This window comes from Camellia sinensis, chromosome 1, assembly GCF_055761805.1.
Source record: "Camellia sinensis isolate YWXY chromosome 1, ASM5576180v1, whole genome shotgun sequence".
NCBI lineage: Eukaryota > Viridiplantae > Streptophyta > Magnoliopsida > Ericales > Theaceae > Camellia > Camellia sinensis.
Genome location: NC_138961.1, coordinates 236848506 through 236920594, shown reverse-complemented (window position 1 = coordinate 236920594; position 72089 = coordinate 236848506). Strand labels below are relative to the sequence as shown.

The window sequence follows — 72089 nt, the reverse complement described above, 5'->3', positions numbered from 1 at the left end:
TATTTATAAATACATTGTATATGTATGTTTATTGGGAGAAGAAATGAGATGTACTCCATATGTGATTACGTTTATAAATACGTTGCATATGTATATTTGTTTGGGAGGAGAAAGAGGATGGACTCCATTTAAAGCAAGTTGGCCGGAGTGTCTTGGGTGAAAGATTCGAAATTTCATATATAAATGGGTGCCGGTTCCTTCGGACGAAATATCCGTAAAATGGCAAGGTTTGAAGTGTTTATGGGTTTTTTGCATAGTTGGAAAACCATTGAGTTGTAGCCTCATTTTGGTTGTTGAAGGATAATGAATTTGACTCATGAATTGGGTAGTATATATGAATTGAAAATGAATTGAGGGAAAATGGAAAGAGGTTAGGTCTTAATGGCATATGAATATGCAAGCCATGTGGATGTTTTAGTATCGGTATTGTTTATGCACGTGGTATTTATACTTTTGCTAAACTTCATACATTGTGTTAGATTATCTCTACTGGGCTGTTGGCTCACCCTATACGGGAATATAATTTTCAGGTGCAGGTGAGGTATTTCCTCAAGACAATAAGCTGGATGGACTTTCGGGAAGCAAGAGCTTCTTATTTATGTTTTATGTGTGTATGCTTATTATTTGTAAAACCAATGACTTAAGTTGTAATGAGCGAGACTCAATTTGTGTAACCAGACAATGATTTGGAAAGATGTAAGCTTACATTGCATATAACTGGTTGTTAAATAGTGAATTCTGATATATGAAAGTATGTTGTTTCTCATATTTATTCCGCATATGAGTTGTCTTTATTGTATTATTTTGGTGGTGTTACAATAATAAAGGCTGCAATAAATTCTAGCATCTATAAAAAAAAAAAAAAATCACTTTGCCGTACCCACAACGTACCCATGCCGTACCCGGCATGTATTTGTCATACCCGGCATGTATTTGACATACCAATATGCATATTGTCGTACCGATATGCGTATCCGCACTTGATAAATACCCGATACTCATATGACACAGTTTTTAGAATACCCTGCTTCTAGAATACCCTGCTTCATAGCTTGAATGCTCTTTCCCTTTATTACGTGTAAAGTCATATCCACTGGCCCATACTACAAAGGAGGCTATTTGGATGGGAGGGGATTGGACTCACCCTGTGGTGTACATTTAGCCTCGTCCCATGTATATAATAATTGCATTAATTTTCTTATCCTTTTAAGGGCTCATTGCAAACATATAGCATCGCAATCTTCTCATCCTATAGCATCGCAATCTGCACAAAGTAGTGGGGTAAGAAAAAAAAGAAAAAAAAAAGGAAGCAATGACCATGGAAGCTTGTTTTCTCTCCTCAAACTCATTTTCCAAAACCATAACATTTGTCCCTTCAATCAAATCTAAAGTGCTTGCCCACCATCCAAAGAGAAATCACAATCAGTTTCAATCCAAGAAAGTTGGCATTCCATCTCCTATTACATGTAAGTACTTGAAATTAAATTCCTTCAATGTAAATAATTTTTGAAAGCTTCTAATGATTTTGTGAATCATATATAGGTTGCCATTTGGGGTCATCATCCTCACCAGAAGATGATAGCAAACCTGTTCATAATTCCGATTGGCGATCGTTCAGAGCAAGATTAGTAGCCGGCGAGCGAGCGCTAAGGCCAGAACTAGAAGAGCCTACCTCTCTGGTGGTTCAGCATCAGCATCAGCCTCCAACTGTATCAATTGGTGACAAGTGGGCACATACCATCCACGAACCAGAGAAGGGTTGTTTGCTCATTGCCACAGAGAAGCTGGATGGGGTCCACATTTTTGAACAGACGGTGATCCTGCTCTTATCAACCGGTCCAGTGGGTCCAACCGGAATCATACTCAACCGCCCTTCACTTATGTCCATCAAGGAAACCAAATCAACGGTTCTAGATGTGGCGGGGACTTTCTCGGATAGGCCATTGTTCTTTGGAGGGCCACTAGAGGAAGGGTTGTTTTTGGTGAGTCCCAAAGAAGGCGGTGGCAGTGGTGGTGGCGGTGGCAGTGGTGGTGATGGTGGGGTTGAGAGGAGTGGGGTGTTTGAGGAAGTGATGAAAGGTTTGTACTATGGAACCAAAGAGAGTTTGGGGTGTGCTGCTGAGATGGTGAAGAGGGATGTGGTTGGGGTTGGGGAGTTCAGGTTCTTTGATGGGTACTGTGGGTGGGAAAAGGAGCAATTGAAGGATGAGATAAGGGCTGGATATTGGACTGTGGCTGCATGTAGCCCAAGTGTAATTGGGTTGGGTGATATTGTTGGGCTGTGGGAGGAGGTCCATGGGCTTATGGACCCTAGAAAGGTTTGGTGACCCACCCTCTTAAATGTGGGGAATTAAATCTATGTCAAAATGTAGGTATAACATGTTGGGTTTTCAAGCTCTAGAGTGCCTCTTGTACATCATGTATTTTAACAATTGTTGTAATAGTGGACTTGAAATTGGGGAATGTAGTTTTGGATTTTAAACTTTATGAGCAATCTCTCTTAACTTCATAACAGCGTCTGCATCTCCAACATTATACTATTTAGGTATAATAATAAAAAAATAATAAAATGCTGTGAAAAGAACACATATAACATGTTATGATATATGTATAAATCAATAAAAAAAATTGATCTTATTGTGCTATAGAATATTTAACTTAAATAAATATTTATGATAATTTTATATAAATATTAAATTATAATGTAGCAAAAGATGAAATTTTATTTACTTAAATAATTAATTAGTTAATAAATATTAATATTTAAATAAAAACCACATATATAAAGAGAATGATTGTGGGTGTGAAGTGACAAGAACTTACTAGTATAATTAAAAATTAGTATACTAATATTTAAAATAAAAATAAATAATTTTAATAAACCTTACATATAACTAACATAACAACGAGATTTTTAATGATTTTTCTCTGAATATATCATCATCTAGTCAATCGTTTACTGGACAGTTAGTTCAGATTTATGGGCTTATTATCACAAGCCTATTTAGATGATTTGATTAGTTAATTCCATAAAATTTTATGTTTTTATTATTCATAAAAAAAAAAAATCCATACTAATCCAATGGTAAGCCCATATAATGGATTTAAAACATGCCCATATCTTTGAGAAAAACCCCTACATTATTCCGTACTATATATTTACGTACACATGGTCTGGATTGGGGTAAAACCAGGACCAATATGTTATTTATGATTCTTGAAAAATTGAAACCAAATTCGTTTAAATCGTGGAGTCAATCCAAACTAATCCGTTTAAACACGGATTGGATCGGTTTAGGATCACGGATTGACATAATTAAATAACAAAAAAATATAGAATATTTTAATTTTATAAAAACATAAACATAGCATCAAACAAAAGCAATAAAACTGGATAGACATTACACAAAGCAGAGTTCTCCTTTGCATTAAAACTAAAATAGCATCAAACAAAAGCAATAAGAAAACTAGCTTTAGACAAACAAAAGTAACAAAACTTCATGAACAGAAGCAACAAACAAACAAAAGCATAGCAGCAACATAGCAGCAACATGGAATAAGAGTTTAGCTTTTATACGAAATAAGAAATGATATTATATGGAAGGGTCTATAGTATATAGACTATTTGTATACGGTCCGGATCAGTTCCAATCCGGAATCATGGGATTCAATCCGGAACCAATCCATAAGTGGCTTACGGATTTTTAAATTTCCAATTCGGAACTGAACCACGGATTCAAAAAATCAATCCAAACCTACTAGATTGGACTGGACTAGATCGGATTACGAATTATACGAATTTCTTGCTTAGCCCTGTTATACGTATACACATTCACGCGCATTACGCCTGTTGGAAACCTTTAAGCCTTTGGATAGATTTGTTTGACTTTTTTTCTTAATTTTTATAAGAGAAAAAATAAAATAATTATAATTTAAATATTACATTTTATTTTATTAATTTTTTAATTTATTTCATCTTTTTGCAACTAAACTAATCCCACAACCACATGCCAACAATGCTGATGAAAATGGGACTTGTTTCTCTGCTGTGGAACCGAAGAAGAAGAACAATAACAATAACAACAATGGCAAAAAACGAACATAGCGAGCAAGAAAGGAAAAGACCTAGATCTGATCTGCAGGGTGGGTTGGAGAAATCCGCCTGCCTTTTCACGTACGGCGGTCCTCAAGCCCGACGTTGTACGGCCTTGATTTGGACGACAAGAGTTACAAGAGAAGAAAGTTACGCCGAAGGTGTTGTAGTGAGATCCTCAGAGCCAGAGCCTGAGCTTGATCTTGATGAGCGTTTTCGTAGAGGTACACTACAAGAAATCGCACCTTTGGCGACCATTTTGGCGACTAAACAAATTTTAGTCGCCGAAAGTACATTTTTTGGTGACTAAAATTTAAATTTGTCGGCGTTGGTTCAAGATATCGCTACTAAAATATTTTAGTCAATAAATATTACTTATTGGCGACTAAATTTAAATTTAGTCGGTAAAAACTTCACTTTCAGCAACTAAAAATTTGATTGGTCGCTGTTAGTCCAAATTTTAGGCCAAAAAAAATAAATTAATCAACAATATTGGTTTTTCCCAACTAAAATTAAAATTAGTCGCCAAATCGTACTTTGGGCGACTAATATTTTCGTCTCTGTCCAATAATCTTTTGGCTACAAAAAAATTTAGTCAGGAGATCTATTCCTTTGCCGACTAATACAGAAATTAGTCGCTAATTTTAGTTTGGACAATAGTTGATTTGTATGGACTTTGACATTTAAAGTTATTTATTTTTTGTATATGGATGCAGATTGTGGAATGATTGATAGTATGTATCATTTTGTTTATATACGTATTACAGGTTGCATGGAATATAGACAGGTTGTGGAGAAATTATAATTTTGCGATAAAACAGAATATCATGTTTTTGGCGACTTAAACAATTAGCAGCTAAAATGAAATTGGGAAAATACTTTGGGCGACTAAAAATTTTGTAGCAAAAAAAAATTAGACATTTGGCGACTAAAAGTTTTGTAGCAAAAAAAAAAAAAAAGACATTTGGCGACTAGTTTTGTAGCCAAAAGAAAATCAAACATTTGGCGACTAAAATATTTCATAGCTAAAAACAAAAGGTAAAGAATAAAAACACTTTCGCCAATTAAAAATTTAGTAGCAAAAAATGTGAAACTTTAGGCGACTAAATATTTAGTAGCCAAAACAAGACCTCTTTGCAACTAAAATTTTAGTAGCCAAAAATGTGAGACTTTAGGCTACCAAATATTTAGTAGCCAAAACAAGAACTCTTTGCCTACTAAAATTTTAGTAGCCAAACATGTGAGACTTTAGGTGACCTAATTTTTAGTAGCCAAAACAAGAACTCTTTGTCGACTAAAATTTTAGTAGCTAAAAATGTGAGACTTTAGGCGACTAAAAGTTTGGTCGCTGAAAATGTACTAATTTAATTTAATGTCCAACTTTTTGGCGGCCAAAAATTTAGTCGGAAATTGAATACATTTAGCGAATGACCTTTACCGACAATTCTTCGACGACTACTTCTGCGGCCAAACAATTTAGTCGCTGAAACCCTTTGGCGACTAAAAATTTAGTAGCCAAAAGTGAAAATTCTTGTAGTGGTAGCGGTGGATTGCGTGAACTCACTCCATTGAAGTCGAAGTCGAAGTCGAAGTCGAGTTCGAGTTGGGCTCCCTATGGTTCCATGGTCGTCGCTCTCGTCTCTGCTGTCTACGTCCTTGGTGATTGCATTTCAAACACTACAACCGATAAAGGATGGATTATTAGATGGAGAAGTGTTTGCATGACTTTTGTGTCGAAAAAAATGGATTTTTCATAACGCTTTCATAATCCCTCAAGTGTCAAATTTGTAATAAGCATAGTAGTGTGTGAAGTGTTGGGATCGGGGATCCCGCCCAAGACCTTATAGAAATTATTCCATGCAGAAAAACACACCCACACTCAAGGAGACACAATATTTAACGTGGTTCGGCCTCAATGCCTACGTCCACGGGAGAGTAGCTGGTTATCACTATAACAATGGAGATATTACAGAAAGATTACAATAGAGGAGGAGCTCGCACTCTCCTCACTCACCCACTCACCCGTCTCCCTCGCTCACACCGAGGGAGACGGTCTCTCCGCCTCACATATCTCACTCTCTGACTTGCTCTGTTTTTCACTCTCTCTCTATTTCAACTCTCCCCTCAACCTCTATTTATACACCAATGAGGGAGAGCCTCATTGGTCACCACCTACCCTCTTCCACTCTTTAATGGGGTTGGTAGAGTGGGAGAGCCACTTCCATTGGGTGGAGAAAGTGGGTTCTCCAATGGGAGCTCACATGGGATGATCCAACAAAGCCAACAAATCACCCCCTCAACCCATGTGAGGTGATAAACTGCACACACTGCTGCTAATCTTGTCACGCCCAAATTTCAACAGAATCTTCATCTCCTCATTGAGACGCTACATCCCTTGAAGCTAGAGATAATACACCAGAGATACAAGAAGAGGAGGGAATCCTACATCCTCAACTCAACTCATACCACTCTCTGATTTGGAGAGAGCCTCTGCTCCTATCTCCCTCAGATCTCTTCTACGCTTCCTGTCTCGGATGTCTTTACTTGTTATGCTTGAACTTGCGCAACCAAGATATCTTGACACCCCCTGATTGGATGTCCTGCACCCCCTGCTCGGGATACCCTTGCATTACCGTGCAACTCCTTGCATGATGAACACTGGAGCAACTAGAAAACTTCAGAGTTTGACACATCAACATCCTCAATTTTCCTTGCTCGGAGCTTATTTCTGAACAACCAGCCTTTGCTTTCTGCACTTCAGAACAACTTTCCAGCGATCTCATACGCCCGTTGTCTGTGCTGCAATCCCTGATGTTCGGTTCTGTCTCACTTGTACGTCCGTACTGATGTTTGACAGTTAGCCCTTCTGCCAAGACAACTTCCACCGCTCTGTACAAGTTACCACTATGCAACTCCGTGTATAGTGCTCGCACCCATGGCTTCTGGTCTCCCTGCGTCAAGCTTGCTTGAGAGATCTGCATCAACTCTATCATCTGCTGCCATGGAACTAAAGAAACCACCATAGAGAAATAAGACTTGCCACTCCTTGGCACGCACTCCTGCGTTTTACCTGTCTCAATTTCTCTGTCTAGAAGTTCCTGTGAACTGTCAACAACCCGCTGCTACACACTCTTCTCGTGCCTCTGTACGACACTCTAGCGTACCCTTGCACTGTTGCATGTCTGCAATTAAAAACTTCTGCGCTTAGGATGTTCCTCTGCAACTATTGTTCTACATGTCCACTTACCATTAGTACCTACTCGTATACAGTAGCTCCAACAGCCACAGTATTTCCCTGAGCCTGTACTAGTTGCCAAATCATCTATCCGTCGATGAATGGTCTTCTCTTTTGATTGAACCAGATCCTCCGATCACCTCAACAACCAGGAAAGTTCCCAGGAAAGACTGGTGGGGTCACAACCGGTCCCACTTAAGAACCAGTCTCCTTAGACAGTGTCTTTTTGACAGAACTTTCCTAGACCTTTGAGATAATCATGTCTGCAATCCTCTGATCGCCCCTGACCAATCCTGATCTCCCTCGATCTGCCATTTGATCAAGCCTGATCTCCTCTGGTCTTCTATGATCTATCTCAATCTGTATCTGGTTGTCCAATCTGGTCAGAATCTGCCCATTCTAACCTCTTCAGTGAATCCGCAACATTCCATAATATCCGGCAACCTTCCTTCGAGTATTGAAGATGGCAAACACCCATGTTTTGACAATCTTTCCAAACCGTTCAGAATTTCACTATTCTGACCTCGCGGTTGCGTCCGGAGCGGTCCATTTAGCTAGAACCAACCTTCGTTGCATTTCCGGGGACCTCACTGAAAATTATCCCCGAAAGCTGGGCCACACCACAATTTTTTGAAAATTCTGGGCCAAATTACAATTTTCAGAAGTTCAGGGAATATTCCGTGTACCAACAGAATATTCCGTACACTGCCCCTGACGCCGTCTGCCACTTTAATCTGCCTTCCTTTTACAGAAACTCCGTCTCCAAAATCTGACCGTACGGATGTGTCCGGAATACTCCAAATAGTCGGAAACCACTATTGGATCACCAAAAACGGACTCCAAATGGCTTCGATCTAGCCAAAACATTTTGTACGCCTCAGATCTGCGGCTGCACCGTAGCCGCGAAGCACTGGATCCCTCCCTGCCTCTGGCTGACGGGGCAGACACGTGGCATCCCTTTGCTGACGTGTCGCCACGTGTTGCCGACGTGGCACGCTGACGCGGCATGCGCATGCCTTACACGCGCCTCCCCCACTTACCTTCTTCCTTCCGCCGCGCGTGGGGCGCATACACGCGAGTGAGATGACGCGCCGGCTTTCTGCACGGCGCGTGGAGGCGCGTGCAGAGACTGGGACTCACGCGCCTTCTTCAGGTGGCGCGTGAGAGCGCGTGGGGACTCCTCTGGGTGTCTGCTTTATATTTCTGGACTCCTCTCGTCGAGCCCTTGCTCCTGGTATGCTCAAAATCTGATTTCGAGCAACTTGATTTCTGGGCAGTTTCAAACAACACGCTGTTTTTGTTCCGAAACGCCATCGACGAGGCTCTGATACCACTTGTTGGGATCGGGGATCCCGCCCAAGACCTTATAGAAATTATTCCATGCAGAAAAACACACCCACACTCAAGGAGACACAATATTTAACGTGGTTCGGCCTCAATGCCTACGTCCACGGGAGAGTAGCCGGTTATCACTATAACAATGGAGATATTACAGAAAGATTACAATAGAGGAGGAGCTCACACTCTCCTCACTCACCCACTCACCCGTCTCCCTCGCTCACACCGAGGGAGACGGTCTCTCCGCCTCACATATCTCACTCTCTGACTTGCTCTGTTTTTCACTCTCTCTCTATTTCAACTCTCCCCTCAACTTCTACTTATACACCAATGAGGGAGAGCCTCATTGGTCACCACCTACCCTCTTCCACTCTTTAATGGGGTTGGTAGAGTGGGAGAGCCACTTCCATTGGGTGGAGAAAGTGGGTTCTCCAATGGGAGCTCACATGGGATGATCCAACAAAGCCAACATGAAGCACCCAAAACCGAAATTTGAACTAAATGAGGCCATTGCTTGGCTTGCAGCCTCAAGCCATGCCTGGCAGTGGATTTCAAATTGAACATGAACGCATGGTTTTAAAAATTGGCCGAAATCTCTTGCTAGGTACGATAATGGTTTTGGCGGCCTATTGCAGTGGTGTGACAAAAAAACACACTCATAACAACGGCCACCACCATTATGTAATGGCCTATTGCAATGCCTTTACAACTCCTGTGTAGCCAGTATGTAAAGCCGTTGTTTCTAGTTATGTTTGAAGCTATTAATATGTTCATGACTCTATGACTATCAAAATGAAACATGATTCGATAATTGTTTTTCATAATTAGGAAGAAGGTATCCATAGGTACATCATCAATAAAATATAGAAAATTAATACATAATCTCCACAACAACTTTAAAATAATGTGAAGTTTAGTACATAAACCATATCTTGTTTAAAAACAAAACTAAATCTACCAAAAATTATTTTGGATCCTATTACATGTTATTATGAAATTGTGTGGAAAAAGAAGGGAAAAAATAAAAATAAAAAATCAATAGCTCCGGTTGTAGCCTACCTGCAACTGTGTCCCCACCACAGTGGCCACCACGTTTAAAGAGATGAATGAGCTAAAACAGTGAAGTGGAAGTTGAGTTGAGTTTCAATAGTCTAACAGATTTGCAAAAATATAATGGTGAGGAAACTTAAATGATTCTTGAAAAGTAATAATGAGTTTACTTGATTTTTCATAATATACTCAACAAACTGATTTTTACTTTTAATTTTTTGAAAAATATACATTTTGTTGACTGCACTGGAATATACCTTTATTTTGTTCTTTATTTTAAATGGATGTTCATGGTGTAGGGATGGGATGCTGAGTGGGACAAAGAAAGTGAAGCATCTGTCTCTGAAGCAGTAGGGGAGTAGCTAGCTATAGAGAATGCACCTAGAGATATGGTTGCCAAAGACGTGAAGTTCTTGATACTATATAGGTCAGACCTTCGGGGAGCTCTACTTAAACTAACATTACTTGTTCTTTTTGTTGGTAGTCGCGCAGTTAACTTAGTATTAGGTAAGATTAAAAGAAGGTAATGTTTAATTCGCAACCGTTGGGAGGCTAAGGAATGAGCATTCTATTCCATTCTATTTTCATTCCGTTGAATTAAACATAACAAAGTAGTTTTTACCAAACAATCCTACAAGCACCATCAATGGACTCATCAGCTGCTAGTTCTTTGCATCTAATAAGATGCTTTCATGCTTAGGATAGGGACACATACCCTAGTCCAAGTTAGACGGTGAAAATGAGAGCCCAACCTTATATGTGTCCTGTATAGAAGTGGTGGCAAACAAGCAAGTTTCGAGTTTAAGCAAGTTGGGTTAAATTAGACAAATCAACCCAACCGACCAGTTTCCTTTATTGAACTCTTTTTCAAATGAACTGTGGAAGAGGTGGTGGTAGTGGAGATGGAGGTGATGGTATTGCGTGTTTTTATATTATCTTATATTATTAAAGATAGTGCGAGCATAACTCAGCGTAAAACTAATGTACTCCACTGTAAATAAATCAAATTCTACTTGTAATCTAATTAGTTGGCGAAACTTTACACTGTATTTGGTTGGAGGATTTGGAAAGAGATTTGGAAAGAGAAAAGGAAAATGTGTGTCAAATTAGGTGAAATGTAAGTATATTTTATTCACATTTTACCTGTCTTTTCCATTTCTCTTTCCAAATCGCTCATCAAATCTCCCAACCAAACACAACATTAAAGAATTATAAATACAAATAAATATGTACTGTACAATATAATATTGATAATTATTCAGTCAATTTTTTTCCTCCATTTCTATTGAACAATTTTTTTAAACCATAATTTCGGATCTTGATTGAGAAAGTTGCTCTGTATGACTCTCTTGCATCGGTGGCCTTATTTCATCAAAATTCATAACTGCAAGTGGTGTTTGGATATCTGTTGTTATTCCTAAACCTGTGCTTTAAGATTTTGAATCCATAGTGCAACTAACGAAGCACTCCCTATAGTGCCCCAAAACGCCATTGACTTGGGACAAAGCTTAAAAAAGAAGAGAGAGAGAGAGAGAGAGAGAGCTCCCCTTTCATTTTCCCTTTTTTGGGACACACTACAGAGGATCATCCGGATTCCAAGTTTTTTGGTGTAATTCTTATATACAATTATATTGATAATACCCTTACCCTCCCCCATCTGCCCTTCTTTCGAAATCTTTTCTACGCTCGTCAAATGATATTGGTTCAAAGATTTCAACGATTTTATTGTTGTTTGATCTTGTTTTTGTTTCAGGAAATTTAGTCAATTCGTGAATTATTTTCCAACGAATAGCCAAATCATGTGAATTAGATTTCATTCTTAAAATATATTAATCCTTGTGTTTTAATTCTTGTTCTGACTGTAACATTAAACCAAACTACTCCATTAGCCAAATTAGTTTGGATTCCTCCAATGATTACTTTTATTCGGTCGAAAAATCTTTTATAAAAAATTACTGCCAGAATAGAAGTATCTATCCCTTGGCGGAATAAGGCTGTTATGGTTATCTGTATTAATCTAATATGAATACATTGAATTTTAGGATATTTCTTTTTTCACCTTGCAACCTTTTTCTTATCAAAAAAAGGAATAGCAATATTTTCTTCTTTTGACCATTTTGCTTGAGTGTTACCACTGTATTGTTCAAACGCTCTTGCTGAAAAGAAGTTAAATTTTAAAAGTTTATAAATTTCTAGAACAACAATTTCTTGCATTTTTTTTTGAATTTTGCTAATTCTTCGTTGGTAAAATTTTTTTCTTCTTCGATTACATCTCCAAGTCGAATTGCCTGTAATTCTTCTTGAGATATACTATTTGCTTCTTGAGATATTTCTTGATTATCTATATTAGTCATCATAAAGATTAGTTCTTTATCTGAACTTTCTTCATCACTAGAAATTTCGTATAAGATTTCTTCTTCATCAGAAATTTCTTTGCCGTATATTATTTCAAAATCTTGTTCTTTAAGAACTTTGATAATTTATTTTGCACTTTTTCCCCCTTTTGGGCATACGGGTGGATAGTGACCCTCTTTATTACAAAGTAACATTTACAAGTTTTATTTTTTGAAACACTTGTTAGTTTCTTTTTTCAAATATACTTTTTTTTTTCGAAAAAGTTTTGTTCTTTTTCCAAGGTTTTCATTTATATTTTCTGTGTTTTTTAGAAAATCTTTTTCACTTGGGAAATGTATTACAACCAATTTTTCAATTTTCTTTTAAAATTTTATCAGAACATTTTTGACCATATTGATGAGTTGAAAATTTGATATTTTATTTGTTTTTTCACCTTTGCTTCTAGACACCGATCTACTATTAGCCTTAAAACATAATTAATGCGAAAACCAAGACTATCATATTATTCCTTCTCCATTTTTTTTTGAGAAAATCATGATATATTTTAATAAATAACCCATCCCATGGATTATGGAGTTTATGGAAAAATTGATCTAACCGGGGTTGATTTGCTGGTGGATCAATTAGATAATAATATTTTTTTAAAAGTTTGAACATAGTCTTCAAAAAGACAAATATTACATAATTCTAATTAAGTCAAAATATAATTTGCATCTGTTTGCAAATTACTATCTCCTGCAAAACCATATAAATTTTCTTTTATGATTTTTTGCAAACTCAGCTAATATTGTATCAAGTGTGAGAAAATTTGTCAATAAAGCTGTTTTTTGACTTTTTTCAATTTCAGATTTTTTCTACTGTCTTAACCATTGCAACACATCTCCCTGGAGAGTTGCTACAATATAATCAAGGATTTTTTTTCCTTTGACTAACTATTTTTATAATTGGTAATAATGATGGGCAATGATTGTGCCTAATCATCAATTGCTTGTGGTTGATCATTAAATGGAACATGAGACAAGTCTAAATAAGTACCATTTTGAGTTATTGGATACTTATGATTATTATCTTTTCTAGATATTATTGGCTCAGGTGTAGGATTAGAGGTACTTCCAGTGTTAGTATCATTTTTAATTTCATTTGTTTGAATAAAGTCAAATTTTTCTCCATCTCCCCATGTGCCAAATAATTCGGGATCAATTGGTACTTCTGTCTTTCTTTTCTTCTTATTTATTTCTGGTGAAACATCTTGATCTATTGTTTCTTCAGATGAGGATGATTGACTATCATCGTCATTAGTTGACATATTAATATCATAATTAAAGTGTTGTAAAAGAGTTTCATGTTCTATATAAGTTTCTCTTATCTGATCTAGTAGCTTATTTCTTTCATCAATACCTAAATCTGGATCTTTATATAATTTTCTCCAATAATCCAATATTTCAACAATTTTTTCATATTCAGTCCTATTATAGGTATTGGTTTGAATGTACCATAAAATAGTCTAGGAATGGAGTTATCTCCTGAACTATTCATACCATCATTGTCTATGAATGATATAATTTCTAATTTTGTTACCAAATTGTTTATTTGAGTTTTTGCTTCCTTGTTTAAGTCAATAGTTATTATAGAACCTAAATTGTCTATTTTAGATTCTATAGACTCCACTTTGGATTCTAGATAATTTTGATTTATTTTTTGATTTTTATCTAATTTAGAAAACCAAGAACACATAATATCAGTAATATTATTTAAACTAAAACACACACTATTTATATTTGCAGACTCTTTAGTGATATGCAAACTATGGTCATATTTATTATTAACATTATTTTTTATATTTCCAAAGCAAATTATATCTTCAGGTTTAATTGCCATTATAGATTGTTGTTGGTACCTAAGACCCTCCTAGTGTATTTTTCTGGTGCCTAAAACCTCTCTTTATGATCTTAAAGACTTAAAAATGCCTAACAGTCAAAAGATCTTAATGAGTATATGGCATTTGACATACACTAAGTATATAGGTTTTACAATAACTATAAATAAAACAAATAATTATGAAGATATAAAATACAAATGATACACAAAGACTAAACTTGACTAAAATTTTTTAATTTTTTTTTATAATTTCATTAAGCACACCATACACACTTATATATATCAAAATTTATACATAGATAGAAATACTTACATAGCTTGATCTTACTTTCAAAAGCTCTTCACCAAGCTCTGATCCCGTCTATCCCCAGCCTCCCACGCCCCTCCACTTATCTCATGAGCCGCTACCCCTTGCCTGCCTTTAGTAATTGCGAACCTATGTTCTCCTTCATTCCTCTTCTTTCTTTCATGTTCTTCTTTGTCTTTTTCACCACCTAAACTCTAGTACTATGTTTGGTTCGAATATTTGAGAAGGGATTTCAAAAAATAGAAAGGAAAAAAGTGTGTGAAACTAGGTGAAATATAAATATATTTTATTAATATTTCACCTACCTTTTGTCTTTCCTTTTCCAAATCTTTTTCCAAATCCTCCAACCAAACACAGCGTAAAAGAACAAAAAGAAGATAAAGAAGAGGGTCGTGGTTGCTGCTACCTCGGAAGAGAAAGAAGAAAACGGGTCGCAACTGGTTGGAAGAAAAAGAAAAAGAAAAAGGAAAGGGGGATGGCGCAACTGGGGGCTATCAACGAAGGGGGGACCTGGAAAAAGGTCATCGGAGGTGGGGTAGGGGTTGCCGAGATGTCCAAAAGGTAAGGTTAAGATTATGGTGGGTATTCAGAAAAAAAAGAAAGGAGACCATTTTGAATATGCGACTATGGTCCAAAATAATTAAGCGGACCTATTAGAAGCTTCCTTTGTTAATTTCATGTACTCTATGAGCGAAAGGTTTTATATCAAAATTGGGGTCAACATGTCACATTTTTTTAATTTTAAAAAATGTCCACGAGAGCAAATATACTATAAATTTTTAAAAAAGAAATTAAATAAAAAAAATATCTCACCTGTCTGGATTGTAAATTTCATAGCACATATGCTTACTCTTTTAGTATTATATAAAATACGCTCCTCCATTGTTGTGAACTTCCACAAAATTTTCTATTTTCAAATTGTTCCTTTACAATGATCTCTATATAATTACTTCAGAAATTGATTTTTAATTTCAAATTTTGATAAATCTTAAAGGTTTTTTTTTTTTCTTCTTCTTCTTCTTCTCCTTTGACATTCAACTAGTTAATTTTTATAATATAATTATCAAATGTGCACACTGTTTTGTATTAATATAATGTCCACATTACATTTGGTGTGAACAAAGTTGTAATGTTTTTAATATATCTAAACTGGGAATGGCTAAGGATTTGATGGTCTGAATAGAAAAAAATATTTAACCTGTTAGGTTAGGTTGAGGAAAATATTTAGTTGGGTAAGTTTCATTTTAATTTTTTATAGTTTGAATTATGTGCGGTTTATTTTCCTGACATTTGGAAATGATTACATATAACATTCACATGGTTTGTAAACTGAAGTACACTGTTAAATATTTTGTCTAACTTAACAGTAAGTGTGAAATATGTGACAAACATTAGAGGTTATATGCTCATTTTCAAAGTTTAAGGGGTAAATCACACGCAGAATAAAGCTCAAGGGATTAAAATACACTTTACCTTCCAAAAAAATGACAATAATATAAGAATATTTTAGTCTTTTTCATTAAATCGTTAATGGATTTAACAGTGCACTTTAATCCATAAACTATAAGGGGATTATGTGGTCATTGTCAAAAATTATGGGGATAACCCGCATGTAACTCAAACTACGTAGATGTAAAGTGAAATTTGCCTTATTTAATTTAGCTCAACTTGGTTCAACTATTTTTAAAATATTAATATTTATTTATATTATCTAGTTACAAAATAAATTAGAAAAATAATAAAATACAATAAAAGTTGAGATATATATACTTCTTTTTAAGGTTTAAGACACTTGTTAACAAGTTTATATTTATTTTATAATTGAATTTTTTTTCTAATTAAATAATTATTAAATGATCTAAATAATTTATTAGTATATATATACAAACTAATAACACATAATTATTGAGTTAAAGTGGGCTCTCAAGATTTATAATGTTGTCCTGTGGCAATAAAAAATTTAATTGGTTTTTTTAGAGTTGAGATTTTTTAGTTTAGGGTTAAAAAATTCGTTTAGATTGGCTTTTTAAATTTTTTAAACTTTTGTAAAAAAATAAATAAAATAATTATAATTTAAATATGATATTTTATCTTATTATTTTAGTCCATTTTATTTTTTAATGACTAACTTAGGCCTCATTTGGGAACCCTCTCTTTTAGTTAAAAAGTCAAAAAGTTAATAAATTAACCAAAAAGCCAACAACCCATACAAAAAAGTCAAAAATTCTCTTTTTTCTCTACTTTTTGTACATCTTTTCGTAAAAAGTCAAAAAGTCATCCCAAACATATTAGTTTTTTTTAACTCATATTTTAGTTAAATAGCCAAAAAATTACTAAATTAACCTATTCCCAAACGAGGCCTAATTCCAACCTAATCTAACTCAACTCAACTCACGTAGCCAAAGGGAGCCAATACGTGTTGAGAGTTGGATCTTGGAAATGTAGATCTTGAGAAAAAAATATGTATTGGAAAGATAAAAGTTATGTTTGGCATGAATTTTTTACAACAATAATAGGTGACGCGAAAAATTATGACTCGAATGATTCGAAACACTCAAAACGACGTAGTTTTGACACATTCGAGCTATTTGAGCCACAAAAATTCGGGCCACTAAACATTTTGTAATTTTTTAAACTAAAATAGTCTCAAAAAGATAAAATAGATTAAAAAATTAATAAAATAAAATGTCACATTCAAACCATAATTATTTCATTTTTTCTTTTACAAAAGTTAGAAAAGTCAAAAAATCATCCCAAACGAGATTTTTTAGCCCCAGACTAAATAGTCAAAAAGTCAAAAACTTAACTCACATCCCAAACAAAGGCAAAGTTTCAAGGTATTAATTAAGAAAATAAATAGGTATACGTTTCAAGTTGTATACATATCAATTAAGAAAATAAATAGGTACACTAATTGGTATCTTAATTGATGTATATAGCATTATTCATCTTGTTTTGATTGTAGAGGGTTAGATCAAGTAGGTAAATATTTTTTTTGAACGTTTAAGAAGGTAAATCTTGAAAATAATAATTTGTCTTGAAAAAAAAAATGTGTTTAAAAGATAAAATGTGAATTGAAGGGACAACTCTTTAAAGATGAATTTAAGTTATTAATTAGGAAAATGAACATGTATACGTTTCAAGTTGTAAGCATATGAGTAGATCGGTCGAGTCGATCATATGAATTTTTATATATGAAATTCAATATTCGATCAAAATAAGAATTAAATTTATCAATCTCAACCACAGCCAAATGGTCAGTGTATGAATTTTTATATATTGAATTCAATATCTGACCGAAATAAGAATTAAATCCATCAATCTTAACCACTAGTCGAAATAGCTCCATCGTATTCTGTTGACGGGCTGTAATCCGGATTTCTACATTCTCCTTAAAATTATGACATTTGTAAAATAATAATTAAACGAATAATGTTATATGTACTAACTAGTATTGATGTGTTTGTTTGGACGGACTGGATAACGGGGGATTGGAATCTATCGGATTGTTAGTCCTAAGATACATTGTCCTCGAATTATTTGGTTGGACTGAATTTGTATCCCAGGTTTGTTTAATCATGAGATTAGATGTCAGGAAATGATTATTTGGTTGGATAGAATATGAATCTTATGTTTGTTTGGGACATTATGGAGAAGGATAAATGTTCAAATGACTATTTTACCCTTTTCATTTATTTACTAAGTAATAGCAATATTAAACATATTTTAATTATTTTTAACTAGATTAAATAAAAATTTATTTTATTTTATTTTTCATACAATTAAATAAATTTATTTTTTTAAATTAAATAAATTAAATATCAATAAAAATATATATTATTTTTTAATTAAATTTTTAAATAAATTTATTTTAAAAAATAATAATAATTAAATAATGAAATTAAATAAAATATAAACAAAATTTTAAAATAAAACATTAATAAAATGTCTATAAAAAATTATTTTAAAAAATTAAATAAATAAAACATTAATAAAAATTAAATAAAATTATTTTACTTTTAAATTGAGACATTTAAATTTTATTGAATTTTACTAAATATAATTCATAATTAAATAGTAGAGGGTCAAGATGACCATTTCACCACCTAATCCCATATCTCCTATGTCCCTCCATTTGTGTCCCACCCTCCATGAGACACAATAGTCCAATAGATTTAGAACTATTAGTCCGTCCAGTGCCAAAATTTTGAACAAACAACGGACTATTAGTTCGGATGGACTAATAGTCCAATCCCACCCCCAATCCTTCAAAACAAACACCACCTATATTAACTCATCGTATTCTGCTGACGGGTTGTGATTCGGATTTCTACATTCCCCCTAAAATTATGACATTTGTAAAACAATAATTAAAAGAATAATGTTATATGCACTAATTAGTATATTAATTAATGATGTGACATAATTTAAGATGTTTTTGGTATTTGTAATTTATATAATGAGTAGGGTTAATAATAATGTACTAACTAGCGTTGGTACACTAGTTGACACACTAATTAATGCATGTAGCACCATCGAAAGTCTTATATATTACATACACAACTTATACAATTTCAATTATAAAAAATTCTATTTATACATAAAATTTGATAAAAATGATATGATAATACTATTGTTGTTAATAATTTTTTTAATGTATTTTATTTTGTAATAAAAAATGCATAATTATGAAAATCATGCGGTATGATTTTTTTGTCGGTTCGGAAAAGATTTTGATATACATTTTTCAAAAGAATATGTATTATATGCACCTTATAATTATTAAAAAAATTATATAATTTTATATTTTAAGAGTCCTAGGTTAAAAAAAAATATCACAATCTAACACAAAAAAAAAAAAAAATTTATAACTAAATATTTTAAAATAATATTATAATCAAAGAAAATGATTGATCACAGGTTCCTCATATAAAGTGGGGACACTCATCATCCATCACCCACGACTCTTGCAAACCTTAAGGGGAGATGGCAATGATAGGTAGTGGAGGAGAAAGAGTTGGGAAAAGATGTAGATGGAGTTCCTCCTCCGATTCGCGCCCCTGCTTTCTCGCATACGGTGATCGCGGTCTGGTGTTGTATAGCGTCAATTTCGTTGACGAGAAGACATACAAGAAGAGAAAGTTCTGCCGAAGGTGCTGCATCGATATCCACGACGGAGATGAAGAAAACAAAGATGGAAATGCCGAGCTTGATGAGGGTGGACTGCGACTGCTCACTCCGTTGAAAAAGAGTAGTTGGTTCCCTAGTTGTTCCATTGTTGTCGCTCTCGGCTCTGTTGTCTACGCCTTTGGTGGTATGATTAAAAGCCCTTACAAGAAATTCGAAGTCATCTATTCTCGTGAGTGCTTCTATTTTGATACTAATCGTCCCAAGGAAGGCTGGATTCGAGGTCCTCATATGCTCAATGGAAGAGATGGGGGTAAAGCAGTAGCTGTTGAGGGCAAGATCTATGTTTTTGGGTGAGTTGATTTGGATTATGCTCCGGAGCCGTGGGCTGAGGTTTTTTATCCCATTAATAAAAAATGGGAGGCCCTACCTCGACCCCCTGATGAACTCGAAGATTGTATAATACTACAAGCTGCAGCTTATGGCGGCCCTTTGGAAGAAAAGAAGATCATGGTGGGTGGCGGTTCCAAGTATGTGTACCATTTGAATAGCAACAGTTGGGAATACCTCCGCAATACACATTTGAACAACTGTCATGAAAATATAATTGGGGCTGGGAATTTCATGTATTGGACAGATATGGGATATCTCTGTGTCGTCGATATGGAGTCTGGGAGGTACTACGGCGGAGAAATTAAGGGTTATAGTGTGTGTGTCAATTTCTGACCACACTGCTAAACAGATATTCAGTTAGAGAACACCAGCAAAATAAATTAAGTCCGAATGACCTGTTACGGAAAGATAAGATTCCGGCGGTGGTTCGTCCACCCGGGGCACTCCAACGATCAAGTCAGTTATCTCTCAAAGATAGTAAAACTGCTTAAATCACTAGTCAAAATACAAAAAACGTACCTTAGACCCACGAGGGCGTCTTACTTTTATAGTCAACACTGGCTTAATCCCAATAGAAGCCTAGCTTCAATGGACTCCGGCTCAATGCTAATCCTGGACTCCCAGTTAGATTGAGATAAACTCTCTTAAGAGTTTTATCTTTACCCAAACTGAAGTCCTCTCACATTCTAGGACATTTGCCCCTTATCCGCTTATCTCGGATTCCGGTATCTTCGTAGATAACCTCGGCCTAATTGAGATTATCTCGGCGTTATGACCAGGACACGTGGCACCTCAGCTGGCACCTCGGTGTCACCTCGGTCACGCGTTGTCATTCAAAAATTATGTCCCCACAACTGCCCCTAGGTTTTATTGCCTCGACATTCTAAGGTGATGGAACCTATATCGTTTCTTCCATTTAGCACGTCGGCTAAGCTCGCTTTGTCATTCATTACCGAGGTCATCATTCGTCGGCTCAATACGACCAAGATTTAGTCTGTTTTCATCAATGCTTCAAAACCAATAACCAAGTTTGTTTAAGTTTCTCAGCCGAGATCATCCCTCTAGTCGAGGTCCTGCTCTATTAAATCCAGAACTCCAAGAGTTTCAACACACGTATGAGCTGTCACGCACAGTATTTCAACCGTTTTTGCCACGCGTCCTTCCCTTACTAAACCGTACCTGACACGTGCCATTAAGTCGCATCGCATTTGCGTGCGCCGTCTGACAAGCACGTCGTCCTAGGCACACTAATTGCCATTTTGTCGCCATTCTGCGTGTTTGATCAAAATCATCTCTCTCTCTCTCTCCGTCTTTTCACTTCTTCACCACCGTTTTCGTGCAAGTTCTCTCTTTCTACTCCCAAATCCTCCATTGTTTCAAGCTCTAAAGCTCTGCAACCACTCCGTTCACCTCCTCCGGCGAAGCTCTCTCCACTCTGCTCTACCTATTTCCATCGTCAGACTCCGGTGAATCTCATATCGGCGTCATTTTCTGTGGTAAGTCACTGTTTCCCCAATCTTCAGTTTCAAACTCCGTTGTTTTTGTCTATTGCCATGGTGAATGTCTTCATGTTCTCTAATCTTTATCTAGGCTTCAAACTTTATCATTTGCATGTTTTGCGCATGTCCTATCTTGCAATTTTTTGTGCTTGTCTTGTTCTTGATTCTTGACCTTTATGTACAAATTGCACACATACTCGCTCAACTTTGCCACTGTTCTTGGCCTTGCACACCTGCACAAACTTGTTCAGTGTTCTTTGATTTCTTGTTTGTCTTCTTGAGTCTGAATCATATTCTTGTCTCTGTTTTCTGTGTCTTTTTCCAGATTCTTAGGCTTGGCATTTGTTCTAGAAACTTGTTTTTTAGGAAAACCGAACCTAAAACCCTTTTGATCTTCAGAAAAATTCGCCTCAGCACACGATTAGGTTTTAGCCGAGGTCCTTTAAACCCTAACAAACCACTTCCTTCTAAAATCCAACACCTTTCCCACTTAGCCGACGTTATGGGTATGTTCAGGTGGAGGGTAAATACCCCAACTAAGCTAGCATACTTGAGGTAGGAGTTTTCCATTCCTACCGACGTTCATCTCAGGTTGGCTGGGGAGGAGGACTCCATCATGCCCAAAGACGACTCCATGCCATTCCCAGTAATAGCCTTCATAGAGTGTGGACTTAGGCTCCCTCTTGACATCCTTTTCCGAGAAGTCCTTCACTATTATAAACTCAACCCAATGCAATTAGCCATTAACTCTTACAGAGTCATCAACGGTATCATTGCCTTAGCTAGAGAGAAAATGCTAGGGTAACTCTAGCCGACATCTAGTACTGCTACACCATGTGTGGCCTTAAGTCAGAAAAATGCTACATTTACTACCTTAAGCCGAGGTCGACGGAATACAAACTCATCGCCGACCTCCCTGATTCCAACAAGGGCGCCGGGGACGATTACTTCATCGTCTCGGGCAACTGGGAGTTCCTTCCAGACGATGACCTTCACCTCTACCTCTAAGCCGTACATTGTTCAGAGAGGGAGATGGTAAGAGCCAAGTGTTACTTTTACTTGCTTCTCAAGTCTTTTTTACTTTGATATTTTTGTGTGCTCTAACGTCTTTATGTTCTATTTTGCAGTTCTTTCTCAGCCTCCAAAGGACTTCCGAAAGAACTTCTATCCCAGCAAGGATTTCAAGAGGCTGTTAGGTCTGCCAGTTGACCAGCGAAGAGCCCCTTTGCTGCTCAACTACATCCTAGCTTACAAATCTGTACTTCCCGACTTCTCAAGAAAAAACAAGTCTCCTCCTTTAGCAGCAACTCCTGCTACAACTTCATCACCTCGACCAGATCAGGGATCAATCTCTAATCCAATAGAACAACCATCAACCTCGGCTCCACAATTAATCCCACCTTCTTAACGCAAACGTTGATGTCTAATTGTAGCCGTCGTTGAGATGGGTCGTAAGAAGTCTGTATCACACGACCTTCTAGTCGACATCCATAACACTGTCACCGTACAACCTTCGCCATCCCAGTCTCAGCCAAACCCAAAGCCAAAAAGACTGAAAAAAGCCCAACCTAAGGCAACGGTAACTCAGATCGACTCTGAGGACACCTTGCCAATCTCTAAAATAGCTGAGGCGGAAAAAAGTGCCTCTGCCGCCGAAAAGATGCCCGCCGAGGCTGCTCCCTCTGAATCAACCCGGTCAAAGAAGCCGAGGTCAGAGTCTGCGACAACCTCGGGGTCTATGAAATCTGATGCCCCCTGGGCCTCTCCAATCACCATTGAGGACAAGCTAGTCAGAGTCGGCGACAACGCGACTGACATTGAAGTCGGCGTTGCCCTCTCCACTGCCTTGCTCCTTCCAAAGGACCTCGAACGCAACACCGAGGTCAGCGAATACTAAAACTTCACTCTGATGTTGCAACACTCTGTACAAGTAAGCCCCTAACACTTGGTACTTTTCGTTCTCTATTTTTCCATACTTAGAGTTTTTTACTAACTTTTGTTCTGTCCATTTCTTCTAGGCGATCCAGCACGCCCACTCCTTCGTGATGCAGGCTTTCAACACTAAGAAAGAATTGGTCAACAAGAACAAGGAGGCTGCTGGCTTGCTGAAGACCGTTAATAAGGTCGAGGCCAAGATAAAGACTTTGATGGATAAGGCCAAGACTGCCAAAAAAGCTCAAGACGAGGCCGAGGAAAGGGCAGGAGCTACTGAGGCCATTGCCAAGGTCCTTGAAGCCGAGAAGAAAGAGGCCGAAGTAAAGACCGCCGAAGCCCAGACCGAGCTCATTGCTGCCTTGGCCACAAAGGACGCCGAGATCAAAACGGCAGATGAGAAGGCCTATGCTGAGGGGGCAGTCGATGTCAAAGAAGACTACAAGAAACAAGTGAAGCAGGCATGTAACAAGAGTTTCACCCTTGGTTGGATGGCTGCTCTGAAGGAGTTGGCTGTCTCCGAGGACTCTCTTCTTAAGAATGCTAGCAACCTCGTCCTGCCATTTCCACCCACTCCTAGCCAATCCGAGGACAAAGTTGAGTCCAAGAAGGAAGCTGAGGCTGAAAAGTCTGAGAAGGCTGTGGATGCTGGGGCTAAGTCCCTAACTTTGAATAAGCAAGTCTTGGACTTGACTTAGGAGGAGGAGGACGAGGTCTCAAAAGATACCACTCCTGAGAAGACAACATCTGACCCGCCTATCGTCGAGAAGAGCATCGACCAAACTCTCCAAGAGATCGATGCTGAGCTCGCGGCTAAGAAGGCTGCCGAGAAGAGTTCTCAGATGTCTTCCGAGCCCCAAATCGATCCAGCTAATGATGCCGAATAGTCTAATCTTAAAGCTTTTCCTCTGTACTTAGTACTTTTTTCTTTTTGAACAATGTTTAGCTCTTTATTTGGCCGATGTGCCTTTTAGTAATTTGAATAATTATTCTTCAATGTCAGGCCGAAGTGCCTTTTTTCCTTATCTGAATACGTTCTCTAATTTTTTCTTTCAATGTGATTGTATGTTTGTATGCTTTACTGTTTCCATACTTAGAATATTTTGCATGTCTTCAGTTTATGCCTTTCTTGTATAGTCTCCTCGGATTAACATACCTCGGACAAAACTTCCAATCTTGCTTATCTCGGCCTTGGCTTAACACTTGAAAGCATTGTAAAAAATATTTTCACAAGTGCTATATAAAACCTGCCATTTTACTTTTACTTAGTAAGACTTCTATCTTCAAATATCTTCCAAGTCTTGGCAACATGGTAATCTCGGCAAGTACGTAGATACTTCTTTCAACATAATCTTGGCTTAACTTTAACTTGTAAATTTAACATTTCAACAAGTGTTAAACCATCCTTCTTTTAACTTAATCTCGGCTTAACTTCAACTTGTAAATTTTTCTTAAAATTTCAACAAGTGTTAAACGAACCTTAGCTTATAGATTCCAACTCCCAAGCATTATTCTCCAGCCCTTTGCCCCTTAATGTGAACTTAAGTTCCACTTGAGTTCTCATTAAGCATGTGGCTTTGACCTCATCGCTGAGGTCAGATTCAAACAAAGACTGGCCGAGGTTACCAACCTTGGTCTCTTTGTTAATTTAACTGACATGTACTTGGTTTCAATCTTTGTCTGACTCTGCCGATATGGCAAGTCTAGGTTAATTCAACTCTATTATATGCGAGTATAATTCAACTCTGCCATATAATAAGTCTAAGTTATTCGTCATGTTTCAATCAGAAACATCTCCAACTCAGTTCAACTCTATTATATGTAAGTATAATTCAACTCTGTCATATAATAAGTCTAAGTTATTCGTCATGTTTCAATCAGAAACATTGCCAACTCAGTTTAACTCTATTATATGCAAGTATAATTCAATTCTGCCATATAATAAGTCTAAGTTATTCGTCATGTTTCAATCAGAAACATCTCCAACTCAGTTCAACTCTATTATATGTAAGTATAATTCAACTCTTTTATATAATAAGTCTAAGTTATTCGTCATGTTTCAATCAGAAACATTGCCAACTCAGTTTAACTCTATTATATGCAAGTATAATTCAATTCTGCCATATAATAAGTCTAAGTTATTCGTCATGTTTCAATCAGAAATATCGCCAACTCAGTTCAACTCTATTATATGCAAGTACAATTCAACTCTGCCACATAATAAGTCTAAGTTATTTGTCATGTTTCAATCAGAAATATCGCCAACTCAGTTTAACTCTATTATATGCAAGTATAATTCAATTTTGCCATATAATAAGTCTAAGTTATTCGTCATGCTTCAATCAGAAACATCGCCAACTCAGTTCAACTCTATTATATACAAGTATAATTCAACTCTGTCATATAATAGGTCTAAGTTATTCGTCATGTTTCAATCAAAAACATCGCCAACTCAGTTCAACTCTATTATATGCAAGTATAATTCAACTCTGCCATATAATAAGTCTAAGTTATTCGTCATGTTTCAATCAGAAACATCGCTAAGGGACTGTTCAACTGTGTTACACAAGTTTGAAATAAAAAATTGAGCTAAAATTTTATTATTACTTTGGCTAATAACAAAAAACTTTAAAAAACAAAAAATCTAATGATAGAAAAACTTTATGTTGCAAGTATTCCAAGGTTGGCAATTCTTTGCCTTTACTGTCTTTAAGCCAGTATGCACCATTGCCCAGGACCGAGATGATTCTATGAGGTCCCTCCCAATTTGGGCCAAGCTTGCCTTCTCTGGGATCCTTTTTGTTGCCGACGACCTTCCTTAGGACGAGGTCCCCAACTTAGAACTCTCGTGGGTTAACCTTTTTATTATAAGTCCTGGCAAGCTGCTACTAGTATGCCCCTATTGAATTGTTGCTTTCTCCATCCTTTCTTCTAATAGATCTAGATCTCGGGCCAAGAATGCCTCATTGGTTCCATTTTCTACTCCCTGGATTCTGATCCCTGGGATGCCGACCTTTAGTGGAATAACTGCTTCTGTGCCATAAGCTATAGCAAATGGGGACTTCCCAGTTGATCTTCTCGGCGTAGTCCGATATGCCCAAAGTACATTGGGCAACTCTTCCATCCACTTTCCCTTTGCTGCTTCCAGCCTCTTCTTGATTCCATCCAAGATAACCTTATTGGAGGCTTCTGCTTGACTATTACTCTGAGGAAAGCTTGGAGTAGAGTAATAATTCATGATTTTGTACTTTGCACAAAAGCTTTTGATTAGCTTACTGTCAAACTGCGTTCCATTGTTTGCTATTATTGCTTTTGGGATCCCAAACCTAGTGATGATATTCTTCTATATGAAGTTCTTTACATCAATATTCCGAATCTTTGCAAGGGGTTCAGCTTCAACCCACTTGGTGAAGTAGTCCGTTGCCACTACCAGGAACTTCCTTTGTCCAATTGCTTGAGGCAGTTGTCCAACAAGATCCATGCCCCATTGGGCAAATGGCCAAGGGCTGGACACTGAGTTTAAATCTGCTACTGGTTGGTGTATCAAAGGTGCAAACCTCTGACACTTCTCACACTTTCTGACATAGGCTTCGGCATCTTTCTGCATATAAGGCCACCAATACCCATGAGTAATGGCCTTATGAGCAAGTGAGCTGCCTCTAGTGTGGCTTCCACATACTCCTTCATATATCTCATATAAGAAGTCTTAAACTTGTGAATGATGCACACACCTCAAAAGGGGTCCAGTAAAAGATCTTCTGTAGAGATGCCTTTCTTCGGTCAGACTGAATCTTGCCGACTTCAGTCTGATCTTGTGTGCTTCTTTATGATCATTTGGCAGTTTTCCCTCTTTAAGGAATACTATTACTGCATCCATCCAGCTTGGTCCCATATCCACACATATTGCTTCATGCTCTGTGTTCAGTGGTTCTACACTTGGACTTGACAAGTATTCAACTATTATTGTCCTTACCTCTCCTGGTTTCATTGCACTAGCCAGGTTGGCCAAGGCATCAGCATGGCTATTGTCATCTCGGCCGACTTGCTGTAGTCGACAATTTTGGAACAATGCCATCAGTTTGCCCATCTCCTTTACATAGGCCACCATCCTTTCATCTCGGGCTACGTATTCGCCTGTTGCCTGGTTGACTATAAGTTGAGAGTCACAAAAGACCTTTACCTCGTCGGCTTCCATTGCTGCTGCCAATTTTAACCCTGCGATTAGGGCTTCATACTCTGCCTCGTTGTTTGAGGCCTTAAACCCCAAATGAATGGATTGTTCAAGCATCTGTCCATCCGGCGATACTAGCACTACTCCTGCCCCCGCTCCTTGTCAGTTTGAACTTCCGTCAACAAACAGGCGAAAGGAGTCGTTGTAGACCGCCCGAACTTCCTCCGCGCGCCCCCTTTTCGGAGAGGGCGCGGATTTAGGTTCATAGCTACTACAGTTTGGACTCCTGTCACGGTTCTGAATCTAATCTCACAAAGTGCAATGTAAGACTGATAAATCACCCAAGAGTCCAAATCCAGCAAATTGTTTTGGAAAATAGATTTTAATAAAAAAACGCCAAACATAGACTGCTTTGTCAGATTTCAGAGTCGCCACCTAAATGTTTTGTTTTGGAAAATTTAGGAAATCCTGACTCGTGCCTAAGGCCACGTGTCCATCATCACCAAAGTTGCCTCGGCTCGGGAACTTGGGTACGAGAGGAGAAGGTCCTGAAATGAGCACCCCCACTCGCTCGATCAAAGATCGACCTCTACTAAACATGATATGTTGTTTTAAAAACACTTGTGTTCTTATTTCGATTATTAATCTAGAATTACTATGTGATGCGCACAACATACATGTATAGACTAAATCATTCAATTTGGAACAAAACATTTCATGTTTGTTTTTTTGAAAATGGTTTGAAGTTGCTACCCTCAAGTAGGTTAAAATATGGATTTGCCACCCTCAAGTAGGCTTAAGAAAACATGATTTGCAACAAACAAGTGGGCTTAAAACGCATATTTTGACGAATTGTTCCAATTCAAGCAATGAAGCTTTCATCCACAGGCATTTATACGGTTAATCACTTAAGCAGATAGCCTCATAACAAGTGTGCTATCATGGCAGTTACTTACACACATGTAAGGATGCTAAAGCATAAATACTTACAGTGTACTTCGAGCCAAAACAGAAAACTAGTTAAAAATCAATACGTGATCCTGGTTATGTTAAAATGCCTAATGCAACACATGCAAAATGCAACTAAATAGGCTCGACTATCTAAGATGGCATATGAGTTGCAACACTTGATAACATGCTTTGAAACACGTATTCAAGTAAGTGTATTGAAATATAATGCAGTTTGTATGATGCGTCGAGCCCGGTGCATGCAAGACAAATGAATGATGTATGCATGCAAAGCATAAGTATGCTAATTGAAATATGTCTTAAACTAACCATCGAAAGCGGGTAAATAAAAGGCAGAAAGAAATGGGGTTGGAAGACATGCACACACGCATGTACCCTTATTACAACATTTGCTCTCTCGACGGAGGGTCCAAATAAAAGAGAGCTAACTAGCTACGCTAATTAAGCTAACTACTACAAAACGAAACTAATTAGCTAACAAGTTAACTAATTACAAACACAAATGAATAGCTAAATGCATTAACTATTTAAGTATAGAATCAATGAGTTAACCATCTAAGCGAAGCAGTTAAAAGGAGCCTCGGGGCGAGAAATGCATGCATGCTCGGTTGCTTCTTCCTAAAATCCCGTTGCCTTGCCACAGATTGCCTCTGTTTGCATTTGCTTTGATTCCTGAATACTGAACCAATTCCCAGACTGTCTTTGCTTCAGAACCAGAATAACTTTGAACCACCTTCAAGCTGGTGGGCTGTCGGCCACTACGGGAGACTGTAGGCCACTTGTCGGCCACTTAAAAGGGCTATAGGCCACTTCCTCTGGCCGGTCGGCCAGTTGTTGCTGCACATTCCAGTTTTGCTGCAAACAGAGTTCAACAAGGGCAAAGTAAGGCATTTGCAGGGTATGTGTATACAATCACCCTCCTTCTCATTTCTCAAGCTCAAAGGGGTGTGATACTCGACTCTCGGGCCACCAACCGAGCATCGCAATGCACGATAGCTGAGAAACCAAGTTTGTACAAGTTAATGAATGCACAAGTAACACACAAGACTCGAGAGGCCTCCACCCTATCATGCACAATCAAGGGGGATGGCGACCAAGAAATGAGGCGCGTTTCATCACTTCAAATATGAAACGCCCCTCGTTTCTCGTGTTTGGATTAACGTTCGATCCAAACACAATGCAATGCAACACTCTCATGCAAACAACATGCTTATCTACCAATGCTAAAGTAGCATGCACAAGACTCCATCATGGCATGTTTAGAAGCTAAGACATCAAGGCTAGTGAAGTGTATTACAGATGAGGCATTCATTACAATGCTCAAATGGTCAAACCTACCTCATGCCACAACAATGGTACAATCATGCTGGAAATGAAGCACCAAAAGCTACAACAACATGTTCATGCATTGGCTCGCAAGCCAAACATTAAACACAACTTTCAAACACAATGAAGAAGTGATAAATAAGAGAGTATGGCAGAGATGTAGGCATTGAAGTCATATGCCAAATGGTGACATATCATGCAAATAACACAAGTATGGCAGGCGAGAGGACTTAAGCATTAAAGCTAGTGAGTTACATAACACTAGGACTATGCAATACTATGCACAAACAACCAAACCAGCCCAAAACAGAGCTATATCATGGCAAATCAGTGGCAAAAACATGCTCAAACTAAGGCTCAAAGGAGTAGAAAATCATGCCTCTTTGGTAGCCAACAAATAAGGCACAAAGGCACAACTCTCAAAAGCTCTCAAGGAATGAGAGAAGTGAAAACATGACACATGTATATGCTCTGAAATTACATGCTAAATGATGTCAAAACATGCAACCATTACAAATATAGCATGCTAAGGTGCTCAAAACTCAAGACTAGCTAAGGCACTTGCACCATAGCCATATCAAACAAGCCCCAAAGGACCAAGATCACTCAAAACAGTCCTAAGGCAGGTCAAAACAATGCTAGAAATATGATGGAGTGTAGCCAAAACAAGCTAGAATGGTAAGCCAAAACACTAAGCATGCAAGGCTAATGAGTGGGATTACACTATAAGTATCAAAATCAAGCAAGAGGTGACTCCATCAACCAAAAACAGAGTTGTATCATGGAAAAATAAGACCAAAAACATGCTGAGATGGTAGCCCAAAAGCTTAGGCAATCATGCATACAAATTAGCCCATGATCAAGACATAAGGCACAACTCTCCAAAAGCATTGAAAGTGTGAAACATGTGAGAGTATGACTACACTACACACACTAAAATCATGTGAGAAATGAGGCCAAAGCATGCACACAACTCAGGTAAAGCATGCTAGAGACTTTGAAACTCAAAGTTAGTGAGCAAGATTGCACTATGGCTATACAAAGCAAGTTCCAAATGATCCAGACCACTCAAAATAGAGTTCAAGCAGGTCAAAACAAGGCTAAGAACCTGCTGGAGCAGAGCTAAAGCAAGCTAGAATTAGAGGCACAAAACATGATGCATGTTAAGGCTATAAGGAGGATTGCACTACAAGGGTGTGAAGCATGTAAGAGGTAATCAAACCAACCCAAAATAGAGTTATATCATGTTAAAATAAGGCCTAAAACATGCTAAGATAGAGTCTCACAGAGGTAGAAAAACATGCCAAAGTGTTAAGCCAACAACACAAGCAATCAAGACACAAGGAGAGGGGATGACCCCCTCCTATTTGGGGCCTCAAAACACACTTTCCACCGCTGAAATTCCTCTAGAATTCAGTGGTTAAAAGGCCAAGAGAAGGTGATCTCAAAGGCCTAAAGAGATGGCACAATGCAAAGCAAAACAAGCCACCAAAGGGGGTAGACCACCTCTAACTCAACCAAAGCCTCAAACAACCATTTTAAACACTTAAAAATCAAGCTTTTTACAGTTGAGAGTAAGGCCTAAAAGAGCATGCAAGGATGGCAAAATCCTTAAGCAAAATAAAGCTTAAAGAGGGTAACTACTCACCCTTGAAGAACCACAACAAAACAGCAACTTCTGAGGTAAAAACCAGTCTTTTGGAACCCAAATATGACCTCCAAGAACCTCAGCTCAATGATGGTGGTGCTTTACTAGGTGTTTGTGTGCAAAAGTATGAAGAAACAACACTTTTGAGGCAATATAGCACAAATATAGAGAGAGATGGAGAATTCTAGTGAGAGAGGGATATCTTTTGCTCCTTCAAAATTTGAACCCCTGGAAAGGGAGAGGGACCTTCCCTCTTATAGAATTCCAAGCCTCAAGCTTGCTTGACAAGCTAGAAGCTTGGTGCAATCCCTCCATACACGTGTATGGAGGATGCCTTCTGTGCCCAACAGCTGGCACAACTAGCAATAAAAATATCTGAAAAAGCAAGCAAATGCCGTCGGCCACTTCCACTGGTCTACCGACCACCTAAAGTGGCCTACAAGAGCCAAAAGTGGCCGACAGCCTATGAAGCATGGACACGCCAAAATGGAAGCCGTGGCAGTATCGGATACAGGGACACGCCGAGGACACGTACGGGACACGGTATCTGGTGTGTCCCCTTAATTTAATTAATTTTTTTGCGAGGGACACGGCAGAGATACGGCCGGGACATGCATGTCCAAATCTGGACACGCCATGGGGCACGGGAGAAGAGTAAATGAGAGAGAAAATGAGTACAAACTTGGTCAGCGACTTCTTAGCCTTCGATCTCGAGCCAATCGACCTCCATCCAGTCCATTTCGACGATCCAGTCCACTTCAACTCAGAGCTTTCTCTGTCGCCTTCAGCTTCGCATTTGCAGAGCTCTCTCTCTCTCGCCTTCTCTCTCTCTCCCTCGCGATCGCGATCACGATCGCTTCTGTCTCCCTCTCTCTCGCTGATCGTGATCGCTGGTCTCCCTCTCTCTCGCTTCTGCTTCTGTCTCCCTCTGTCTCTTCTGTCTCCCGTCTTTATCCTTGATTCATATAGGAGTATAATATATGTAACTATTATTATAATAACTATTATTATATTATAACTATTATTATAATATATTATAACTAATAACTATTATTATTATTATTATTATTATAACTATTATTATTATATATTATAATAGTTATTATATAACATAAATATACTTATAAGATAATATATAATACATATTATAAGATAATATATACTTATTAATAAATAAACACATATATGTAAAATAAAATAAAAAAATTAATTGGAACACATTATTTAAAAAATATAATAAATAAATAAAATAATTAATGTGCATTAAAATAAAAATATTTATAAAAAATTTAAAAAATTTGCCGTGTCCACTGCCGTGTCCGTGTCCCCATTTTTTAGAAGTTGCCGTGTCCCGTGTTCGTATGCGTGTCCGTGTCCGTGCTTCATAGCCGACAGCCTCTCCTCTCCCTCTAGGCAAAGGGGGAACAAGGTATGGCACAAAAACAAACCAAAAGGAAGAGAGCTAAGAGGCCACAAGATAAGGCACCCAGTCGAAAGCTCCCGAAACTAGCCTACGGGCCACTATAAGTGGCCTACAAGAGAGATAAGTAGCCTACAGCTACAAAAAGTGGTCTACAGGCCTCTCTCTCCCTCCAGGCAAAGACACCAAGACAATGGTCCAAAAACAAACCAAGAAGAAGAGAGTGTCCCGAGACAAGGCGCTCAGCCGAAAATCCGAGAAACTCGAAACGTAAACATGTGCGATCATCGCGTGCACGAACGATGACGTCTGAGTCTTAAGGTCAGTCAAAAATGGGGTGTCTACAGTCGCCGACGTAAATACTGCAGGGCCTAAGTTTCTCTTCTTTCCTCTATTTGGCTATCCCCAACTGGGTTTCTCCGATGTACGATGGCGCCTGGTGTGAACTCGGCCACAAAGTCGGCCAAAACTTGGCCTTTGATTGCTGTCCTGGGTCTGAATTTCAGGTCATATTGGCTTAACACCACTGCCCATCTGGCTATCCTGCCTGTCAGATCTCCTTGCTGCAACAGGGACTTCAGAGGATGCTCAGTTAACACCACAATCTTGTGGGCTTGAAAGTAGTGATTTAGCTTCTTGGAGGCCATCACTAAAGCTAGTGTTAGCATTTCTAAAGGTAGATATCTGGTCTCTACATCTGCTAGGGTTTTAGTCACATTAGTAAACTGCCCTTTTGTTCTCTTTTTTCTTCTCTGATTACCACTGCACTTACTGCATGTTCTGAAACCGCCAAGTATAAGAACAACTCCTCTCCAGGTACTGGATTTGAGATAACTGGAGTTGTGGTCAAGTATTTCTTCAAGTCGGCCAAGGTGACTTCGCACTCCTCTGTCCACAAAATGTCCAAGGCTTTTTTTACTAAACTAAAGAAAGGCTTGCATTTGTCAGAACTTCTGCTTATGAATCTGTTTAGGGCTGTAGCCCTTCCAGTCAGCATCTGCACTTGTTTTGCCAACGTTAGGCTCTCTAGCTCCAGAATGGCCTTGATTTGATCCAAGCTTGCCTCAATGCCCTTTCTGGTGACCAAGTATCCTAGAAATTTTCCTAACCTAACTCCAAATGCGCACTTTGATGCATTGAGTCGGACTTGAAATGTCCTTAGGATATTGAAGACCGTCTTCAGATCGGCCAGATGATCCTCAGGTTCTCTGGTCTTCACGACCATGTTCAATGTATACCTCCATTGTTTTGCCTATTAGATGTCTGAACATCTTAATCACCAATTTCTGGTAAGTTGCTCCTGCATTTTTTAACCCAAAAGGCATCACTCTATAGCAATACAACTTTTTTTGGGTAATAAATGCAGTATTCTCCTCATCTGGGGGGTACATGGCTATCTGGTGGTACTCCTTGTAGGCGTACAGGAAGCTCATCCTCCCATGCCCTGAAGTGGCATCCACCAATTGGTCAATCTCGGGTAGTGGGAAACTGCCTTTGGGACAAGTTTTGTTCAGGCTGGTGAAATTCATGCAGACCCTCTACTTCTCATTCTTTTTCTTCACAACCACCATGTTTGATAATCATGTCGGGTAATTTACCTCTCGAATTGCTCTGGCCTCTAGAAGTTTATCCACTTTCTCTTCTACTGCCTCAACATGCATCAACGTCGGCCTTCTTGCTCACTGGATGATAGGTTTAGCCGACCTGTCCATATTCAATTTATGGCAAGTGACCTCGGGGTCAATACCAGGCATCTCGTACGGTGTCCAAGCAAACACCTCAAGGTTTGCTCTCAAGAATACTTCTAACTCCTTCGCCTCTTCCTCGGCCAAGCCTGAGCCAAGGAGGAAGAAGCGTTCTTCATCCCCTTGCTGGACTAAGATTTTCTTCAGGGCTTCCTCACTTTTCTCGGCTGGTTCCTTGCTGACGTCCTCAAGGACCTTTATGTTTTCATCTTCAATCTCTGTTGTTTCTGCTTCTCGTATGTTGCAGGTGGATTTCATTGCTGCCATGGAGCAATTCTTTGCTTGCACTTGATCCCCTCTGACTTCCTCAATTCCATGCTCTGTTGGGAACCGCAACAGCTAGTGCAATGTTGAGGGAACAACCCCCATTGCATGCACCCATTGCCTTTCTAGGATAACATTGTAAGGGAAGGGAGTGTCAATTATTGTGAACTCAGTTTTTATCTTCTTGGTGCCAGTCTGCACCTTCAAACTTACTGCTCCCAGGGGCCACGTCGGCGTTCCATTGAACCCGACCATTGGACCATTGGATTGTTCTAGATTATCTTGGTGAAGGCCAAGCTCCTTTTAACACCTGACATACATGATGTCACAAGAACTGCCCTGGTTGATTAGAATTCGTTTTACATGGTGTACGGGAAAGAAATAAACCTTCTCGTATAATCCTGTTGATTAAGTCTGCGCTCCTCCGTACGACGTCAATTTACTCCCTGAAAATACAAGCGTGAGCTAGCCGGCGGGTGTGTGCTGGAAACCCCTCCGATGCCTAAGTCAGAAAAACAAACAAGTAGACAAGAAGCTCTGTGAATTCGAGAATCAAAATTGTGTGTTACCTCTCCATAGGTGATGTTTGTGAGCTTTTATAGGTTTCGTGTGGCACAATCCTAGTAGGACTTCTACTCCTCGATGCAGAGTCCTTCTAGGATTCATACTCCTGAAGGATAATGCTTATCCTTTAACACCCTCCTCACTACTTAAACCAAGTGAGATGGTTTTACCATGGCCGAACTACCATACGACCGAAGTAAGCATGGCCCTACTTAGCCGAACTATAATTAGTTTGGTTCTCTGTCCTTTGTTCCTCTTCCACTTACCAGGGTATGCCCAAAACCGAACTATCTTTTTACCAAGGTATAGACCAATCTAGTTTAGCTGCGCCATGACCGATATACGTTCAAAGCATCCTTCAACCGAGGTAATCACCAAGAGTCCTTCGGACCGGTCTAACTTCTGGCCTTGAGACTGGACTAAATTTAAGCCTTTTCAAGACCGGAGTAACTTTTTGGCCTTTTTACTCACCCTTCACACCGAGGCCCATAACAACCTAGCTCGGCCCAATTCGCATATAAATTACCCTTTCAATTGCCCCTTAATTCCATCTGCATAACATGATAGGGATTACCTGTTTATCAGCCGAGCTAAACTATCTTTTAGCCTCTCCAGCCGAGCTAAAACCTTTTAGCTTTTCCAGCCGAGCTAAAAAAACCCCCTTAAGCATATCCAGCCGAGCTAAAACCTTCCAGCCTATCCAGCCGAGCTAATCACACACCGGGCTTCGCTTGTCCGGTCAAAATGTCTCTTCAATCACAGCATCTGAATCGATTCCCATTCTAAAGACACGTGGCAGGTTGCTATTGGCCATCCACAGCTGTAACGCCGCCCTCGTACTTCGCAATATTCGAACAGTTCCCGCCTCCACATTTTTTTCCAATTGCTTTGCTTCTTCTGAAAACACTATGTTAGTATAATCCTCAGGTATTCATGAAATAACCTGTAGAACACTGCTTTTGATCCAAAATTACACATAACCGAACTAGTAAACTGTTTGTAGTTTGATGCCAGTGAGACCAGACTATACAACCGAACTAACACTCGTACCAGTAGTTTCAATAAGTCAAACCTTTTGTTTTATCATAGCCGAGGTAAACGAACCGAACTAAGTCCGAACGTAACATACTGAAACCTTATCTTTCGACCGAACTAAGTCTTTGGGGCTAAGCCAGCTTTCTAAGTTTTTAGACCGAACTCAGAAAGCTGCCCCTAGAGGCTCAACTGGTCTGACTGAGCCTTCTATTTAACCGAGATAACGAATCGCTTGCCAAGACCGAGCTGTCAAACCCCCTGCTCAATCCGAGCTACTAAGCATCTTGTTGAAACCGAGACAGAACCTGTAGCATCCACATAGCCGAAGTAGGACTCCTATTCTTGCTTTTATTTTGTAGCACGGTCCAATGATCTGTGCTTAACCCCTTTGTTTTCCACTTTGCAGACTTAGGTTGCCCAGGCACTCCACTGCGCGCTCAACCGAGCTACTGAGCACAATTTTGCGACCGAACTAAATTATCCATAACTTAAAAAATAAATGGGGAAGTATAGGTTTTTGGTAGAAACCCCTGGTGGCCTGGCCGAATTCTGAAGGGATTACAACATCCCTGACGACGTCCAACTTATTCTGGCCGAACAAGATACCCTTCCATGGGGAAAACAGGGCTATGTACCTTTCACCCTCCTATCAATAATAGAAACCGGACTAAGATTCCCCGTTCAACCCTTGATTTGTGAATTCCTAAGACAAACCAGAATATGCCCAACTCAACTTTCCAACAATTCTTACCGTATAATAATGGGAATAGCCGAACTGAACCGCCGAGCCGGTCTTAACCTCGGTCTAGCCGAAATACTCCACCAATACTCCATTGGCTCCAAAGATGACGGCTGGGTCTACTACCTTAGGATACGCCGCCGCAGAGAAAAAATAATAAAAGATACGCCGGATAAAGACTTAAACGATGATGATTTTTTCTGGGTGTCTGGCAATTTTGAAGACCAGCAAGCCCAGATCCCTGGCCGAAGCATAAACTGGAATAAAGGAGAACCTGGTATAAATACTTCGATTTTTGGCATGCTTTGCTTTATTTCGGTTACCTGCTCCTGAACCGAACTAACAGTTTGTCTTTTTTATGCAGATTCAGCCCATCTTCAATCTTTGTATAGTTACCCCAACCTGAACATGCTTCGTGCCGCACTACGTTCTCCAGAAAGAAGTTAGGCCAAACTTCTTAATTTTGAGCCGACATACCATTGCAACGGTTGCCGAAAAGCTAGAGTAACTGACTTTCTGTTGGAGGACGCCCCCGAACCAGACCCAACTTTGCCCCAAATTATCCTGGTCCTTCTCACAGCCGAACAAGAAATGGCAAAGAGAAACAGAGTCAGGGCCCTCTTGACCGAAACCAACAGACCCGAAGTACCGCCACCAAGCCAAACGCAACAGGCCGTCGTGGCCCTTCCTTCTCAACAGCCTTCTTCATCTCGGGTGAACAAGCGTGCCCGGACTAGCCAAACTGAGCAGCGCCTTGTGGACGAAGATGAGACCATTCTTTCGCCACCAAGCCTTCCACCGAGCCCTCAGCCGGAGCGATCCGACCAAACTAGCTCTTCCAAGTGGGCACCCAAGCTCACTTTCCAGAACCGAGATATCCAGGACACCGACTCGGTGGTCGCAGAGAAGGATCACGTACTGGCCTTCAATCTGGCCAAGAGTGTGTGTCTTCCAAAAGACATGGAGCACCACCACAACCAACTGAACACCGAACTGAAGTCCATCCGGTCTTCAATGAAATCAATGATTCTGGTAAGTAGGTTTTTTCGATCTTTCTAATTCTTCCAAGTTTTAGCTCGGTTAAAAAGAAACAATTCTTTTGCAGGCCATTCAGAAAAACAATATCACTCACAGGCGAGTGTTGGAGCTAAGGAAAACAACTAGGCAAGCCATGGCGGAAGCCGAAGCCAAGACTGCCGAACTAAATCAATCCCAACAGAGGACGGCCGAGCTGGAGGCCGAAATAACTCGTTTAACTGGACTAGTCACCTCGGCTAATACCGACAAACAGAGAGCGCTAACCGAGATGAAAGACAAGTATTTGCGGGAACTGGCGAAACTTGAGGGTGTTAAGGACGCCGAGATAAATCTTTTGAAGAAGAAAGCTGAAGATGCCGAGCTGAAGGGCTTCAAGGCAGGCGAGGCTGCATACATCCAGTAGTGTGAAGCTACGAAGGACTTGTTCTTTAAGTGCGGCTGGAGGGGTGCTGTGGAGCAGCTCGGTTGCGGTCCCGACACCGAGGTCCACAATGCTCCTCAGTATTTTATTTCGGCCTCACTGGCGGAGTATGCAGCCGATCTTCAGAGGCAATTCCTTGAAGCGTCTGACGACGAAGATGAAGAGGATGAGCCAACTGACACTCTGGTTGACAATGTTCCAGTTAACCAGTCAGTTTGGGCGGAGCCTACGGTAGAAGATCTGACCATTGAGCAACCTGCTGAAACTGAGCTCCGAGCCGTGACCGAGCTCCCAACTCAAACTGTAATTCCGTTTGAAACTGGACTTCGGGTTGATGCCGAGCTGGATGTCGAAATAGATGACCTTTTTAGCTGATTTTGTATTTTCTTTTTCTTCTTTTTGCTTCGACTTGTAACCAGGCTGGGAGCCCCTTCCTTGTAATCGCTTTGAATTTGATTAATGAGAATCATCTTCTTTTGCACTAACTGTTATTTCGGTTTAAATACTTTATTCCAGTCCTTGCTTATCAATCTGACTAGGCTGACTTGCCCACCACTCTTTAGCTGATATAAACACTTTGGCTGAAGAGTATAAAGAGTTGGTTTAATCCCGCCAACCACTTCTTCAGCCCAAACCCTTATTTCTGCTGAAGAGTAATAAGAGTTGGTTTAATCCAGCCAACCACTCTTTAGCCGATGTCCTTACTTCGGCTAAAGAGTACTAGGAGTTGGTTTAATCCAGCCAACCACTCTTTAGCCGATGTCCTTATTACGGCTGAAGAGTACTAAGAGTTGGTTTAGTCCAGCTAACCACTTCTTCAGCCCATAACCTTACTTCGGCTGAGGAGTAATCAAAAGTTGGTTTAATCCAGCCAACCACGTCTTCAGCCATACCCTTACTGTGGCTGAAGAGTAACAAAAGTTGGTTTAATCCAACCAACCTCAATTTTAGAATAGAATGTTTGGTTATTCCGACCAAACGTCCTGCAGCCTGGATCCTTATCCTGGGCTTAGGAGGGGTGTTGGTTTAATCCAGCCAACCTCTAAGTTAGTTTTTCCAGCCAATTTTAGAATAGAATGTTTGGTTATTCCGACCAAACGTCCTGCAGCCTGGATCCTTATCCTGGGCTTAGGAGGGGTGTTGGTTTAATCCAGCCAACCTCTAAGTTAGTTTTTCCAGCCAACTTAGAATAAAATGTTTGGTTATTCCGACCAAACGTCCTGCAGCCTGGATCCTTATCCTGGGCTTAGGAGGGGTGTTGGTTTAATCCAGCCAACCTCTAAGTTAGTTTTTCCAGCCAACTTAGAATAAAATGTTTGCAATGTTCCTAACTTCACTAAAACTAACTTTTACAAAAAACAACTATGCTGAAAAGAATCGACTTGTTTTATTTGAGAAACAGAAAATTACACATGTTTGTAAGGGGAAAGCTAAAAATAAAATAACTTGAGATTGGCGGTGTTCCATGACCTGGGGATTGCTTTGCTGTCCTTGCCTTCTAGGTGGCATGCCCCATTTGCCTGCTAACCCAACCACTTTGTAAGGACCTTCCCAATTAGGCCCTAGCTAGCCATCTCCTGGCACTAGGGTGTTTCCCATTACTTTGCGCAGCACCCAATCTCCAATCTTGAATTGCCTTTGATGTACTGTTTTGTTGTATTTCCTAGATAACTCTTGTTGATATGAGGCAATGTGGACTAGTGCTCTTTCCCTTCTTTCTTCGGCGAGGTCGAGCTCCAATGCTATGGCTTCTCCATTCAAGTCTGGATCAAAATTTTTGCTTCAAATTGTGGGGAGGCCAACTTTCAGTGGGATTACTGCTTCCATGCCGTATGCTAAGGAGAATGGTGTTTTTCCTGTTGATCGTCGAGGTATGGTGCGGTAAGCCCATAAAACATGAGGAAGTTCCTCCGCCTACTTGCCTTTTGCCTTTTCTAACCTTTTCTTCAGTCCATCCAAGACAACCTTGTTTGATGCTTCTGCTTGGCCATTTGCCTGAGGATATGCTGGTGTAGAATTATAGAACTCTATCTTGTATTCTTCACAAAAGCTTCTAAAGATTTTGCCATCAAACTGGGTGCCGTTGTCTGATATGAGGGCTTTTGGTATGCCAAACTGAGTGATGATATTCTGCCAGACAAACTTCTTTACATCTTTTTCCTTGATTGATGCCAATGCTTTTGCTTCCACCCACTTTGTGAAGTAGTCTGTTGCTGCGAGAAAGAACTTCCTGTTGCCGGGTGCTGTTCGAAGTGGTCCTACTATGTCCAAGCCCTACATTGCGAAAGGCCATGGGCTAGTCAATGGTAGGAGTTCTCTAGCTGGTTGATGTATTTGGTGTGCGAATTTTTGGCATTTCTCGCACTTCTTCACATATTTCTCTGAGTCTGCCTGCATGTATAGCCACCAGTATCCTTGCGAAATGGCCCTGTAAGCTAGCGATCTTCCTCCTTGATGGCTTCCGCACACTCCTTCGTGTATCTCGTATAAGAATGCTTCTACTTTGCTGGGGTGGACACACTTTAGATAGGGTCTTGAGAAAGATTTTTTGTACAATGCCATAGATGGGGAGAGCCAAAATCGCTGCGACTTTGCTCTAATTTTGTTGGCTTCTTTCTTTTCTTCCGGTAAGACGCCATCTTTTAAGAACAGTATAATGGGATCCATCGATGAGGGTCTTAGCTCGGCGCAACATACCTCTTCTGCTTCGGGGTCTTCAATGCTTGGCCTTGGTAGGTAATCAATTAGTAGTGGGTGAGGGATGGAAGTATCAGCCATTGAAGCGAAGCTTGCTAGTTCGTCTGCTCTGCTGTTTTCTTTCCTGCCAATCTGTTCTATCCTCACTACTTCAAATTTCTTGATCTCTATTCTGACCAATTCTTGGTACTTGGCCATCCTATCATCCTTTGCTTCATAGTCGCCAGAAATTTGGTTTACCACCAGCTGTGAGTCGCTGTAGACCATTAGTTCGGTGGCCTTCATGTAGAATGCTGTTTTGAGTCCTGCAAGAAGTGCTTCATATTCCGCTTCGTTGTTTGATGCTGGAAAGCCAAGGTTGATTGCTTGCTCCACAACCAGGCCGTCTGGTGAGATGAGAACTATGCTAAGTCCTGCATCATGCCGGTTGGATGCTCCATCCACAAAGAGCTTCCACATCTCTCCAACAAATAACTTCCAGCAAGTGGAGGGGTCAGACGATGTCGTGGGGTCAAGAATGTTGCCGGTGTTTTCTTCAAGGTCCATGCTTGTTGTCTGCCCCTCACTATCTAATTGTACCAAGTCTTTATTTGTTGGTGAGTCTTGGTTTGGTGTAGCTTGGTTTGTTTCTTCCTTGCTATCTTTAGTCTGGTCTGCCATGGGATCTGATTGAGTATCCTGCACCAGGGGTTGCGCTATTCCGGCGTCAACTTTATCCCTGGTTTGGTTGTATCAGTCAGGTCGACTGGGCAGATATGATGACTTCCTGGAGTGAATTCTGTGACAAAGTCTGCCAAAGCTTGGGCCTTTATCGCGGTCCTGGGTTGGAACTTGATGTCAAATTGTCCCAACTCAACTGCCCATTTCAAGATTCACCCAGAAAAGTTTGCCCTCTCAAACAGAGCTTTTAATGGGAAAGCTGTGAGGACAACTATGATGTGGGCGTGAAAGTAGTGCGACAACTTCCTTGAGGCCATCATCAAGGCCAATGCCAGTTTTTCCAGTGGCAAATACCTTGTTTCGGCTCCCAGCAATGTCTTGCTGACATAATAGATGGGCAGATGTTGAATTCCTTCCGCACGGACCAACACTGCACTAATTGCGTACTGAGAGACTGTCAGGTACAGGAAGAGTTCTTCTCCAGGAATTGGGGTCACCAGCAGTGGTGGAGAAGACATATATTCCTTTAAGCTTTCCAGAGCCCGGTCGCATTTTTCGTCCCACTCAAACTTGGCTCTTAGGGCATGGAAGAATAGTCGTAGTCTGTCCGATGACAGGCTTATGAACCGATTGAGCGCAACTGCCATGCCGATGAGATGCTGCACTTCTTTTACTGAGTTTGGTCTCTTCAAATCTTGGATTGCTTTGATCTGAGAGGGGTCTGCTTCTATACCCCGGTTGGTCACAAGGAAGCCCAGGAATTTGCCAGATCCTACTCCGAATGCACACTTGGACGCATTGAGGCGCAACTTGTGCTTTTTCAAGATCTCAAACATCTCGCCTAGGTCCTTGAGATGGTCATTCTCATCCTTGCTCTTGACCACCATGTCATCGATGTAAGCCTCCATTGTTCTACCTAACAATGGTTCAAACATCTTGGTGACCATCCGTTGGAATGTTGCCCCTGCGTTCTTTAGGCCAAAGGGCATGACCTTGTAACAGTATAGTCCTCTTGGAGTTGTAAAGGATGTGACCTCCTGGTCTGGTTCATGCATGGCGATTTGATGGTAGCCTCTGTATGCATCCAGAAAGCTAAGTCGGTTGTGCCCCGCCGTTAGGTCGACCAGTTGATCTATCCGTGGTAGAGGAAAGCTGTCTTTCAGACATGCCTTGTTGACTGTTTTGTAGTCGACACAAACACGCCACTTGCCATTCTTCTTTGGCACCACAACTGTGTTGGAAATCCATCTTGGGTAGTGCACCTCTTTGATTGCTCCTACCTCCAGCAGGTTTCCTACTTCTTCTGCCACTATCTCGGCATGGTGGAGTGCCGATCTATGGGTGCGTTGAATGATTGGTCTGGCGGATGAGTGGACATTGAGTTGGTGACAGATGAAGTTGGGATCAATACCTGGCATGTCGTATGGTGTCCAGGCAAACACTTCGATATTAGAGGTTAAAAATTTCAAGACCTCTAATCTCTCAGTGCTGGACAACGATGAACCGTGCAAAAAGAACTTATCTGCGTTCTTTTCATCTATTCTTACCTCTACCAAGTCTTCCACCGCTTTCTGATTAGCTGCTTTGTCAACGTCTGCGAACAGTTCATTGCTCTCAGGTTCTTCCACCGAATGAACGTATCCTTTGGCAGCGCGGCTGCCATTCACCGTGACAAAGCATTATTTGGACATAATCTGGTCTCCAAAGACCTCTTCAATTACTCCAGTTCCGTTGGGGAACCGCATTACTTGATGGTAGGATGATGCTACTGATTTCATGGCATGAAGCCATGTTCTTCCCAAGATGATGTTGTAAGTGGAGGGGACCTTCAATACCCAGAACTCCACTTGTTTCGTCACGCTTCCTGCCTTGACTAGGAGGATTATTTTGCCAACGGGCCATTCTGGCATGGAGTTGAATCCAATCAGGGGAGATACGACAGGTGCCAAGTCTTTATCTTGTAACTTCAACTGTTTAAAGGTGTCGTAGTACATTATTTCACATGAACTGCCTTGGTCTATCAAAATCCGCTTGACGTCAAAATCCTTGACTCGGAGAGTGACAACCAAGGCATCATTGTGAGGGCAATATATCTGTTCCAAGTCTTTATCCGAAAAAGACATGACGTTTGTGCCCTCTGTCTTCCCTTTCTTGATGGCAGGTTGGGCACTTAGCACCTCTCTTAAGTGTTCAGCCTTTTTGATTGATCCCCTGAGCTCACATACACGCTCAGGTTCAAAGACTCCATGTATCACATTGATAATGCCTTGAGGTGGGGCGTCGACTGGCATTCCATTGGGGTTATTGTGATCTTGGGGGGCTGGTTGCGTCCCTCCTTCAATGTATTTATCCAGGTGACCTGCTGCCACCAACTCCTCCAAATGCTGTCTTAATGGCATGCAATTTTCAGTGCGGTGCCCCTTTTCTTTATGGAGGTGCACCGCGATATTTCGTCATAGTCCTTCTGCGCTTCCCCTAGTTTGTCTGGCATCTGACGAAAGGCTCATCTCTTATTTCACTTAGAATTCGGTAGATCAGTTTCTTGAATACCGTGGTTATGGCCGTGCGGACCCTCAACCACATTTTATCCTGGTCCTCTCTGTTGTCTCGTCTGCCACGTCCGTTTCTGTTCGGACGATCTACCGCGTTGACCTTTGCTGAGGTCTTCTTTTCTGGTGTTGTGGTCGCGCCAGATTTTGCTTTGGCACGTGCGCCATCCTTCTCCACCCTGATGTGCTGATGCACTCTTTCCATCAGGGCTTCCATGGTGAGGGGCGGTGTCATGGTGATTGAGTCCCTTAGTCTATTCCCGACTGGTAGGCCTCTTTTGTATTGTGCAATGGCGAGATTGGTGGGGCAGTTCCCAATCTGGTTGAATGTCTCCTAGTATTGACTATTGTAGGATCTTAGCGTCTCCTGTTCACCCATGTCGATGGAGAGTAGTTGGTCAATCTCCACCGGGGTTTTGGTGTTCGTTCTGAACCTTGTGACGAACGCCTCCGCCAATTGTGCCCAGGAGGCTATGCTGCCTTCTGGAAGTTTTTCGAACCAAGTCAAGCCTAGGTCACCAAGGCTTGATGGGAAGAGGATGCACATTAAAGCCTCGTTTCGCCGATATACCGCCATAACCTGGCGGAAGTGGCTTAGGTGAATGTAGGGGTCCGTCTTCCCCTCGTACGTGGTGAATTTGGGCTGAAGGAAGCCTATAGGTAGGGGCGCGTTTTCAATTGCCGGAACGAATGGCGAGGTCTGTAGTCTTGCTAATGCTTTGTCCGTCGGTTCGTAGGCAGGGCGTGGTAATGGCATTCCAACCTCGACGTTTCCATGCGATCGAGGAGCCAATCGTTGAAGGGCAGAAACTCTGCGAGGGTCACGCGCCCTGGTGTCCTCCTTCCATCGTGCCTTTTCTTCCAGCATGATTCGCAAATCGGATAATCTAGGCAACTCCGTCTGTTTGGATGATGTCTGGTGCGAGTGCGAGGGTCGGTAGGTACTTCCCTCTGTGTAAGACCTCAATGATCTCATTCTCTCAGACCTGGAGTAACGAGTTCTGGAGGTTCTAGACTGAGTATCGCCTTTCCCGAGGCTTCTATTTTCAGTTTGTGATGGTGTGGAATACCTTCTACGGTCTTCTGAGCGGCGAGGGGACGTCTTGTTTTTGGGCCCCTTTCCTGTCGCCACTCCTTTTCCCTTCATCTGGCGCTTCAAGGCCTCCATGTCCGCTGCCAACTTCTTTATTAATTCGTCTTGCTCCTTCACGCGGTCCTCCAGAACTTGAGGATCAATCCTCCGCCTTTGCCTGTCAGGACTTTGTGAACGAGAGTGATGGGGGCTGTTAGTCCGCCTCCCCCTGGTATCCCTTCTGGAGTTATGTCGTTGGGGCTCCAAGTCCGCCATGGGAGGGATAGAAGGTAGTCCTTCACGCCTTGCATCCCCATCTGGTGTTTGCCCGTCGATGGCGGACTGTGGTAATTCTTCATTGTGCGCCATTGTTCCTAAAGAGGTAAAGCTTGATCAAGAGGTTTTGTCCTGTCTGTTTTGCCCATAGACGGCACCAATTGTACGGGAAAGAAATAAACCTTCTTGTATAATCCTGTTGATCAAATCTGCGCTCTTCCGTACGACGTCACTTTACTCCCTGAAAACACAAGCGTGAGCTAGCCGGCGGGTGTGTGCCGGAAACCCCTCCGATGCCTTAGTCAGAAAAACAGACAAGTAGACAAGAAGCTCTGTGAATTCGAGAATCAAAGTTGTGTGTTATCTCTCCATAGGTGATGTTTGTGAGCTTTTATAGGTTTTGTGTGGCACAATCCAAGTAGGACTGCTACTCCTCCATGCAGAGTCCTTCTAGGATTTATACTCCTGAAGGATAATGTTTATCCTTCAACACCCTCCTCACTGCTTAAACCAAGTGAGATAGTTTTACCATGGCCGAACTACCATACGACCGAAGTAAGCATGGCCCTACTTAGCCGAACTATAATTAGTTTGGTTCTCTGTCCTTTGTTCCTCTTCCACTTACCAGGGTATGCCCAAAATCGAACTATCTTTTTACCAAGGTATAGACCGATCTAGTTTAGCTGCGCCATGACCGGTATACGTTCAAAGCATCCTTCAACCGAGGTAATCACCAAGAGTCCTTCGGACCGGTCTAACTTCTGGCCTTGAGACCGGACTAAATTTAAGCCTTTTCAAGACCGGAGTAATTTTTTGGCCTTTTTACTCACCCTTTACACCGAGGCCCATAACAACCCAGCTCGGCCCAATTCGCATATAAATTACCCTCTCACATGGCATTCTCCAATCTGGAGGGATATTACCAAGGCATCGTTGTGCGGATGCTGCACCACCTCTTGGTCGTCTTCAGTAAAGGACACCACTGGTCCCTGCAAGTGTTTTACCTTTTGCCCTAGGTCCCTTCTGTCGGACCTGATGCACATGCTGCAAGTGTTTTACTTTATGAGTTTCCCCACGTATCTCGTTCTTATTGACCTTCGAGTGAATCACATTGATCACTCGAGGTCCGCCTACTTACGGTTGCGGTGCTGGTGGGGGTGGTGCTGCCGGTGTGTGAGGCAGTCTCGCTTGCTCTTCCCTTGTCCTGGTCTCATCTACTAGGTCCTTTAGATGACCCTATCTTACCAGGTCTTCTAGATGTGCTTTTAGGGTTCTGCACCCTTGAGTTAGGTGCCCATCCTCATTGTGGTAGGCACAGTGTTTCCCCAGACTTCTTCCCATAAATTCACCAGGAAGCTTCTCTGGTGCTCTGTAATAGGGCTAATTCCGTATTCTTTCCAAGAGTTTGTAAATCGGAATTCGGAATACGGTTGTGACTGCTTGTGCAGCCCTCAGTCCTGTCTCTTGCTTATTGTATCCACCATTACCTCGGCCTCGCTTCGGTGAGCCGTATCTCTTCTCTTGTTTTGACGTCTTTGTCCCCGGCGTGTCCTCCTCGGCCCGAGCATACTTTTCTATCATGGCCATAAACTCCTCCATACTTTTTGGTAGTGTCTTTGCCAATGATTTTCGAAGCAGACAGTCATCTGTCAGGCCGTTCTTAAAAGACACGACCGCCACCTCTTGGTTGCATCCTGGTATTCGGTTGAACACCACATAATATCTCTTGGCATAGGCCCTAAGGCTTTCATCCTCGCCAATTCTCAAAGCCATCAGGGAGTCCACCCTCAATGGCTGTAGTTTGTTCGTCACAAGCTGGCCACGAACATCCCGGCCAGGCCTTCCCAGCTTTTCACAATTCCTTTCGGCAACTTGTGAAACTAGTCTGATGCGATTTCCCCAAAGGATAAAGGGGAACACCTTGCAAAGTAACGGCTCATTCCCAGTGTATAATGCCATTGAGTTCAAGGACAAGCCGACGTGAAAATTTGAGTCAGACTTACTGTCGTATATCTAGAATCTAGGGATGTGAAACCTCTTCGGGGCTTCGAATTTGTCCAATTCTACCGAGAACGGCGTTCTCGGCTTGACAGGAGAGGTTACCTCGGCATCTTGTCACTTCCTCTGGAGGTAATCCCTCAGATCCTCCTTGGTCCGTCCAGGAGCTCGGCTATCAACGGGTTTTAGCCTCTTTGGTGCGCTACTCCCGGTGTCATTGTGAGTCCTTTTGGACCTCTCTTCATTGGTTGGGTTGAAACAGAGCTCCTTCCCTTGAACATGCCGATGTTCTTTGGTGCAGTTTTCTTTGGTTCGATGTGTCTTCTGGGACTCTTCTCTCATTGATTCTCTATGCCCGACCTCCCTTGAAGGCTGGTGAGAATGTTCCTTGGTCCTATCGTGCTGAGGGACTACATGGACTGTTTTATGCCCCCCATTCTGGGCATCTTTCTTGGCCGCTGGAATCGGCGTATCTTGTAACGGAAACGGTGGCTACATGACGTTGTTCTGTATCATGAAATTGACGACCAATTGCAAGTCCGCCAATTTATTCTCCATTGCCTTCATCTCTCCGTCCGTCTGCAGGCATCTATCTTTCCATACCTGGAGGTCGCTCTCGTTGTAATACCCGCCTCGGTCTGCCTTCTTTGGTACGTCGCCTCCTTGGCCGACGTCCTTCTCTCTGGGATTCTGATCCCGAGTTTCTTCGTTGCAGTCATCCTCCTCCACGTTAGGGTCAATGTGCTTACCACTCCTAATAGGGATGTCATCCCCAACCTTTTCTTTCTGTCCGTCGTTGGCCATCTATTCTCCTTTCTTTCCCACAGACGGTGCCAAATTTTGTGTGTCAATTTTTGACCACACTGCCAAACAGGTACTCAGCTGGAGAACACCAGCAGAATAGATTAAGCCCGAACGACCTGTCACAAAAAGATAAGATTCCGGCGGTAGTTCGTCCACTTGGGGGCACTCTGACGATCAAGTCAGTTATCTCTCAAAGATAGTAAAGATGCTTAAATCACTATTCAGAATACAAAAAGCGTACCTTAGAACCACGAGGGTGCCTTACTTTTATAGCCAACATTGACCTAATCCCAATAGAAGCCTAGCTTCAATGGATTCTGGCTCAATGCTAATCCTGGACTCCCAGTTAGATTAGGATAAACTCTCTAAGAGTCTTATTTTTACCCAAACTGAAGTTTTTTCTCATTCTAGGACTCTTGTTCTTTATCCGCTTATCCTGGATTCCAGTATCTTCGTAGATAACCTCGGCCTAGCCGAGATTATCTTGGTGTCATGACCAGGACACGTGGCACCTCGGCTGGCACTTCGGTGCCACCTCGGCTACGCATTGTCATTCAAAAATTATCTCCGTGTTATCAATATGGAGTCTGGGAGGTACTACGGCGGAGAAATTAAGGGTTATAGGATTGGAAGGTACCGAGATCGGTATGAATGTGAACCGACATTGCTTCATTTGGGCGGAAAGAAGTTCTGTCTTCTCACCCTCCATGATGTTTGCGGGGACGATGGGGAGATCGCTACAAAATTCAGTGCGCCAAGTTTGAAGTTTCTAAGCTTATTGATGGCCTTAAAAACATCGAAGATAACTGATAGCTTCCATTGTGTGTCGTGATACTTACATTGTTGATCAATCATTAGGCTGCTGGCATGGCCATTGGCATGGCCTTGTGTTGTAAGTTTACTCTCCCTAATTTTCTCACTCATTTGCATTTCAATGTGTGCCTTCCTCCCTAATCGGGTTATGCAAAACACATGATTTTGAAAACATAATGGTTTAAGTAAGGGTAAAACAATGACATTCATACTCTTAAAATGCTTGTTCATATTTTATAATAATACTTGAATGATGGTTGTTAAGAACAGATGGGTGTGGGGGATCATTGATGCTGTTTGTTTTATAATTTATGACATCAACTTTATTAGTTATATTTGGAGGGATTTTTTTACACCGTTTCTCTTTTTAATTTGTGACAGCAACTTGATTAGTTAAATTTGCCCAAAAAGAATTCTTTTTGATTTTTGATTGGCAACCCGAAAAGAATTCTTGATAAATTGCATTTGTTTGTGCTATCTTACATGACTATTACAGTTCTCTTGCTTGTTTGGTGTTTTGGAAGTTAGAATGTATTTGAAGGTAGGGTAGCCTAGATTGTTGGATTTTTTTTTTTTTTTTTTTTTTTTTGGATTAGCAAAAAAAGAAACTTTATTGATGTAAAAAACAAGTACAAAGTACAGAGCAAATTACATCAATAAAGAAAAGGGGAGTGCAAAGCATCACAATGAGCAAAATCATGCCAACTAAGTTGGCACCAAAAAGCCCATCCTATCATTTGCTAGCAACCCCCAATGTTGGTGAGAAGCCAACGAGAAAAACGGACCTAACCAAAGCAACAGCATACCACTTCAGCATGTACACACCAGGGACCACACCATTACACCATTTACCCTTACCATGAACTCCACCCAACAGCACTTCCAATCAACAAGCAACCAATTATCTCCAAACACACCAGGGACCACCCCGTTACACCATTTACCCTTACCATGAAACCCACCCAACAGCAATCAGGCCTTAAACAGAGTTCCACCTGATTAATAACAGATCAACGTATCAGGGAGCACAAAGAAAGCCCCCCCAGAAGAACAACCCCAGCCAACAGACCAAAAAGCAGAATCCAATTTCTTTGATTAGTCCACGATGATCAATCCTCCTTGATTAATTCTTTGATTAGTCTAGAAGCAAGAAAACAGCATATTTTGGGGCCTGGGCTGCAATTTTCTCCAAAGACACAAACATTATAGTAGCCTGTTCAACAACAAAACCACACTCAAGACTGTCCAGCAGTGCACAGATGAACAGAAGCTGCAACCAAATAACAACACCATACCAAATGAGCACTCTAACAAATAAACATCCTCAATACCGCTGTCCACTGCACTCTAGCAGATGAGCAGCATAAACTTCCCCCTGCTGTCGAAACCAGATTAGCATCATCAACACTGCTAACCTCTGCACTCTAACAGATGAGCAACCAGATTAGCATTTATTTTTGAATGATTACACGGAGAAATGGTTGCATGCCTTTGGGGTTGAAAAAGATTCTTCGTAATGCTCTTATAATCCCTGAAATGTTGAATTTCGATAAATATAGTAGTGTGATGCACACAAAACCAAAGTTTGAACTCAATTAGGTAAAGGCCATCGCTTGGCTTGCAGCTTCAAGCCATGCTTGGCAGTAGATTTCAAATTAAACATGAATGCAAGGTTTTAAAAATCAGCTGAAACGCTACATATCACCATTACATATACAACTACCTGTTACAGCCTGCTGTAGTGGTGTGACAAAAATCACACTTGTAACGGCCACTGCAATTATGTAACAGCCTGTTACAGTGCCTTTGTAACACTGTTGTGACCATTATGTCTCTTTACATGTTCTGTTTAAGGCTAGTTTTTCCCATATGGGAGCTGTTCCTGCGGTGTGGCTGGTCTAGTGTGTTGACCTTTAGTGTGTTGCTGCTGTGTCAAGGATCTGTTCTGTTGTGCTGCTGGGGTTCTCTGGCGGTGTGGCTGGTCTAGTGTGTTGGCCTTTAGTGTGTTGCTGCTGTGTTGGCTATTAGTGTTTAAGGCCTCTGCTGTTGGCCATTTTCTGTTTTTTTTGTTCCTCTTGGTTGGCTTCTTGCCAATCTTTGTGTTTGTGCTCGCAAATGATTGAGCTTCCTTAGTGGTGCCAACTTAGTTGGGATTATTAAGGTTAGCATTGATGCTTTTTGCACTTTCCCTCTTTGTTTGTTTTCTCTTTATTCATTAATAAAATTTCATTTTGCTGATTGTTAGAATATAATATGTAAAGTGTTTAATAATTATGTTTTCTTCTTTCGGCTCTTTTGGCCCCTTTGTAACACTCTCCCCTCTATAAAAGGAGAGGTACCTTCACATTATATACAACAATCTTGTAATCAATAACATCAATCAATAATACACAATTTATTCTCTCTTTCTCTATCAATTTGTCTAACATGGTATCAGAGCTAGGTTAACAACCTAGTATTTTCGCTTCACCGGCGGGCGGCAGCCTCGCCTTGGCCGCCCGCCGGACCTCTCATCTTCCAACTATTTCTGCATGCCGGATTTTCATCCATCAAACCAACACTGAGGCTCTTATTCTGTTCAAGAAGACGATAGAGAACGATCCGAACCAAGTCATGTCAGGGTGGAAGTTCAACAAGAGTCCATACACATGGTATGGAGTTTCATGCAATCTTGGAAGAGTGACTCAACTCGATCTCAACCAACCCTTGCTTTGCACTCTCTTGAGGACCACTGCCTTCAGCCGTGATTCGACCAACACCACCTCGCTGCCGTCATCCACTTCTCCACCACCACCTGCAGCTTCATCTCCTCCGCTGACATCTCTCTCTCCCTGCACCAGCCACCGACGGACCACTGTTCGCGGAGGTGGATATTGGCAGCAGCGACTCCACGCTGATGGTTCGAGTCACTGTGGTCCAAACTCAACCACTCCTCTCCGCCTCCTTCCGCGAGCCAGCCCCTCCACACAGCTCTCCTGGAGTGGCGTCACCTCCGTCAGCGGTGTCACGGCCGCCGCCGCCGCCGACGGTTCTGAGGAGTCCAGCCAACTCCCTCTGAATCGGAGCCCCGACGCCTTGCTCGACAGCGTCCCCATTGTGGCCATCACTGGTCCAGTCTCTCCTATCCTACACAGCTCACGTCTCTCCTTTCTGGACCCGTCCACACACCAGTTTCGGCGGCCAGTTCAACGACGCCACCATCACCCAGCCACGTGTCTGCTTCATGTGCAGCTTCGGCGGCAAGATCCTCGCCACACCCTCTTCTCCTTCTCTTTCTCATCAAGTGACAGACTCTCGTGATCCCCCAAATCTTCTGGAAGTATAACTTTATGGACTTGTCTCCACGGCCTTATGTGAACGGACAGCTTCAAGTTTCAGCAACGGGCCTCACCATCCACTCTCTCTCTCACTTTACACCCACTCTTTCCATCCAACAAACAGATTTTCTCCACCAGCGTTGTTCTAATATTTTTTTATTCCTTTTTTTTTTTTTTTCTCTCAGTGCTTAGTCCACCAACTCACTCTCTCTCTCTAACATAATAATTCTCCACCGCATTGACCACCCAATGAGGGAAATATATTGTATTTAAAAATAAACCTTTCCCACCACCCCCACACCAGCACTCACTTCCCTCTTTTATTTACTTATTTTAAGTCCTTTTCCTCGGATAGTGCACAAGCCCTTTTCCAATAATTTTTCATTCCATTTTTTAAAAAAAAAAAAAAAAACAAAAAAACACAAAAAAAAACCAACACGGCACATGCATACACATGCACCCACGGCAGGCCACTCAAACACACATGCACTGGCTCTCTCTCTCTCTCTACTCAAGGACAATTATTTAATCACACCCACTAAGATTGTCTTCACCTTTCTTTTATTTATACATAATTATCATGTTTTTTTTTTTTTTTTTTTATTCCACCACTCTGACCAAACACTTTTCTTTACTTTTAAGATACTTTTCTTTTTAGGACCACATTCAGAACCCATGATCCACACTATGGACTTGTCCCCTCTCTCTCCTCCATTTGATTTCATAATCTTTTATTTTTATTTATTTTTTCCAAATCGCTTTTCATCTCTTTCACAAAACCCCAAACCATTTACACATTTGCACAACACACCATATTTTATTCATCTCAGGGATCAACCTCGATCACAATTTTAAACAACAACAAAAACAAAAAAAAAAATTAAATCAAAATAAAAATTAAAAAATATATATATATAAAAAAAAAAATTCAAACACATAACCACATCCACAGGTGGGATTTTTTCTTCTCTACTCTGCCGCCGGTCTCTTCTTTTTGCCTCCGTCCTGAGCGGTCATTGCCGGTGTTGCCTCCGTGTTTCCCACTCCACTGGGCATGATCACTACTCCCTGCTCCTCCACTGCGGCATATGGTGGACCTCCAAATCGGAACATAACGGTGGCCTTCCGCTTCAGCTCCTTGTTTTCTGCCCTTAGCACGCTTATCTCTGCTCCCGCATCCTTATACATGCGTTGGAGCAGAGCCAGCTGGGAGTTTAACTGCTGCACCTCATTTGTCTTACTCTGCAGCCGGTGCGACAGGTTTGTGACCGCCGTCATGGACTCCACACATGCCTTCAAAGTATACTGATTCGCCTCCACATCCGTTTGCACTGCCATTTTTTGCTCCACCGACTGCATCGGAAAGTTCAACGGAGCAAACCCAGTGGTGTTTGGTTGAGGTTCACGGGACACCGCACCCGTTATCTCTCTTGTTGACTCGTTGAGGTCGGGAAAGAGAGTGAGCAGCCCACGGGACGACGAAGCCATTTTCTCTCGCAACAGAGTGTTACAGACTCTCTCTCTCAGCACAACAGTGTTACAGCCTCTCTCTCTCAGCACAACGAAGAGTTTTACAGAGGATTTCGCAGGTTTTTTGCTTCTGCCTCGGCCTCCGGCCCTGTCTTGGTTAAATAGCCGAGGCAGCCACGCGCATCGCGCGCCTCTTGACGCCGACAACCTGGCACGCCTTTTCATGGCACGCCTTTTCATGACTCGGGCACGCCTTTTGATGACACCCCTTTTGAGGGCACGACTTTTGAGGGCTCGATATATCTCTACATGTATATTTTTTTGGCAGCCTATCTACACACTCATACAGTGTCTTCTACACCGGTCAGCTTTATCAATCCCTTTGTTTCAACCTCAAATAGGTTTTTATCTTCACACCTATTTGAGTTTGAGGGGGGGTTATACACAGTATCATGTATAAGTCACTCATGGCGCACTCCCTAAGTCGTCCCCTTTCTACACCACCACAACCTTATACAACGGTCCGACATGACCCCATAAACTGTCTTCTACAACGGTCCGACATGACCCCATAAACTGTCCCGACATTGATTCCGGTCAGCTTCTACATCGGTCCGACATGACCCCGTAAACTGTCCTGCTACAACGGTCCGACATGACCCCGTAAACTGTCTTCTACATCGGTCCGACATGACCCCGTAAACTGTTCTTCTACAACGGTCCGACATGACCCCGTAAACTGTCCTGCTACAACAGTCCAACATGACCCCATAAACTGTCTTCTACAACGGTCTGACACGACCACACAGTGTCTGCTACATCGGTCCGACATGACCCCGTAAACTGTCTGCTACAACGGTCCGACACGACCATACCGTGTCTTCTACAACGGTCTGACACGACCATACCGTGTCTCCTATCCTGTTTTATTTATCAGTTTATTTTTCTGTTTTGTGACTCTCTCCAAACTCAAGTTGGTTGGTTCCTATCCTCCTTGAGTTTGAGGGGGGCTGTTAGAATATAATATGTAAAGTGTTTAATAATTATGTTTTCTTCTTTCGGCTCTTTTGGCCCCTTTGTAACACTCTCCCCTCTATAAAAGGAGAGGTACCTTCACATTATATACAACAATCTTGTAATCAATAACATCAATCAATAATACACAATTTATTCTCTCTTTCTCTATCAATTTGTCTAACACTGATAAAAAAAAAAAAAAGGCTAGTTTTTCCCATTCCTCTTTTTTTCAGATTCTAAAATCACATTCCAGGTGGGATTGATGAAAAAAATCCTACATCTATATGTTTTGAATGTCCAATCCTCAAGTTATACCAGATTTGAGATCAAAGTTAGATGAGCTTAGTGTTGTCCTTTAGTTTTAGGTTAGATTTGCTGAATGAAGTTGGATATCATGTTATGTACTAGTACATTAGTATGTTAGCACGCTGCGTTCTGAATTTTGTTTATGACTCAATGACTATTAATATGAAATGTGCTTCATGAATTGTTTTTTTCATAATAGAGGAGAAGGTTCCATAGGTGGTACATCATCAATTAACTTAAGAAAATTAAATATATTCAACAGAAGGGAGTAATCTCTACAATGACCTAAAACTTGTGTAAAGTTTAGTACATATATTTGATCATGTTTAAAACCTAAACAAACCCCACAAAAAACTATTTAAAACCTAAAAACATGTATCCGTAAGTTTCTACCGAATTGTGCGAAAAAGAAGAAAATCCATGACTCTAGTTGTTGCCCATCTCCACAATTATTTTTTTGGTGGCTGGATCTTTAAGGAGATGAATGAGCTAAAAAAAAATGGATAAATGGGACTTGATTTTCAATAGTCTTAACAGTTTTGAAATAATGAAATGGCGAGGAAACTTGAATGATCCTTGAAAAGAAATTATTGTACTTTGGCATCATATACGCAATGGGGGGTGGGAAAAACATTTTGTTGACTGCACAGGACTATACCGGCAAGGAGCCTTCATTTAGTTGGTTTATTTTAATTGGATGTTGATGGAGCAGGGATGGGATGCTGGATGGGATAAAGAATGTGGAAGAATCTGTCTCTAAAGAAGTGGTGGAGGAAGCAACTATAGATAATGCATCTGGAGATATGGTTGCAATAGACATGTGAAGTTCCTTGATATTGAGGTCAGACCTGCGGGAGCTCTATTTATCCTTGTATTACTGGTTCTTTTTGTTGGTAGTCATGCAGTAACTCCCTTGTGTAGTAGGTAATATTATAAGAGTAAACTATTCCCTTTGAGATGCATTTATTTTGGTGTTGGAGTTATGTAAGCATGTAGACTTGATGAACATGTGTTAAGTGACACTATTTTAAGTTATATAGTTTGGGAATGAATTGGAGAAGTTACCTAGATTTAAATCCTAATCGTATTCTCATGTTTTATTTAGTTTTTTTTTTTTTTTTTCTTCTCTTTTTTTGATAGATAGATTTCTGCACGTCTAAAATTCTATTAGCTTGATAATTTGTTCAGAAATCATTTGATTTTGTCAATAAAGATGTAATTGGAATAACCTATCACATTTGTACAAGGGCAACCAGTTTTACTTACTTATACAGCTAATGCAACCAGTTTACAACCAACAGCACTCTATCAAATCAATTTGAGCTGAAGAAAAACACTTGAGACACCTAATTTATCATTCCTAAAAACCACTCCTAATGATGTGTATGAGAAATGTCAAATTTTGATTTATCAAACATTTCATCGTGTGGGGTCTAATCACAATGCCACATCATTAGGGGTGGTAAATTAGGAGGATATTATTCATTTCTATTTCGACTTATTTTAATCGGTTGTAACATTCCATTCAAAACTGACAACTTATCCTCGAGTATGGAAAAGGGTGAGGTGTTCCCATGTAGAAGCATCATCTTCCTTGAACGAATTTGGATTGGTCTATCGAACCTTGTGGGTAATTTCATATATGTTCTTAGTGCCACAGTATACTATTTGTAAGACTCTGGTTTAAGGTAGACCCAATCTCCTAATGCTCCATATGATTTATTTTGATTGGTCTGTAAGTATTTTTTTTTTTTTTTTTGTGAGCTTGCTCAATGTGTTCCTTGAAGATCCTTGTTGATTGTTTTGTCTACATCTTCTCTGACTGTCTTATTTAACTGCTGCTTGCTGCCATTGAATTTGGAGTCTCTAGCCAAACTGTTGTACTGCATGCAGTCGCCTCTGGTCCTAAGAGATATATTATAAGTTTTTCAAGGCATTTGTCGATTATCTCTCGTATTGAACATTGCTCATAAAGTTGTGATCTTTACATTTTGGATGGAAACCAAAGGGGATTCCGTGCTATTTTCGGTTTCAAGATTGCTGCGAAGCCCTTTCATTAATTGCAAAAACTGATAAGGGATAATAGGATCCTCCGTTGTCATCTTGTCTGAGGCCTTTCTTCCCCTCATATTATTATACCTTCAAGGGTCCCATGGATCATAATGGTGAATGGGGAGAGGAAGGGATGTGATCAAATGCGGTAATGGTGGGATTGATGGTAAATGATTATGGTAGGGTTGATGTTTGATAATATGTGGCCTGCGGTCCTGTGTGATCGAGCTCATAATTAGAATCCACATTATGTTGAATGAGCAAAAGAGCAAAAGAGATGATCCTGTATGAACGTAGATATTTTTTGTTTGAAAATTTACCTATAAATTTCATATTGAGCAATGATGATTCGATTAGTCTCAAGAGTTTTTTATAGACTAATTAGTTCTACTGATTTTGGAAATGTAGATTTAATATATTATTTGAAAATTAAATTTAAGGTTATACCCTTATTTCTATTTTTTTTTTCTTTTGTGCTAGAAATGTAAGATATACAACCTATGAGAATCAAATTTGGGATAAATTTTTATATGAGAATCTTTTTTTTATTTGGAATGACTTGAAATATGGGATTCTTAAAACATTTCAAAATGTTGGGAAATTTTTTAAATATATCAAAAGGAGTACAAAAACTCCTTAGTAAGTTTTAAGCAAATGTATAATTTCAATTTGTAACACTTCGATGTAATACTCTAATGTGACACTTCAAAAAAACTCCTTATTATACTATTTTTAAAACGTAACATTTCAAAAAATTTCTTAGTGCAACACTCTAATATAATATACAAAAAAAAATAGCGTACTTTTTCCAAATATAATATTTTAATGTAACACTCCAAAAACAAATATGTGGGATTGTGGGATTGTTCAAACAATAATGATAGAGAATTCTAATTTTGAAACTCTAAAGAGAACTTTAGTGATGTGACAAGAGAAAACAAAAAATAAAAAATAAAAAAAATAAGAACATAGGTACACACATCACATTATATATGGGTTCCATTCCTTGCCACATCACTAGAGCTCCAAAATTAGAGCTATTAATCTTTATTGTTGTTCAAACTATTACAAAAGGAGTACAAAAATTCTTTAATAAGCTTTGGATAAATGTATAATTTCAAACTGTAAGTGTTACATTTGGAAAAAATACACTAAGTAGTTTTTTAGTGTTTTTATGTGTGTTACATTAATGTGTTATGTTTGAGATTATATTGATTGAAGTGTTACATTTGGAAAAAGTATATTAAGGATTATTATTATTTTTTTTTTTGGTGATACATTCGAGTGTATTACATTGGAGGGTTACATTTGAAAAAAAGTTTGAAGTGTTACGTTGTCACGTTTGAAAAAAATACATTAAGTAACTTTTTAGTGTGTTATATTTGAATGTTATGTTGTTGGAATGTTATATTGAAGTGTTATATTCTTATTCATAACGTAGGATTTGTTCCAGAGAGAGGAAAAATCCAAATGTGTAATTTTACATTTAGAGAAACCCACTTTAATCTCTTAAAAATTAAAGCCAAAGGTGCAAGCGATTATCTTTTTGTGTAATTTTCTTTTTAATGGGACTTTTAGGTTCATAAGAAAAAAAAAAGAAGACTAAACCATTCACAAGATCATATTTTAGGATTTATTGGTGCTTCACCCTATTAATATTTATAATGTTTAATATTTTTTGTAAATAATTTTTTTGATCCTCACTAATCAGTAATTTTTCCAAAATTTAATTGAAAAAGATAAATTATAAATATACTATTTAAAATTTACTTCAAATACAAATTACCTCATGTAATTTTGAAAATTATATTCTATCCTTTTAAAATTTTAATTGAATAACAAATGACTCATTTTATTAATAAATTATAAAGTTAATTAATAATGTCATAAATATATTTTAATTAATAATTGATGTAATTTTATTATTTTATAAAAGAGTAATTATAAATTTTATTTTTATATTAATTTTATTAAATAAAATTTTTTAACAACTAAATAAATTATTTTAATATTTTTTTAAAAAAATTTAAAAAATAAAAAGATAATATGACCCCAAAAAGAAAAAAGTTTTAGGTAATGCTAAACAACCTTATCTTTATATATATATATATACACATTTGGATACATCGGAAAGAAGCTAAACAGAGAGAAAATTTCATAAAAATAGGAATAATTACACACGCATGTTTGACACCCTAACAATAACCATACAAGATGAGGATTCTCTCTTGTATGCGGCTGACAGGAAGAAGAAGAGGAATTGGGAGAAAGAAACGTAACAACGATGGTAGAGAAAAGGAGATGGCTACAATGGGCGGAGGAGGAAGACTTGGGCAAAGATCTAGATCAAGTTTCTCCGATCTGCAAGTGGTCGACGAGAAACCTCCATGCCTTCTCGCGTATGGTGTTGATGGTCTTGTGTCGTACAACATCAATCTCGTCAACGAGAAAAGTTACAAGAAGAGTAAATTTTGCCGAAGGTGCTGCATCTATGTCCTTGGAAAAGACAGAGATGGAAAGTGCTTAATGAGCGTTCTAGTGAGCTTAATGAGCTTAATGAGTAACTGGGATATAACCCAAGGGCTCGTGGCATTGTGGTAAGGCTTTGGGGTTTAAGTCTCAAGGTCACAAATTCAATTATCTCTTTAGACCAATCTCCTGATGGTTAGAAGGTTGAACTTTAAGATGTCTAATCAACTATTTGGTGTGGGTTTAATCCTTTCCCGCTGTGCGAGTCCTGACTTAATCAAAGCTTGCCTTGGGAGGTCGGGACAAGCTTCCAGGTTACAATCTCTTACTCGGAATCTCTTACTCGGAACAGACAACAGGACATCCTGGTCGGGACAAGCTTCCAGGTTACAATCTCTTACTTGGAACGGACAACAGGACATCCTGGTGATCTCCTCATGAGATGCTGTCTTGAACCTGCGGGAGGGTGAGAGGATTTTCCTGTAACAAAAAAAGAAAAAAAGAAAAAAAAAAAGAGTTACTAGGATATATCACTCGGAATCACTCACCCTCGAGATTTTGTCTCCACTTGCTATACATGCCAAATAAGGTCTCTACTCTTTATAGCCATCCACCTCTTCAAAGGATGGCTATGATCAATTTGATCCAAGGGTTATTATTAAGTTTCTATAATATTTTATAACACTTCAATTTTTCACTATATTTTGTAATTTCCTAAACTATCTAATATATATATATATATATATATTTTATCAGCAAAAGAGAACTTTATTAATGACGAAAACATACAAATACATATGAGATGAACATCAATAAAGAGGTGGAAGACCAGAAGCGCATCAAAGCTAACAAACCCAATCCCAACTAGGTTGGCACCGAAAAGAAAGCCCAATCATCTGTGAGCTCAACCACAAAGGGATGATGAGAGACCATGCCAAAAAAAAAAAAAAAAAAAATCCTAAAAACTCAACCCCCAAATCAAACCCACAGCTCATTCCACACAATACATACCCACACAATTCAGACCACACAATTTCTCTAAGATTGCTGATTCTTCTAGGATGTTTGAAAATCTTCTAAATTTGGATAAATTGCACTTTGTGCCTTTGCACTTTACATCAAATCTTATTTTAGTCCCTACATATAAAATCATAACAGACAACCCGTTACACTTTTGATCAAATTCAACTTTGGTCTCTACACATGAAATCGTGACAATCAACCTCCAAAACTTTTGGTCAAATCTCATTTTGGTCCCTACATAAATGTTAATGTCTCCCTTTTGTGTTACTCCATTATTTAAAGCTTTAATGAAATTCAGTCATGTAATAAGAATGTGATTACAAAATGAGAGTAAGAGAGAAAAATTATCCATATTTTTGTACCAATACACACTTTGTCCTGCATAATAAGCATATGAGATTTATATAATGTATATACATATATGTTCGTAAGCTGAAAATTGGAACGAAGAGGCAAAAAAATAGAGCTTTTGAAATTAAAAAAAAAAAAAGGCATTAAAGAAATCGAAGAGAAAGGAAGAGGAATATTACAGAAGACTGTGTTACTATGGAAAATAGAGTTTTGTGATTCCAATTTATGCAAACTAATTCATCTTCTTAATCGTTCACAATTTGTGTTTTGTTTTAGCCTAATACAGTCATAATTTAATGTAAATTTTTGGACAAAGTGTGTATTGATAGAAAATGAGAATGATTATTTTCTCTCACTCTAATTTCGTAATCACATTCTTGTCAGACGAGTGGATTCTATTAAAGATTTAAATAATGGAGTAACAGAAGGGGAACATTGATACTTATATAGGGACCAAAGTCAGATTTGATTAAAAGTGCAAGAGATTGACTGTCACAATTTTATTTGTAAGAATCAAAGTGAGATTTAACCAGAAGTATAAGAGATTGACAGTTATGATTTAATGTATAAAGATCAAAGTAAAGTTTAATATAAAATGCAAAGATACAAAGTGTAATTTAACCTTTAAATTTCTTTATAACGTTTCGAAACCTTCTAAATTCATGTGATAACCTCTGTGTTGAATCTAATAGGGTGCTCCAATTTTTTGTTATTTTTTATTGTGTTGTGTGTGGAGTGAAGTTTTTTCACATGCTTTAGTTCGATACTGAAGTGTTATGCATCAATGTTCCATCTCGAAAATTTTGTTATAAATTTGTGGAACTTAAGTGTGTAGGTGACTCTATCTAAAAAAATCTTGGAGTGACCACTATTTACAGGGCTGGCCTTGAGATTTAGAGGTCTTAGGTGAATTTCGGAAATAGAAGTTCCTTTTACATTGAAAAAAAAAAAGTTAATGGATAAAACTATAAGTTACAACTTTTTTATTTGTTTGTAGTTATGAAAAAATTTACTTGCACATATAATCATTAAAATTATAAATAAAACAATTTAATGAAACAAAATTAGGGCAAAAAAATTAGGAAAAAATTATTCAATTAAAATTGATAAAGACCTAGGTAAAAAAATTAGGACAAAATTATTTATTCCACTAAAATCTAATAAATAAAGAAGGAAAACAAAAAAATTAGGGCCCGTATATTGTATGTATTGTTCTTCTTGGATCCAACACTTTTTTTTTAATGTATATATTCATTTTAATAAATATGGGGCAAACTACACTTATAAATAAATATAGACTAAACCATACATGAACCCAAAAAAATATTGTGAGTCCCTTTAAATTGATCCTAAAAAAAAAAACAAAACAAAACATTGGGCCTATAACATTTTACTAAAATAGGAGGCCCTATTTTTAGGTCAAAATTTTAGAGCCTAAAGCACAAACCTTACTGGCCTTAGGGCAGGGCCGGCCTTGACTATTTATGAGGTCGGATTAAAGTTAAATAACTCTTTGGGTAAATTACACTGACATCCCTTGAGATTTGATCTAATTACATCCCACTTCTAACGTTCTGGAAATTACATTTTACCCCTGTGCTTAATAGTCTCATTTCACAAACCTTCTGTTTATATAAAAGGTAACAACTCCTAGTAAAAAACATAGAAGAAATTACATTAAAAAAAAGTAAAGTAAAGGAAGGGGAAAAAAGAAAAGAAAAAAAAGTAGGAAGTAAAGCAATGTAAGAAAAGAGAAAGTGCACGAGTTCGATATTTTCATTATGTCTAAATAATTACAATGATAGGGGAGTTAGGGTAATTTTTCAAATGTCAAAGGGTGAAATGTATTAAATCTAAATCTCATGGGTGTAAGTATAATTTACCCTAACTCTTTTTATTGATAAGAAGAATAGTGTCAACTTTCAGCTTATAAAAAAGATGAAAAATTTCACATTAGTGTACAACTTCAAAAATAATTATAAATTAATGATAAATTTTATTAATATTAATAATTAAAAATATTAATTTTTTCATGCATGTGTAATAATATTTTGAAGATCCCACTATGGAGTAATTTTCTCTAAAAAAAAATGCATCCAACAAACTCATTTCAGGTACCAAAAAAAAAAAAAAGAAAAGAATTATAGTAAAGGTGATAAATGAACTAAATAGTTTGAGTTCAACTCATGTTTAGTTTGTTAAAAAATTGTTTGAGTTCTATTTGTTAAATAAACAAATTAAGTTTGAACATATTTTAGAGCTCATTAAGATTTTCAAATCAAGTTTGAATAATCAATTGCTCATTTGTTCAATAAGCTTAAAATTAGGTTAAAAGTTGATTTTTTTTTTTATTTTTTTGACTTTTTAAAAAAAATGTGTAAAAAAATAAAGAGGAGATGTGGCAAAAAAAAACCAAAAAGTCAAAAAGTTGACTTTTAACTGTGTTGCCAAAATATAAAATAACAAATTACTCAGCTCGATAAAATTTTGTTTGAGATCGACTCGAAAGTTTAACTACTTAAGTTTAAACAAACTTTGGAACTCATTAAAATTATAAAATCAAACCTAAAAAGTTAACTGTTCGACTTGTTCCATTGATTTATCCTTAATTTCAAGTGACTATTTGGTGATGTCATGGGGATTATAATTTCAATAAAAAAAAAAAGGTGGTAATCGAGTAATTACCACCAAACTACAAATATAAGTTCAAAATAAAATATAGTCAACAAACCAACAATTACACAAATTCAAAATAATTGCACAAATTTTTGATCCACAATTAATAAAATAATAAGTCATCCACTGCCAAATAAATGATTTATATAGAACGGATTGATACGTAGAACCATCAGTCTTTTTTTATGGGTGAATAGTAGAACCATCAGTCTGTCCTGTTTACATACATTGAAACCCTTGACAATGGGCAAAGTCTTTTCACTGTGGGTCAACAAATTTCGGATCAAATTTGTATTTTATAATGAGAAAATATGTGTAATTTTAAGTTTAGTCTGATTTGACATTGAATTTAATTTAATTATTTCAAATTTAGCTCTAAACAAATTTAAATTTCAAACTCGGTCACTTAATTTAATAGATATAAACAATTTATTTTTTATTTTTTACTTTTGTCTTGGATGGATATTAAATTATTTATTTATTATTTAAATTTGAAATGTTAAAAAAAATGAGAATTTTGCTTTCAACTCCTCCATTATAAGTCTTTGCTAGTGTAATGACACAAAAATGTGACCTATTAGAACATCTCTGCCTAAACTTTCAAAATTTGGTGTGTCAATTTTTTTTTTTGAAGATTTAGGTGACAAATTGACATATGTCAATTTGACATAAGAACTCTTCACCCGATGTATCAAATCTATTATTCTATTATTTTTTAAAACGAAATTATTTTATTGGATAGATTTAACATTTGACATCAATATGGAGCATGACAAATTTGATATGTTAAGTTCATGTCAAATGCTAATTCAGCATTTGGTATATCGGGTTGACTTCATTTTTTATGTCAAAATAGAGTTGTTGAACTGACACATTGGATTTGCAATATCGGGTAGAGGTGCTCTTAGAGCAATTCCAACCATACTCTTTATTTTGCCTGATTCCTTTTTAATCTACAATGCTACTATTTATTTTACCTATTTATCCACCCAAACTATTTGAAGAGCCTCCCAAGACTCTCCAAATATAGCTAGTCTTGAAGGGTTTTTTTTTTTTTTAGAGAGGGGGGGGGGGGAATAGCTATTGTAATAGCTAGCCATTAGAGTGACTGAATAGGATGATACTGTTGGGAAAAACTACTCACATTACATAATTTCACATTGCATATCGCAAAATTATGAGATGAACAAAACAAACCTTCAATCCCAAGAAAAATAACATGCTGAATAAAATACATATAAAATATAAAATGGTTAAAAGAAGCAAACCGAAGCCTGTGTGATACCACAGTCTTCTTAAAATAGATTCGCCGCCTCACCGTTGGGTACTGGAGGTACACCGGCGTCTACTTCCCAGGATACGACGGTTTTTACCAGCTACAACAGAAGTACTTTCTGATTAGCTTAGCGAACGGACAACGGTAGCACTCTCTCTCAAGAAGAAAATTATAGAAGAAGTAGACTGACAGTGTATGGATGTTAAGAAAAAATTCTATATCTCTTTTCAAGGAATAGGGCCTCCTTTTATACACCATGGGGAAGAGGGGAGGAGCCTCTAGCCATCAAGGCTGGCAACTAATGCTAGCAAAACTGTCCAATCAATTTTGAAAAACTGATGAGCCTTAAATGTGTGAGTTATATACACTTTTATGAGGAAATTTCTTATTCAATCATTTTTCTCCAACAATCCCCCACATGAATAAAAATTGACCGAATACAGCAAACGCTCAACGTTTATCAACAAAGACTCGGAAAGAGAGAGAGCACATAGACTAACCCTGCATCAAAAAAGGTAGCTGTTGGCCTTGAACCTTCGTAGTGAAAGCCTATCGGATTTACTGGCTGACTAGTGAAAGTGATGTCTTGAACTGTTCTGCCGTTTATGTAAACCGAGACAATAGACCTCACACAGGAGTTAGTCCAACCATTGTTCTTGTTCTCACTGGTGTGTCCTGTATGGCCCTGGAACACTAGCCTGGTTCTGTGAGTGTTTTTAAAGAATTCGGCCTTGGCAATTCTTAAAGAAGTGGCCCCACTTCGCACTCACACAGGTGACCTAGATACAGTATTTCATTATACCACATCACTAAGGTCATTAAAACCATTAGCTTAACTTTCTACCCCCACAGGGCATCACTGTATAAAGGAATGGGCAAAAGGATTTACCTCTTCAGTGACTCACCTGTTACACGAAGTTAGGTTGTCCCTTTAAACCTAGATCTTGGGATCTCCAGTTAACTAGGTTGGGTTTTCTGTTCCGGTAACCTTTACTAAAGACCTTAACCCCATTCCTCTTGACGACTTTTCTACTAACTCTCGAGTTAACCCTTTGGTTAGCGGATCCGCAATGTTGTCCTTAGACTTGACATAGTCCAGAGAGACAACTCCATTTGAGAGTAGTTGTCGTATGGAATTATGTCTACGACGGATATGTCTAGACTTTCCATTATGCATATTACTCTATGTCCGACCAATCGCTGATTGGCTATCGCAATGAATACTGATAGCTGGCACAGGTTTCGGCCAACGTGGAATATCCTCAACAAACTGGCGAAGCCATTCAACTTCTTCAGTTGCTTTATCTAAAGCAATAAACTCAGATTCCATCGTTGATCTCGAGATACACGTTTGCTTGGCAGATTTTCAAGACACGGCTGCCCCTCCAAAGGTAAACACTTAACCACTAGTGGATTTGGAATCTTTTATATCAGATATCCAATTTGCGTCACTATACCCTTCTAGTACCGCTGGGTATCTGGTATAATGCAGCCCATAATCCAGGGTGTAACGAATATACCCCAACACCCGCATAATGCCCTTCCAATGAGTAGCTGTAGACACCCCATTTTTGACCGACCTTGAGACTCAGACGTCACCGATTGAGCGCTTGGTGATGTTGCATAATGTGCTCGTTCAGAAGTTTCAGAGTCGCGGCCGTGAGCCCTGCCTCCGGACTTCCGAACCTTCTTTTGTGCCTTGTCTCGGTTTGCGAACCAGACTCGGTTTTCTCTGTTTCTTTTCCTGAGGGGAGGGAGAGGTCCCGTAGACCATCTCTCAATGTCCGTAGGCTACATTTGGTGGCCGTAGGCCATTTTTCCCATTTCGGAGTCCGGTTTCCGATTTTCGGAGCCGTCAGGCCGTGTGCCTCGGTTCGGGACTGCTTAACCATCTCCTATTGCTCTAATTTTTGGCATACTTCCTATTTTCTCCCTTTTGAGGGACACTGGGGGCTGAGAAACCCACTTCGTGGCCGAACGCCACTTTTGGTGTTTAACAGCCCATTTTCGGGACCCCGAACTGCGTGTTTGGCTCCCGAACATTCGTTTTGCAACGGTTTCCGTTCATTTTTGGCAGGTACCTCTGTTTTATCACTGGAAAGGTCACTGAAGGGTGGGAGGCCAACAATTGTTGCAGCAGCCAGTTATCTCTCCTCCGAAGCCTCCCGGCGCCCGTTTTTCCAACTTCCGGGCTAATGTTGAACACCCTAGGGTTAGTGTTGCCAACTTTCAACCACATATCTGTGATCTACACACATGGGAGGCCCCTAAAAGTTGGTGGCCGGCCATTAAGGTTACCTGACCCTTTTGACCCCTTTTCTTCCGGGCTAATGTTGAACTCCTTGGACTTTTTTTCTTGAACTTTAAACCACATATCTGTGATGTACACACATGGGAGGCCCCTAAAAGTTCATGGCCGGCCAGTAATTCAAATTGACCCTTTTGACCCCCTCTTTCCGAGCCAATGTTGAACCCTTTAGACCCACTTTCTTGGAATTTTAACCACATGGTTGTGTTGTACACACATAGGAGAACCTCCCCAGTAGCTGGCCGGCCAGAAAATCTCATTGAACCTTTTGACCCCTAGCTGGCCGGCTAGGGGATGTGGCCGGCCGGCCACCTCCAACAAAAGTGAGAGGCCGGCCGTGTTCCTCGCACTGTGCACTTTACAGCTGTGGGGCAATATCCCCCAGACAAGATATTTATCCGGGGGATATTTTGTGGGGGAATTTTGCTCTCCTTTTCCCCCACCTTTACACCCCCTTTTGAACCCTTTTAACCAGTTGGTGGCTTCACTTACAAGGGTTAGAAAAATTGCTCTTCAAGTCTCCATACTCAACTCCATCTCCATAGCTCTCAATTCTTCAAAAAAACCTAAGTCCCTAACCATCATTCCTTCTACACCACCAAGCTCTACCATCACCAACTCGTTTCCAGCAACAAGGAAGGATTCTTAAAGGTCAAAGAAGCTGCAAATTCATCCAAGAAGCAACAAAAGTTTGAGTCTTCAAGGGTAAGTAATGATTTTACCCTTTTGACCCTTTTTCTTGATCTATTTCTAAGCCCCACTTCCTTTTTGTTTCAAGCTCCGGCCCTAACTGAAAAGGGCCCTATTTTGAGCTCATCTTCACTTTTCATTAAGGGCTCAACCCTGTTTGAGCCCTCCATGACACACTTGCTTCATTGATCCTCTTGTATGTCATAATTTTGCATGCTATTTTTGACCCATGAGCAATTTATTTTCGAGCATGTTGTAAACTGATATGAGGCCTATTTTGAGCCCCTCTTCAACATTGAAGAAGGGCACAACACCATTTGGGACTTCCATGTTGTACCTACCTTTATACTCCTCTTTTCCTCCCCATTCTTGCATGTTTAGTTAGCCTACCATGCTTTTGTTTTTGGCCATTTTACAGTTCTGAAAAAGTTCTTATTTTGGTCCATACTTCATGTTTCATTTAGGTCCTTTCATGGTTTGGGGCCTCCATAGGTCACTTCATGTTATATCCCTCTTTTATTCCCCATTCTTGCATATTTAGTTAGCCTACCATGCTTTTGTTTTTGGCCATTTTACAGTTATAGAAAAGTGCTTATTTTGGTCCATTCTACATGTTTTATTAAGGGTCTTTGGCTGTTTGGTGATTATTTTGCATACCTCATGTTATAGCCACTTTTTGAGCCTTATTTTGCATCACATTTCTATCATGTTTGTATACTGATTTTGAGGCTTCCATATACTGTAAATATTCATATTTTTGGTCCCTCTTCAATGTTGTAGAAGGAAATTTTTCAGTTTGGGTTTTGCTTATATCACTTGCTTCATTACCCCTCTTTTGGCCCCTATTCTTGCATGCTATTTTTCCCTTGCCTACACTTGCTGTTTGGCAATGTTTATAACTGTGAAAGTGCATGTTTTGGGACTGTCTAGCTTCTGTCTTTGCATTTCATGTCCATATTGTGCATGTTTAGCATAGCTATAGGCCATTTCGGGTGCCTAGTGTTGCATTTCGGGACATTTCGTTGCATTTCATGTCATTTCGCTTCATTTCGGGACTGTTTTCCCCCATATTTTAATGCTGAAATTCCATTAGTATGCTTGCATATCATTTTTGCCATATTTCATCGCATTCCGTCATTGCCTCGGTTTGCGTGCCCGTGTGCACGCATTTCAAGGCACTCCTTTTTTTATCCGACGGCATCCTATGTGAGTGTGGCTGAGGCTCACTCATGTTGGTATAAGCCCATATCATGTTTCTATATCATTGTATCGCATTTTGCCATTGCCTCGGTTTGCGTGCCCGTGTGCACGCATTTCGAGGCACCTCATTTTTATCCGTCGGCATCCTATGTGAGTGTGGCTGAGGCTCACTCATGTTGGTATAAGCCCATATCATGTTTCTATATCATTGTATCGCATTTTGCCATTGCCTCGGTTTGCGTGCCCGTGTGCACGCATTTCGAGGCACCTCATTTTTATCCGTCGGCATCCTATGTGAGTGTGGCTGAGGCTCACTCATGTTGGTATAAGCCCATATCATGTTTTTATGTCATTTCATCGCATTTTGTCATCGCCTCGGTTTGCGTGCCCGTGTGCACGCATTTCGAGGCACTCCATTTTTTATCCGTCGGCATCCTATGTGAGTGTGGCTGAGGCTCACTCATGTTGGTATAAGCCCATATCATGTTTTCATGTCATTTCATCGCATTTTGCCATTGCCTCGGTTTGCGTGCCCGTGTGCACGCATTTCGAGGCACCTCATTTTCATAGCATTCCATCATTGCCTCAGTTTGCGTGCCCGTGTGCACGTATTTCGAGGCACCTCATTTTCATAGCATTCCATCATTGCCTCGGTTTGCGTACCCATGTGCACGTATTTCGAGACACCTCATTTTCATCACATTCCGCCATCGCCTCGGTTTGCGTGCCCGTGTGCACGCACTTCGAGGCATCTCATTTTCATTATATTTACCATCGTCTCGGTTTGCGTGCCCGCATGCACACATTTCGAGGCATTTCATTTCCATAGCATTGTATATGTTAGGATTGTATCTTAGTTGCATTTCATGCATATCATGCATATCGCATCGTGTTCGGGATAGGAGTTAGCCCGGGCACGGGAAACGAGGTACATTTCGTACTCCGAGTGACGGAATGTGTCTCAATTCCCCAGTCGCCGACACTCCGGATTATCCATGATGGAGTTAGGTTTTAGCTGTAGTTTCATGTGCATTCATCCTATATTGAGTTGTGCATTTCGACTCCTCTACCATCATGCCTCGGTATGCGTGATTGGTGGTACGAGGATCGAGACATGCATATATCTGTGCAAATACATTGCTATGCCCCTTTCCTGCTCTCTGTTGCAGCAAAACGAAGAATCAGCAACATTTTGGGGCTTGGCACGCATTTCAAGAACAGGTGTAAACAGAGGCTAATTGGGGCATTCCGGTGGATTTCCGCGCAAGACAATCCGGACATGCATCATCCATCAGAAGCAAGGCAGTCTCTGGCCTGCACGCCAGTTTTATTTGCTTTCTTAGTTAATTCTTTAATTAATTAGAATTTTGTAATATTTGGACTGTAATATTTTTTTTTTTATTCGGGACTGTATATTTATTCGGACCCTCCGAGTGAGGGCACAACTGTAATAAGTGTGCGTGAGTGGGATGTATGTCTTCCAACCTCGCGTCTTTCTCCCTTTTATTTATCCGCTTATGATGGTTAGATTAGGGCATATTTAAATTAGCATACGGTATGACAACATGTTTGCATCATTCATCTGTATTGCATGCACCGGGCTCGGCGCATCATACTAACTGCATTGTACTTTCAAATCCAAATTGAATACATGATAGTTGTAGCATTTCATATACCATCTTAGAATAGCCGACCCTGCTATAGTTGCATTTTGCATGTGTTGCATTAGGCATTTTTGTATACTTAGAATTCATGCATGATTTCTAATGAAGTTTCTATTTTGGCTTGGAGTACTCGGTAAGCTTTATGCTTTAGCATCCTTGCATGCGTGTGAGTGACTGCCATGACAGCATGCTTACCATGAGGCTATGTGCTTATCTGATATAACTGCCTGAATGCCTGTGGGTGAAGGTTGGGTTATCTGAATTGGAATAAATCATCAAATGTTTCAAGCCTACCTGCGGGTAGCAAACCATTTTCAAAAACAAGCATGAAATGTCTTGTTCCAATCTGGGCGACCCGGTCTATACTTATATGCTGTGAGCATCACATAGTAACCTAGGCTAATAACCGGAATAAGAACTCACAATGTTTTCAAAAATTGATATCATGGTTAGTAGAGGTCGGTCTATGACCGGGCGAGCGGGGGTGCTCACGAAGTGACCTTCCCCAATCGTACCCAAGTTCCCGAGCCGAGGCAACTTTGGTGATGACGGACACGTGGCCTCTTGGCACCGAGTCAGGGTTTCCTAAATTTCCCCAAAAAAAATATTTAGGTGGCGACTCTGTATCTGGCAAAGCAGTCCATATTTGGCACTACTTTTTCAAAAATCAATTTCTCAAAACGATTTGCCGGATTTGGACTCTTTGGTTCAGATTAGGAACCGTGACATTTAAGAGTCTGAGCTGTAGTGACCCCAAATGAACAGAACGGGAGCTAACCCTCCCGGGGCGTTCGGGGGACGTCTACAGTTTCTGGCGACTCTGCTGGGGATTTAGAGAACTTGACTCGAACTCA

At 39.7% G+C, this 72089-nt stretch overlaps 3 protein-coding genes across 3 annotated transcripts; all 3 read left to right on the top strand.

Annotated features, from left to right (window-relative positions):
• The first annotated feature begins 1207 nt into the window (after positions 1-1207).
• Positions 1208-2487, top strand: LOC114296513 (PPR containing protein (DUF179)). The gene is made up of 2 exons (XM_028240817.2): positions 1208-1466; positions 1543-2487. Exons 1-2 carry the CDS (start codon positions 1313-1315, stop codon positions 2325-2327), a joined length of 939 nt encoding a protein of 312 aa, XP_028096618.2. The 5' UTR covers positions 1208-1312; the 3' UTR covers positions 2328-2487.
• A 16719-nt stretch (positions 2488-19206) lies between these two features.
• LOC114296504 (uncharacterized) lies at positions 19207-56586 on the top strand. The gene is made up of 2 exons (XM_028240801.2): positions 19207-19736; positions 56239-56586. Exons 1-2 carry the CDS (start codon positions 19243-19245, stop codon positions 56348-56350), a joined length of 606 nt encoding a protein of 201 aa, XP_028096602.2. The 5' UTR covers positions 19207-19242; the 3' UTR covers positions 56351-56586.
• Positions 19733-24261, top strand: LOC114296503 (uncharacterized). Its single transcript, XM_028240800.2, has 3 exons — positions 19733-22310; positions 22403-23205; positions 23294-24261. Exons 2-3 carry the CDS (start codon positions 23185-23187, stop codon positions 23903-23905), a joined length of 633 nt encoding a protein of 210 aa, XP_028096601.2. The 5' UTR covers positions 19733-22310; positions 22403-23184; the 3' UTR covers positions 23906-24261.
• Positions 56587-72089: the final 15503 nt, after the last annotated feature.

Coding starts and splice junctions, on each gene's coding strand:
- LOC114296513 (XM_028240817.2), top strand. CDS start 1,313: ATGACCATGGAAGCTTGTTTTCTCTCCTCAAACTCATTTTCCAAAACC. Junction 1,467..1,542: donor CATTCCATCTCCTATTACAT/GTAAGTACTTGA, acceptor AATCATATATAG/GTTGCCATTTGGGGTCATCA.
- LOC114296504 (XM_028240801.2), top strand. CDS start 19,243: ATGGCAATGATAGGTAGTGGAGGAGAAAGAGTTGGGAAAAGATGTAGA. Junction 19,737..56,238: donor GGCAAGATCTATGTTTTTGG/GTGAGTTGATTT, acceptor TTGATGGAGCAG/GGATGGGATGCTGGATGGGA.
- LOC114296503 (XM_028240800.2), top strand. CDS start 23,185: ATGTTGCAACACTCTGTACAA. Junction 23,206..23,293: donor TGTTGCAACACTCTGTACAA/GTAAGCCCCTAA, acceptor CATTTCTTCTAG/GCGATCCAGCACGCCCACTC.